At 44.4% G+C, this 69758-nt stretch overlaps 6 protein-coding genes across 10 annotated transcripts; 4 read left to right on the top strand and 2 right to left on the bottom strand.

Annotated features, from left to right (window-relative positions):
- The first annotated feature begins 3729 nt into the window (after nucleotides 1-3729).
- On the top strand, nucleotides 3730-7652 carry kiaa0040 (KIAA0040 ortholog). The gene is made up of 2 exons (XM_084707506.1): nucleotides 3730-3919; nucleotides 5752-7652. Exon 2 carries the CDS (start codon nucleotides 6406-6408, stop codon nucleotides 6724-6726), a length of 321 nt encoding a protein of 106 aa, XP_084563632.1. The 5' UTR covers nucleotides 3730-3919; nucleotides 5752-6405; the 3' UTR covers nucleotides 6727-7652.
- On the bottom strand, nucleotides 5226-29214 carry tnn (tenascin N). Of its 5 annotated transcripts, none has more exons than XR_014767147.1 (17): nucleotides 28844-29214; nucleotides 25022-25429; nucleotides 24524-24898; nucleotides 21947-22210; nucleotides 20964-21146; nucleotides 20768-20857; nucleotides 17080-17343; nucleotides 14640-14903; nucleotides 14118-14248; nucleotides 13517-13655; nucleotides 13051-13202; nucleotides 12612-12708; nucleotides 12194-12358; nucleotides 11769-11932; nucleotides 10961-11090; nucleotides 5729-5844; nucleotides 5226-5481 (listed from the first exon to the last, which is right to left on the bottom strand). XR_014767147.1 is itself a non-coding variant. In XM_084707504.1 (16 exons), exons 2-15 carry the CDS (start codon nucleotides 25425-25427, stop codon nucleotides 11004-11006), a joined length of 2781 nt encoding a protein of 926 aa, XP_084563630.1. In that variant the 5' UTR covers nucleotides 25428-25429; nucleotides 28844-29213; the 3' UTR covers nucleotides 10230-10362; nucleotides 10961-11003. The 5 variants fall into 5 exon arrangements, 3 of the variants coding, with proteins under 3 accessions (XP_084563630.1, XP_084563629.1, XP_084563631.1); XR_014767148.1 differs by having other exon boundaries at nucleotides 5226-5477; XM_084707504.1 differs by lacking the exons at nucleotides 5226-5481; nucleotides 5729-5844 and adding an exon at nucleotides 10230-10362 and having other exon boundaries at nucleotides 28844-29213.
- A 7710-nt stretch (nucleotides 29215-36924) lies between these two features.
- mrps14 (mitochondrial ribosomal protein S14) lies at nucleotides 36925-38337 on the top strand. The gene is made up of 3 exons (XM_084707905.1): nucleotides 36925-37022; nucleotides 37297-37461; nucleotides 37825-38337. The coding sequence occupies exons 1-3, from the start codon at nucleotides 36954-36956 to the stop codon at nucleotides 38005-38007; spliced, it is 417 nt and encodes a 138-aa protein (XP_084564031.1). The 5' UTR covers nucleotides 36925-36953; the 3' UTR covers nucleotides 38008-38337.
- Nucleotides 38338-38644: 307 nt separating this feature from the next.
- On the top strand, nucleotides 38645-41740 carry cacybp (calcyclin binding protein). The gene is made up of 6 exons (XM_084707479.1): nucleotides 38645-38804; nucleotides 39419-39623; nucleotides 39882-39978; nucleotides 40242-40341; nucleotides 40738-40832; nucleotides 41076-41740. The coding sequence occupies exons 1-6, from the start codon at nucleotides 38787-38789 to the stop codon at nucleotides 41236-41238; spliced, it is 678 nt and encodes a 225-aa protein (XP_084563605.1). The 5' UTR covers nucleotides 38645-38786; the 3' UTR covers nucleotides 41239-41740.
- Nucleotides 41741-43090: 1350 nt separating this feature from the next.
- On the top strand, nucleotides 43091-49962 carry plk3 (polo-like kinase 3 (Drosophila)). Its single transcript, XM_084708344.1, has 15 exons — nucleotides 43091-43408; nucleotides 44235-44342; nucleotides 44441-44557; nucleotides 44779-44908; nucleotides 45068-45155; nucleotides 45254-45349; nucleotides 45660-45858; nucleotides 45959-46085; nucleotides 46234-46343; nucleotides 46952-47069; nucleotides 47198-47281; nucleotides 47498-47660; nucleotides 47761-47890; nucleotides 48071-48178; nucleotides 48337-49962. Exons 1-15 carry the CDS (start codon nucleotides 43190-43192, stop codon nucleotides 48535-48537), a joined length of 1998 nt encoding a protein of 665 aa, XP_084564470.1. The 5' UTR covers nucleotides 43091-43189; the 3' UTR covers nucleotides 48538-49962.
- A 26-nt stretch (nucleotides 49963-49988) lies between these two features.
- dynlt4 (dynein light chain Tctex-type 4) lies at nucleotides 49989-50970 on the bottom strand. Its single transcript, XM_084708345.1, has one exon. The coding sequence runs from the start codon at nucleotides 50968-50970 to the stop codon at nucleotides 50248-50250; it is 723 nt and encodes a 240-aa protein (XP_084564471.1). The 3' UTR covers nucleotides 49989-50247.
- Between the last annotated feature and the right edge of the window lie 18788 nt (nucleotides 50971-69758).

Raw genomic sequence — 69758 nt, 5'->3', positions numbered from 1 at the left:
TGAGCAAAATGTCTGTTGAGTGAATATTCTGGTCAGATTTGAGCTATTACTCCCAGGGAGATTGGGAAGGACACAAAGCATATAGAACAGGATAAGAATGCGTCCCGGCCAGAAGGTATAAAAGCACTCTGCACTCTGTCAAATCTTCAGACTTCTCCAGCCATGTTGAAATTAACGCTCTCAGGCATCCGACACCCACGCACACACGCACACACATACATACACACACACATACCCCACACACACTTAAGTGTCCATTCCAAGACTCCCTTCCATCCATTTATTGAGATGCCACAGCATACACAAACACCAAAGTGCTTCTTAAGGCTATGGGGGCTGCGTGAGTCCTTGTTAGTATAATGCTTCCCTTGCCTCCACAAGAAGTCATGTTTTGTCCTGGAGACCTTTAATAGTGATTTGCTATGGTGGGCACTATCTAGCACTCCTGCCCTCTCCCCCCCACCACCAGCTCTCTATATCTGCTTCTCTCTCTCTCTCTCTCTCTCTCTCTCTCTCTCTCTCTCTCTCTCTCTCTCTCTCTCTCTCTCTCTCTCTCTCTCTCCCTCTCTCTGTCTGTCTTTCAGCCCCCTCTGGACAGGGTCCAAGCTGCTGCTGTTTGGTGCGAGATCTCACTTCGTCACTGCCTCAGGGTTCTGTTTTCTCGTCTCTGACCATGCGAGAACTCTAGAAGCCAGACTGAAAAGCAGCACGTTACTTTTAGCCCCTTAGAAAAACAGGTTACTGCAATAATAAAAGCGTTAAAAAACATCCAGCCTAATATGACTAACCAGAAAAGGTAGAAATCACCTATAATGTGTCTTGATTAAGTATTTGATCTACTTTATCATTCACCATAGATACATTACATGTAAGAGCTGAAATTGATGGCACTCCCCTGATCCGAACCAGTTTCAAAATGGGATTACGTAATGTGCCAATGTGAGTCATTTTTGTCTGACGGAGAATGATCTCAGGGTCCAGAATAGAGTATTTGAGGCCAGTAGTGAACATGAGGTCAGCTCTACTGCCCTGTGGGAAACTTTGTAATGTGCCAGTGTTCTTTCAAGAGAAGGGGGTAATGTTAACTTGATCATAAGATCACACAGCTGCCTGTAAATATAAAACAAGCAGCTCTCCAGTGATGGTTAGATCCTTACTAGGTAAGGCGATGAGTGTGAAGGAGGTCCAAATGATTGTGGCGACAGTGTGCATCAACTCTCAGTACATTATCAATTTGTATCTTTATGGGAGCAATACAAACAATCTGCCATAGTAAAATTGTCTTTAGTTTCACAAAATGTTCAACTTTTGTATCTGTCTCAACCCTCCTTTTGTCATAAAAAATATAAATACCTATTACCTTTGGATCTATGTGACCCTTTAGGCTAAGTGAATATAAATTATGATTCATACTAATACTAATGAAGGGCAGAACTGCTTTTTGGAAATGAAAGGATCAAGAAAAAGTTGACCTTCCTCCTTGTCTCAACTATTCAAATTGAAATGTTAGGGTTCTGGATACAAGCAACAAGAAGGTTTTCAAATAACGGCATCTTATTCTAAATTGTCAGTATGAACCCAGAGTGTTGCAAGTCTAGCGATTTCCTTTAAAATGCAACAATGCAGATAGTTAAACAGGAAGCCAACTCCCCCGTGTGTATTATCTCACAACCACAGAAGTTCAACATCCACACTTCTGCTTTTCTCTGAACTGCTAAGGCTTCACTTTGTCAACTCATGTCAGACAATAAAATTAGTAAGTACAGTACAATTTCCCCTCAAATACCTAACCAAAACAACATTTCACATTATTCCCGTTACAAAGAGACAAAGTCAAAGTGAAACGGAATTCATTTGAGTGTGAAAATGACGTCCTATACCTTCTAGAAAGTTCTGAGTTCATTTGAACTTACGTGAACAGAGAAGCATTAAAAACCAATCGATATTGTCATGAGTAAGTATCTCAGAAGTTCATATAAGCTGGAAAGTACTGTCCTTCCACGCCTCCTACCTCTGATATAATTGCCACTTTTCAGTGAAGTCTCTCTGGTGGAAGAAGACAGACGGTCGAGAGAGACATGGATTTCCATATATAGACTAATCTCCACCTAATACCCTGTGTACATGTGCCTCTCCTGGATCCCTTTCCCTCTTTTCATAACAGAGGGCCGAAACATTTCAAAGGGGTGAGTCACAGTCTCCCTCTGGCTTTGGGGACTGGTTAAAGAGCCAATTTTAGCCCCCACATCAGATTCCAATACATCCCCAGTGATTTAAGTTTTCATTAGCACTGCAAGCCCATAAACTGGGTGGTGTTAGCAGTTGCATGTCTGAGGCAGTCAAAGAGATATTGTACAGCAACTTCCCACCACTCTACACTCAACATTTTCAAGGTTTGAAACCCTGTTCCTGTGTCAGAGAACCCTATGAAAAGTTCTGAAGGACACGAAAAATGGTTAAAACCTTTGCTTTCAGGGTTTTCCACATGAGAATGCCCCATTATAGAACCTTTCTGAGTGGCACCTATCCTGAAAGATCTCAGGGTCACATGACCATGAAGCATGAATTGGATGTACAGCTCACATTTCTACCAAAGGGACTATTTCTCCCCCCATGGTTAAGAAGGCAGAGCATGTCGTTTTCAAAGAGGGAATACGTGGGGTGTACAGTTAGATCATCAATCAGCCTTTCCAGGGGTATGGTGTAACTATTCCTGTTAAACATCTGAAACTGTAGAGGTAACTCACCCAAAGACACACCCTTGAACCCACTGTTGTGTGTCGCTCAGAGATTTACTCATCCAGAAAGCAAATTAGGTGTGTCTGAACTCAATTTAAATATGTGAACTAAAGCATGCTGTCATACACTATGAGAACACGGGCACCCCCCATAACCACTGTTCTCCGGTGCTCAGGGGTCTCCACGGAAACATGTTGTAAAGGTACTTTCCCCTGAGGCCATGGTCAGATTACCTCCAGATTTTCACAGGGCAGTCACACACCAGCACATTTCTTTGCTTCAGCTAACTTCCTGCATCTACACACCAAGAACATACACTTAACACACACTAACATGCATAGTACTCAAATACACACAGTCTCATACTGTACACATGCTCACATGGCTAATACACAACTTTCATTTCCTCTTTGCAATTAAAGTCAGTGAGGTGAACCTGAGCTTACCAAGGAGTTATTTTAAGATCTGAACACATCCAAGCTTGACTAACCCTAACCCTAAAAAAAGCCTTTTAGGCCTTTATGAAAAAGAACCTGAGGTGAACTACAAACACCACATTTAGCAAACTCCTCACAGTGTGAAAACACAATTGAAAGGTTAGTGTTAGTGTTACGGTAATGATATGAGAAACGAGACTTGGTCTCCTTGATGTCTCCTTCTTACTCTTTCTCTCTCTCTCTCTCTCTCTCTCTCTCTCTCTCTCTCTCTCTCTCTCTCTCTCTCTCTCTCTCTCTCTCTCTCTCTCTCTCTCTCTCTCTCTTTCGGTGTGTGTCAATCTCTTTCTGACATCACTAGGAACTTGTGTGTATTAAGAAACCACAAGAATGCGGTAGAGAGAGAGCGTCATAGGAGGGAGCGCAGGCTCAGACAGAGGGCCCTTTCTTTCTCAGGGTGGGCAGGAACCAGTGACGCTACCCTGAAAGTGACACAAGGAGGAGGAGGAGGAGGAGGAGAAGGAGGAGGAGGGCAAGCGAGCATGAGGCAGAGAGAGAGAGAGAGAGAGAGAGAGAGAGAGAGAGAGAGAGAGAGAGAGAGAGAGAGAGAGAGAGAGAGAGAAAGAGAGAGAGTTAGTACAACAACATTGTTCTGGTGTGGAGTATCAGATCCCAGCTCACTGTCTTAGTTAACAGAAGAGGATCCTGAGGGCCCACAAAACCTAAATCTTAGAACTTGTGACCTGGTAAGGAACAACTTCATGAAGTCTTTTAAATGAGCATGATTGAATCTGTTTGTTGAATTTGATTTAGCACCTAGTGTATGTAATGCATTGAAGTTATGTCAAATATATTTGCTGTCTTGGAAAGTCCCCGTTTCCTATAATACAGGAAATTGGATGTGGCAGAGTTGAACATTGCACTTGACATTTGTCATCCAGAAATGTATCTAGTGAATGATCATGTACCAACCTTTCTATCGTGGGCCTAGAACGAAGACATGGTTGCATGTGAGTTGCAGTAGCCTGGGAAATCATCCCAATTGAATTTGGGAGCATGTCTGCTGATTCGGCACAGTAGCTGATCCACTGTAGCTGCTCTTCCACTGCTTAGCCCATTTCACTCAACCCGAATCAAAGGTTGCATTCAAGACTGAGCTGTAATCAACTCAGACACTGGTCTTCTTCCACTGGAGACCTAACCAAGTCCTCTGATGGAACTCCTCACTCACAGCCTTAGATGGCAACTGATACAGATAATAATATACAGTATAAACCTCTTAATGTAATGCAATATTATCTTACTCTTGTCGATTGGAGAGAGCTGGGATTTTTATGTGAGTATTCACAGTGAAGACTAATAATTGATAGGCCGCAAGTGTATGAGCCAAGGGCAAATCATTAAAGATTCTCATGTTGCCTTCTGTCACTTTAGGCTTTCAGCTTGTTGGTGTATGGGGCTGACGTTCTTTAAATAGCTGTAGCGGGCTAGCTAACAGGGGCAGTCATAACATTTTTCAGGCCCATCCTGGCTTTGTGTGCTAGTAAGCGCCCCATCCTGTTGACCGATATACCAAAGAAAAATACCCCGAAATGGGCTCTATGAACTAGCCTCGGGGAAAATATTTCATTTCATGTCCCAAGCTAGATGTGATGTGTATTTGTGCACTGTGTTGTCTCTGTAGCACAAATAATGACTCATATTGTCTTCCTGTTTTTCTTCTTACTTGCCTGTTTGACAAATGTTAACTACATAACTTTATCACAGGCTAAATTTGCTTTGAGGATTTGAACAGTGCTTACGGTTGAAATTTGAATAATCACTGTATAATATCAATAAACTCAACCTCAACAAACTGCTAAACTTTCCTTTTGAGGCAGTCAGGAAGGAAGTGTGCAATACTGCTTAAACCTATTTTATATTATCAGCCATGAGATAAACACATTTCAGAAGCTGTCTGCCTCTAATGAGCATATACGTACCTTTGCTCAGACTCATGGACCGGATGTAAGAGAAATTTACCTCAAGCCATATATTTATTTTTTAATCACAATTTCCAAATACATACATGACCATATTCCCAGATCCTGGGGTGAGTACAAACTGTAATATGTGCTTAGCAAAGAGGATGGTATTATAACCAACCATATTTAATATTTGAATCATCTGATACCAAGTCAAGATGAGGTCCTGTCCTTATTCCCATAGGGACCCATTAGTCTGTACATTGGGTTACTTTTCTGCCAGTCAGTCTCCATCACTGGGCATTCTGACAGCAGACACGTCCCCTACCCCTCTCTCCTTCTACCTTAACGAGAGAAAACCTGAATGAGATACTGAGGAGACTGTTTTGGGGTGGTGGAGAGAGAGAGGGTGTGGGGAGGAGAGATGGGGCAGTGGGTGAAAGAGAGAGATAAAGACAGGAAGAGAGTGAAAGATATACGGAGAGAATGAGTTGAAAGAGGGGAAGATCAAGAAAATGAATTAGAGGAGGGTGGGGGGTTGGTTGGGGAGGGGGGGGGGAGTCGGGAGACACCAGAGTTCATTTCACTTACCTTCTCTCTGTGTTACTCCCCAGAAATGTCCTCATTCTATCACTTCTCAATGAGCCAAAGAGGAATGGATTGAAACAAAGAGAAAGATACGAGACTCCAAAGGACGATGGGAAGACCTGGTATCCCAGAAGAGAGAGATAAACAACACTTTAGCGGCAGATTCTCCCTCTGTGCAGCACAGACTGCCCCAGCTGGCATAAGAGATCAAAATCATTAGAGCCTGGCATTTCAAAGAGGGTTATCTCATAAACAATTGATCTTCACTTTTTGGGACTTTTGTAAACAATGCTTTGGCCCCCGGGCCCCCAGACAGAACATTAAAAGAAGAAAAAAGAGAATCCTCCTGCCATCTGCTGTTTCTGATCTCTCTCTCTCTCTTTCTACATTTTCTCCATCCTCTTGTGACGAGTCCATATAACAACATCAGTAAGACTTTCCCAGGAAACAAAGACTGACATTAGGTCTGGGTTGATTCAAATCAGGAAGGGATCTGACCTGAACGTAACCTTGATGCAGCTGATTGAAATGGCATTCGGCAGTGACCCTTGCGGACATCCTTGTGGACCAGCTCAATAGACATTCGGTAACAGCGACTGGCTCAATCTTCCTTCTCCTATTCTGCAATTGGCTTGTTCTACTGATGACTCCAAAGAGAGGCTGAAGACTCTGTTTTAGCCATGGAGAAAAGGGAGGACACCATCTTGGACTTCTTCAACAACGTGTGGCACTTTGCCACAGACAAGCACGACCAGGGGGTCTACAACACCGTGTGCCTGGTGGTCCTCCTGGCGTTGCCTCTGGTCGTCCTTCTCACCTCCCTGGTGGTGTGCTGTCACTGTTGCTGCTGTCGCCATGCCACCTGCCGCTGCTGCAGAGAGGGTTGCGGCGGCAGAGCCAAATCGGACAAGAAGAAGAAGAACTCGACCAATGAGGACCTGTGGATCTCTGTGAAAACGGGACCTATGACTCCAGACAGAGTGGCCCTGACTATGGTGTAGGAGAGACTGCTGTACAGGGAGCACAGGGCTGTTTTTCTGTTTGAGGCGGGTGTGTTTTTTACTGTTCGGTACATGCTGGGTACTGCTGTTTAATATGCTCAAGTGAAAGACTGAAGTTCCTGACATGAGGTTCTGAGAGAGATCTGAGAGTCAAAGAGTGTCTGTGTGTGTGTGTCCATGAGGAGGTATACCCACATATGTGTCCTGGCCAGAACTTTGTCTATACAGGCCCTGCTCTCCTTATCTGGACTTTAATAACCTTCACACAGATCTCAGAGAGTAAAACGATGGGAAAGATTGACTCTCATCATAAGCCAGGTACAGTTCAGTTTGGGGTTCTCAGAACTAAACCACTTAACTCGACCGTGAGTTGTTTCAAAGTGACTCCTGCCTTGATTTGGTTACAAACTTTATTTCATGTGTCAGAATCTAGCCTGTCCAAGTTGTTGTCTTCTAAGAATTTAGAACTTCCAACTGTTGGAGAGGCAGGGTAGAGTCAAGGCATAGTGAAACGCATCAGCTTACGTAAACAGCAGCTATTTATTTCCACAAATCATGTTCCCAGCTTTCAGGCATCATATTTTTCACCATTCTCGTAGTTTCCGTGACATTTGGCTAAAGTGTGGGAAAATTGCTTTTCCCTCTCCAAAAGTTTTCCTTTTTAGATCCTAAAAGTGAAGAGGAAGGGATTTGCTGCTGGTTTGAACAGACAAGCTGTCATAGCAGATACTTTCACATTCTGTCTCGGCCCAGCTTTGATCAAACCCAATTATGCATGAGAATGTATGTTTTAGCTCCCTTTGTTGCCACCCCACGAAATGCTGAGGTGATCATTTTTTCCAGTCAATAGGACTGCATGCATTATTTATCTTGTCACATTCAATGGAGAACATAGGGACAAATAATAAAGTATTTTTCTAGCTTTGTTGAGTTTTGGTTTTGTACAATGAAAGACATGATTTGTTGCACAAAGAATGGACAACGATGTTTCAGAAATGGATTAATTTGCCTGCAGGGAGGTCAGTGTCACAAGGGTGTAGACTATTTAGCATTTATGTCAAGGCTCATTATCAAGCCCTTGTGTATGTGACCCAGTAAGGTATGACAGAACTATGCTAGTACAAGGCAATAGGCATTTCTCGTTATTATGTAGTTGCATTAGGAAATCACGCACACGCACTCACAAACACACACTTGTGTTCAATATTGTGCTTGTTAATGAGGCTGTAACTGCAATGTAATCCCTAGGATCCAGTTACGATACCAATCCACTTTATTCCACTATGTTCTGCTCCACTCTACAGCAGTTCTACTCTGCTCCCTCGATTCCCACTCCCACTCAACCCTACTCCGACTCTGCTTTATTTACATCCAGACACACACACATACTCACACACACACACACAGGGGTAAAGTACAGCGTAGACAGACGTGCAGTGGAAATACTCCACCTTCAACAAACGTCCCTTGTTACAACGCAACCAGCGTTGCTTGCTCATGGAAAGAAAAAAAACGTCATACATCATCAACTTCTTTTTTTGTTTTTGCCAATATTCAAATCCAACGACTTGCCATCTGTCTTCCAGGCTTTTTAATACACAATGCTGCTGTTGCCAAGTTTGTCTCATAAAAGGAGCCACAGTGTAGGAAGTAAAGAGGGGCCATACCTTGGTGTGTTAGGCTGTGTTTGTTTTATATGCACCCAAGGTAAGTCAGGTAATTCAGGAAGTCAGGTGGCTGAGTGGTTAGGATATTGGGCTAGTAATCTGAAGGTTGCCAGTTTGATTCCCGGCCATGCCAAATGACGTTTGTGTCCTTGGGCAAGACACTTCACCCTAAGTGCTTCGGGGGAATGTCCCTGTACTTACTATAAGTCGCTCTGGATAAGAGCATCTGCTAAATGACTAAATATAAATGTAAGTCAATTTATTAAGCCTAAGCAGCAAATACTATGTCAAATACTCTTTATTGCCTGCAGACATAAACGACCTACACGTCTCCGTGTCTCAAAAGCGTGTTGCTCTCTGGGCCCAGTATGTTGTAGTGAAAAGGTCAAGCAGGGTACATTTTCCTACGTTACAACCAGAAAGTGTTTGGTGGATGCTTCCTTTTTACGTACGCAGAAAAGGCATTTTCACAACCCTAATATTCTGTTTGACATGTGATCTTGTCAGTGAACATTTCACCACACAGTGTACACAGTGCAAGTTGCATGACACATGTTTATTCCAAGTGTAAGATGGCACATAATGGGATGGGATTGGGTTGAGAGGAATGTTACAATCCACTTACCAGTTGAAATCCAACCAACCCCATTCCTGTTTCACTTGTGTATTAAGTTGTACTGCTAAATAGTGACAAAGTGAGGATGAAGCAGAATAGCAATTCCTTACAATGTTGTTTCTATAGGCCTTGCTTTTTAGTGATCAGAGATAGGAAGTAACAAAGTACAAATACTTTGCTACTGTACTTAGGAAGATGTTTCTACATTATTTATCTTTGTAGTCAGTACTTCAACTTTTACAAGAGTCTTTATAAATGTGAGTATCTCTACTTGGGTGAAGGATTAGTGTACTTCTCCATTTCTGTTGGTTATATGGTAGTTCATGAAACTTTAAGTTAAAGTGCTGTATTGTGGAAAACGAGAGATATAATCATGCGTTTAAAACATAACTCAGGCATTATCGGCAGTCAGCTGAAAAGGTGAACAATGAGAAAATAACTTCTCCTTCATGTCTTCCTTTATATACCGTTATTCAATAATAATACAAATCTTGTTCAGTACAGCAGTTTTTTTTAACTAGGACTTGGTTTACAATTATAACCATTCCATTTTTGCTCAACTTGCTATTGAGAAGTCCCTTGTCCTTTGAAACTCTTACAGGAACCAATTTTGGTTCTGTAATTTGCAATCAGTGTGGTTGAAATTGCCTGGTGTATCAATTGCTTCTGCGAGATATATTTTTTTTTTTACTCAACTAGAGTATTCTACTCAAGGGGTGCAATCCTGTCATACTCCATGCTGCTTCTCTTTTGCAGAGCTATGAATATATTGTTTTCTTATTCACACCATCTCAGGCATGCAAATAACTTATCTGTGGATATCTGTTGGACTGGTGGGATTCAGGGTGTTGCATTGCAAAACAGAAAAATGCATTCAGGAACAAAACATACCCTCATATGAATCATTTCACCCCCCCCCCCCTTCATCATATCCTCTCTAACTGTTGCAACAAGCCCTCAGAGGGTGTGGCTTCACATGGGGTAGAGAGGTCCTTGCCGTACGATCGTTTCAGCATAGGAAGAAGGAACTCTGCTCTCATTTGTCAGCATGTAGTCAACAATGTGCTGATAGGGCAAAATCTGAGTGTCCCGTGAGAAAGGGATTAGTTGGTAAACTAACCCCAAAGGTAACTGTGTCACATGGTCACACTGTTCGTTAACCACAGTGTTCCACGACTGCACATCTTGAAACAGCGAGAACCAAAACCAACAAACCAAAGTCATGTCCATCGACTTTATTTTGATCTGAAACTGTGGCATGTGGCAAGCTGTGGAAGGAGTTTCTATCTGCCTAGCCAACCAGCACCTGGTGCTGTTTTGAGTGTGGAGATAGTCATGCGCTGTGGAACCAGCCTGCAAACATAATTATATAGGACAGAAGTGATTTACAAACTAATCATACACACCTGTAAGGCAAACTTACAGACAACTCCCAAATAACACACATTCAACCCCTTTAGGTGTGGACATTCCTTTGCCTGTGATATAGACTATACAGTGAAAGTTGCCTTTCACTTGTTCCTTATATGTAATAAACAATTATAATACAACAAATCCTATTCAAAGTGTTTTGGGCTTTATGTAATAGGGTATGTTCTACTGTGTATAAAGTTTCAAACAGGATTCCACTTCATCCAGGTTTGAAAAAATGAGGTTTACACAAGGATCTGGATTCAATTATGAATATAATAGAAATAAAAATCAATCTATTTGAATGCTTGAATGTTAATTAAAATTCAGGAAATGAAATGACTCACAGTACTCAATGAGGTTTGTCATTTCATTCACTAACTTCAATCCTCACACACTTCAATCCTCACACACATTAGGTAAAACAAATGTCTAATATATACTAGAATTATCATGAATTTTGACTTCCATTGACCAGTAAGGGTCTATCCATCAGTGGGTCTAGTGGTGGTACTAGGTCGACGTCGTTTGGTTTCTTTACCCTGGGTCACCCTGCTTTTCTCTCTGGGTGGGAGCGACCCCCTCTACCTGGAGGCTCCAGCAGGTCTAATCTTCATCTCAGTGAAGTCCAGAGACTGGAGGTGACCCTTCCACGGCTCCCAGTTGACCCCCTGAAAGACAGAGTTTGGGGAGATGGAGAGAAACAAAAAGATTTAGTAGGGGAATCTCATAGGAATACAGTGGTATTGGACTTTCCATCTACAGAATGTCTGCCATTTTTACTTGGATATGGCTTAGTACACTGGCGTGCAATGATTCTGTATAGACGTTGATAGAATAAAACCAACAAAACAATATAAATCATTTCAGGAATGTCATAAATAGAGGCAGATTATAATTTAATATATGACAGTATTTCCTCTCAAAATATATATTTCCTTGCAGAAACAAGTTCAAGTGAGTCAAGTCTGTATAAGTGTGCTGGAGGTTTATTACAACTGTTGAAAACGTTTTTATCTTAATGGGAAGTGATGGATCTGGGGCATGCTGGTTCATTCCTCCTGAAATGAATGTAAGTCTCTAAAAGTTGACATGCTACTGCTGAGATCATCTCATCACAGCACTACTGCCATCTACTGGACAGCCCTCACACCACATCCCAGACTACTGCTGCAGTTACGGCACATGGAACATGTAGAAATGCAGCCTAGAAAATGTTCTGGAACCAGTCAATGTTAAAAGAAATCACAGTCCAGTCAAAATCCGTCCTACAGAACATTTCCATAACTTGTTTCTAAAAGGAGACTTGTCAGACTTGTCATATTCGAGGTGCAATGGGGTTTTCTCACATTGCTGTGGGTGTTGTCGCCCATTCTGCCATTGAGGTTGGCAAGGTGGCAGTTCTTGTACCACCAGGCTCCGTGGTGGGCAAGTGCACAGTTGCTAAGGGCGATGTCATTGTCCGAGTCCACTGTGGAGAAAGGCCGACCCTGGTGGTAGTTCATAGCATCGCCTGGGAGACAAAGTCAATAATGACCACACTTAATAATGAAGAGGGGAGGGAAGGCGGAGAGAACAAGGAGGATGGATTATTAGTAAGATAGAGAGAGACATGGAGAAAGAGAGACAATGAAAGAAATAGAGACAGACAGAGAAAGAGAGTGACAAAGAGAGAGAGAGAGAGAGACGAGGAGAGACACAAAGAGAGAGAGAGAGACAAGGCCAGAAAAACGAAGGCTGATGTAAAGGCTCTAGTGCTCAGTTTCATTCCCACCTGCTGTTCCACTATATTTGCCGATGGTCAGTTTGAACTTCTGCCTGGCCGTAGCAATCTTGAAGTTGTCGTAGACGGCATAGGCCCTCTCTGAGCCCAGCCCCAAGTCCACTCTCAGCTCATACTGTGTGGGCGTATTGGTCAACTGATAGATCTTTTCCAGACCTGCAGGAAAGGTTTGCGTTTCCATAATCCAGACAGGGAGAGAGAGAGAGAGATAGAGAGAGAGAGAGAGAGAGAGAGAGAGAGAGAGAGAGAGAGAGAGAGAGAGAGAGAGAGAGAGAGAGAGAGAGAGAGAGAGAGAGAAAGAGAGAGAGAGAGAGAGGATAATACAATGAAACAATCATCCAGTCATTACATATATATAGACCCTACGTTATCCCCCAGTGCAATCCAAATATGGATCCCCAGCACTGACCCAGCCAGAACTCATCCGTCATGTTTCCGAAGCCCGGCACGTACTGTCTCCAGCCCCTCTTAAAGTCCAACTTCCCAGAATGGCGTCTCTGCAACACCTGGACAGGGTCCACACATCACAGCCTGTGAGTTTGCATGTCTCATACCTCTGATCCAGTCAGTTGTGAATGCAGAGAGGCGATGGTCAGTCATCAACACCTGATGGAAGTCTTCTAGTTAGCATTCTGCCAAACGAAGAAGATTTATTCAAATGCATAGAGAGAAGGTTTCTTTATCTGAGACATTTCTCACAGTCTCTGCCTGTACTTTTAATGACTTCTTCAATCCATAAAGTAGATCATTATGAACCATTATCCTATCACCATTATCGTGTTCTCATCAGTTCGGCAAAGTACCTCCACTCCAATCAAGTCGTTTCACAGTAAGTGGTGTCGCCTTACCACCCAGCCTCCTCCGTCAGTATCCATGTCACAGAAGACCTCCATGGCTTTGGACTGGTCGCTGTTGACGTAGATGGTGTAGATGCCACTCTTCATGTTCCCGTTCTTCATGAGCTGGGTACAGTCCATGGGGAAGGGGTACATCAGGCCCACTGGTACCAAGGAACAAACAACACAGGAGTCAGACATCAAGGGGCCATCAGGTCAAAGAACAACCCGTGACGTGACACCTTGTTTTAACCAGATATATCCTGACTCAAGTACAGCAGTGAGATGATGAGTCCAGTCAAGTTTCCATAAAATGTAAAAAAAAAAAAAACATAAAAACATGTTACGTGTGGAGAATTCAAACACATTCAGGTAAAGTAAAAGAAAGAAGGCTAATCAAAGTGAATTGACAAATAGCAAATCAGGACAGACAGAACGTTGACGGGGTGGGAGGTTGATGATGGATGGCGCAGTGCACCTGTTTTGAAGACGGTCTCCACCACTCGGCTGCGCTTGGCTCCTCTGTATGCAATCAGGGTGACGATGTAGCTCTTGCTCATCTCCAGGTCTGCGAGGGAGAAGCTGCTCTCGCTGGCCTTCAAACGCCTCTCCACAGTCTGACGGCAGGACACAGATCGAACACAAATCACTGTCTGTACCCAGGAATCAGGAGACACACAACTGTTTACACTGACACTCAATCCTACTCCACGTACTGGCATACACACACAGAAACAGGGAATCAGACGGCTGAGCGGTGAGGGAGTAAGGCTAGTAATCAGAAGGTTGCTGGATCGATTCCCTGCCATGCCAAATGACGTTGTGTCCTTGGGCAAGGCACTTCACCCTACTTGCCTCGGGGGGAATGTCCCTGTACTTACTCAAAGTCGCTCTGGATAAGAGCGTCTGCTAAATGTAAATGTGACACAAACACACACACCCACAATCATTTTGAACTTAGAGACTCATACATTTTACATTACTGTAGATGGATGAAGCATATTGTTACCACTAGGGGTCAGAGTGTTTTTTTCAGTTGCCTTCTAATGTCCTCTTCTAAATGGCACACAGCACAGTACCTCCAGGGTGCCGTCCTCAGACCGGTAGGTGAGGATGTAGCCCTCTATGTCCGCCAGGGGGGCCAGCCAGGTCAGGGTGGCAGCATTCAGCTGGACCCCCTCAGCCTTCAGATTCTTGGGAGCATCAATCTCTACGGACGGAGAGAGAGAACGAAAAGATCCAATACAGGCAGCCATGTCAGCCAGAGGTTTTGCGGTTGCCTTTCATACACAGCATGTTCCAACCAAAGAAGAAGAAGTTTGATGTCATTGTTTACAGATCAATAACACACATGTGGATGTCAATCTGTAAAATCAAAACTCCTTTTTTTCCATTCTTCCCAGATGAATCACCTCACACACACAGCTTCCTGTTCTAACTCAGCCACTTTGTTTATGGTTTTCCGACTCCTGTTAGAGAGCTGACCAGACCGGGTCCCTTAAAGGTGGATCGATGACTGTTCACCTTCTAATACGGAATCCAAAAGATTTCGATTTGAAGAAGTTTTTTGTTGTTGTTTTATTGTGTTACGGTGTAGAGACCTGTCTCTGCCTGTGTGGAGCTCTTCCTGCTGGAGCGGGAGCCCTTGACGGCCCACAGAAAGACCGTGTAGAGGGCTCCAGGCCTGAGGCCGGTCAGCCTATAGGAGGTGCTGTCTGCCCCCACTGGGATCTCGCCACTGGAGCCCTCAGCAGAGCTGTAGCTCAGCATGTAGCTGTCGATGTCGGCCTGGACTCTGTCCCACGACACGCTGGCTGTGTCCTCTGTCACCTCCCTGGTCAAGAGGTTAGTAGGAGTGTCCAGGTCTTAGGGTTGGACAAGGACAGGGGAAGGGATGTATAGGAAACGTAAAGAGACATAGATCGATACATAGGCAGAAAGAGAGAGAGACAGAGAGACAGAAAGAGAGAAAGAGAGAGAGAGAGAGAGACATATAGACCCAGATAGAGCAAGATGGAGAGAGAATGAGTGAGAGAATGAGAGAAAGAGAAGGAGGGATAAAGAACGAGAGAGTGAGGGGGAGAGAGAGATATATCATGCAATACTACAGAGTGAAACATGTAAGATTCAACTGTAGTCAATGTAAGTGTTCCATATTGTGTAAAGGCAATGTACACCCCAAGATTTCACTCTCATTGTCTTTGAAACCCACTCCTACAGAGGAGGAGTCCTTGACTTAGAAATCCACCTGCCCAGCAGTGCTCACAGACCACCCCTCCATCTCCTCCTCTCCTCCATGTTTCTTTCCATCTCTCTCCCTCTCTCCCTTTCTCCTTTCCTCCTCTTTCTCTCTCTCTCCCCCTCTCTCCCCTCCCTCACTCTCTCTCTCCCTCCTCTCTCTCTCTCTCTCTCTCTCTCTCTCTCTCTCTCTCTCTCTCTCTCTCTCTACTCTCCCTCCCTCTACCTCAGAGGCTTCCTGTCCATGGGGAATCCCACTGTTTGACTTATGAGACAGTTTAGTGTAACTAACGTCTGTTTCACTCGTTTCCCCACTCAACCACGCCGCTGCAGACTCTCGGCGACAGGCTGCCAATAAACACACGGGCTATCGCTGTCCCGCATCAGCAACCCCTCGAACTCAGGCCTCACACGCGCGCACATCTCCCCCACCTTTAACCACACCCACACACCTCATCCATCAATTTCCACAGCCTGAGTGGAGCAGACTATCCTCATCGGGAGCCTCAGGGGGGACAGGCTGGCGAGGAGTTTGCTGTTGTGCAGGCAGCCGCTCCAGTGGTGATATCTATTGCACCAGGATAGCCAGCAGCAGATAGCCAGGATAGCCGGCAGCAGATAGCCAGGATAGCCAGCAGCAGATTTACTATACGCTGCTTTGGGTTACCTGGCCATGTCTCACAACTGGTATTGCACTTGAGCCATCTGTTTAAATGAATCCAACCACAACCTTAGGATGTTCCTCTGCTCTCATCTCTCATCCACACAGGCCCGTGTGTATACTGTTGCGTGGAGTCAAATGGCTGAGCGGTGAGGGAGTCGGGCTAGTAATCAGAGGGTTGCCGGATCGATTCCCCACCGTGCTAAATGACGTTGTGTCCTTGAGCAAGGCATTTCACCCTACTTGCCTTGGGGGGAATATCCCTGTACTTACTGTAAATCGTTCTGGATAAGAGCGTCTGCTAAATGTAAATGTTACACATCAGCTTTGTTTTTGCGGCCTGGTTCGCTGTAGAGTCCAAGTGTCACGTAGGAGGTCCTCTCGGTCTGTGGGTGGATATTGGGGTTTCTACTGGACAACTGGGTTGGAAACCGTGACAGCGTCCAGGTTCGTGATCTCTCTGCCCACACAGGAAACCCAAATTGTTTACCTTTTGTTCCTAGTTTGATGAAAAGCCCCAAACTGTCCTGGGGGCCCACTCACCGTGCTGGATGTGATTCAAGGCTCAGCGTGTTGTTGAATAGAGTGACTGGAAACACACCACAGGGCTATTAACTAAATAGAATTAAAGAAGTCAGCATGGGCTTGAATACAAGATTAGTCTTTTGTTGTCACAACAACACCTGCACCTGTGGGCAATGTTTAACCATGCTTAACTCCTTTCAAAGAGGTGTCCACACATATTAAGTTAAAATACCTCTCAGGCTTAACGACAGCTTTACTCTTGTCATTGATGCTAAGTGAACAATGGAGGAGATCTAAAAGCTCAGGGCTCTTTACCGGCTTTATATTGGCTTTAAATCACAGATTCTTTCACCGTCAAGAATGTTTTCCTGTTTTCCTGGTAGGAATAATCTCACCCATCCACCCTTCTAAGAAGTGATTGCCCTCTTGCGGACAAAACCAGAGAGATGGGAAGCTCGAGACTCAAATTCCCCTCCTGCTTCCTGCTTGCTCATCTCAAGCCTCACAGATCAAAGGAGGCTAAGATATTCCTCTGGGGAACTCTTTGAGGGGGCCGTGAAACCAAAACAGCGCGAGCAGCGAGTCGGTTGGCCTCAGCCACAAGGGGAACAGTTTACCTGTCTCTGCCTGTGTGGAGCTCTTCCTGCTGGAGCGGGAGCCCTTGACGGCCCACAGGAAGACCGTGTAGAGGGCTCCAGGCCTGAGGCCGGTCAGCCTATAGGAGGTGCTGTCTGCTCCCACTGGGATCTCGCCACTGGAGCCCTCAGCAGAGCTGTAGCTCAGCATGTAGCTGTCGATGTCGGCCTGGACTCTGTCCCACGACACGCTGGCTGTGTCCTCTGTCACCTCCCTGGTGACCAGGTTGGGGGGGGCATCCATATCTGTTTGGTAGGAGAGGAACAAGAGGATGGGGTAGAGGAGGAAGTACTTAGTAAGTTTCAAATAGACTCTAAAAGCCTTAATGGGAAGTGAGGAAAGAATAGATAATATATATAAGTCTACAATGACTGCTCCAGTAAAACTTTATCGACTGTTCTCTGAAACCTCAGGTAACAACTCAGGAAGTGATTTCTTTGGCGGCACTAAAATCCTTTTGTGAACATAAATATACAGTAAGTTACAGAAGCCCCATTGGAGCCCTTGTTCCCCACTTGATCTTTAACTAGTTCAACCGGCACACCACAAAGCAAGTCAATCAAACAGTGAGTGTCTGGACTCGATGGTCCAAGCTTTCGTCCTCTGAGGAAAATAATTCAGAAGGGGCCAGCACGGGCTAGCAGGGCAAAGGTGAAAACAGCCCAGGCTCAATGCATACATGGGGAAGTCAGGGGGCTTTAAATATCGGAGAAAGACATGTGGGGTTTACGCAAAGCCTGGGTGTCAGTGTTACAGAGTTGGGATGCATGGGTGTAGGTGGTCTATGGGGTCATGGTAAAGGGAAATATCTGGAGAAAGCGAGTGAGAGTGGGAGAAAGTAAGAGGGATCTACAGAGAGAGGGAGGGAGGAAGAAGGGATGCAGGAAGGCACAGTGAGAGAGGGGGATGGATGGAGAGAAATCGAGAGGAAGTGAGAAGACATGCAAAAGCAATCATCATTTAGGGCTATTCCTTCGTGACTCTGCCAAGGTCAGAGCTGTGTCGGTGAGCTCCCCGCATCATGAAAACTGATTCATGACTCGTACAGCGAAGGGTGGTGGGACCCACATATCCTTTAACTGCTCTTGCTGTCTGGCTCTTTCAGCCCCTCATTTTGTCTCTTTCCTCTCCCTCTTTCTCCCTCTCCTCTCCCTCTGTCTGTCTCTCTCTCTCTCTACATCCTCCCTACTGCTACTGTGGATGCATTATTTGTTAAGATAAATCACTTGCAAGTCACATGAAGGGACTGCTGTGGAAACATTTGCTTTTTTATGTTTTGGACATATCCAGACATGCCTTAGATTGATTGACTGACTTTCTGGCAGTTGTCCTAGCACCTTTTATCAGTTGTCTGTTGTGTCCGTCAGAACCCAACGGCTGTCTGTTTGCACCAACAGGAATGAAGGCAGCCACTATGGCCCAGATGTTTTGCTTACCTCGTGCTTGAACATATTAACACCGGGTGAAGAGGTTGTGTTTCTGTGGAGGAAACTGTAAAGACAAGCAGTCTGGCGCAGAGGCATGGTGTAGTAGCCTGTGACAGATGGATTTAGCTCAAGGTTCAGCCCTGCTAGCAGAGTGTGGAGACTACACAACACCAGTTGTGGCTTTTCCATGTGGAAAACAACTTATCCATCAGAGCTTTACTTGCAAAGTGCTGAGAAGGCAGCTATACCAACAGACAGGCCGACCCACTCGCATGTTAGCCTTGTGTTAAATGTCTAATGACAGTAGACAGTTGGTTAAAGGAGCCTGAGGGGACGAGAAATGTCAAAGGAAAGGGCCTTGCGTGCGTGGTGTGTTGTGATAGCGTCTGCGTGTGTGTACGTACGTGCTTGCATATATGTGCATGTGTGAGAGCACCTCACGTGTGTGTGTGGGTCTGCATACATGGACGCCACACACAGTGTATGCACACGCCTGCCTGTCTGTCTGTGTATCTGCCTACTGTATGTGTGGGAGTCAGGTGGCTAAGTTGGTAGAGTTAGTCGGGCTAGTAATCTGAAGGTTGCCAGTTCGCTTCCTGGCTGGTGCACATGACGTTGTGTCCTTGGGCAAGGCACTTCACCCTACTTGCCTCGGGGAGAATGACCCTGGACTTACTGTAAGTCGCTCTGGATAAGAGCGTCTGCTAAATGACTAAATGTAAATGTAGAGTAGACGATGAGTACATGAGTTTACCCCACTAGCATTAGCAGCTCGTAACTCTTTATGTGAAGGGCCAGAGGACAGATCAGTAATTTCAGCACCTGGAATCCTCTACAAGACAGATGAGGGCACAGGACTGGTTCAAACTCCTCCTTCGCACGCTGCCAACAGGGCGACCAGCCTGAGCTCCCCAACGCCTATGAGTCCAGGGATTGTATCACATAAAGGCTCAAGCAGTTTTTCCTTTGGTCCAGCCAGCTGCTGTTCGTTACTGGCCCGTCTGCAAGCTTTATTGAATTAGAATTGGAGGCAGCAGTATCAGTAGGACCTCTGGGGTGTTTATGAGCCTTGCAATCCCTTGGCAGGTTGCTGTGAAACGAGCGATCCCATCGATTCCATCTCAAAGCAATCATTCATCATTCATCAGTCGTTGTGTCCTGCTGTCCTTGGCGAAGTTGAAGCCTGACATGTGTCAGACCCTCACAAACACAGACTCACTGTCCAACACACATCAGAGAGAGAGAGAGAGAGAGAGAGAGAGAGAGAGAGAGAGAGAGAGAGAGAGAGAGAGAGAGAGAGAGAGAGAGAGAGAGAGAGAGAGAGAGAGAGAGAGAGAGAGAGAGAGAGAAGCCTTTTATAAAAAAAACCCTAACACAGTCAAAAGGGAATGAACTCTTTCTTAAGTAAAATCCTTAGCTGTACGTGAGACTGAGAAGGTATTTTTCAGTCTTGCCTGGAGCCGACTGGATGGCAAGGTGAGATGGGGAAGAAGAGGGGAGGAGAAGCGTGTCATTTAGAAGTTGCTGAAAGAAGAGTGAAAGCAGGGCTGTCTAAATGAAGCCTCATTCGCAATCTGTCAGAGGAGAAATCTCACGGGCGCAGCTCAGTTTTATACCCACACCATACCCACATTTCACACGTCCTCACACACACTGACACACACAATGGCTGGTCCCTTTATATCTGCTCACATGGTTTTCCGTCTTATTCTTCTCTATTAGTGTGACCATTTCATCCAGAACACACCATACAGAAATAAGATGTGCCCTGAGAAGCTGTTATTTTGAACCAGCACCATGGCTAGCTCGACAGCAAGGGATTTCTCCCCCAAATCCCCTGTAAGCCTTTCGTGCAGCACCTTTCACGTAACCATGGCTTCAGGCCTCAGGATAACCAGAACAAACCTCAAAGATATAAAGAGTGACAAGAGTTCAACAAAGGAAGTGAGCGAGTAACTGGCAGAAGGATAACCACTTCATCGCAGACAGACATATCCAGGGTGTGTGGCACAGAATAGAATCGAGTGGGCGGGAAAGATGAATTCATCCTCACGTTAAAGAAATCCAAAGTGGTATGGTTATGTCAGTGTGTGTCAATCATACACGATGGCCGGCGAGAATTATAAAGAAAAATTGCCACCGAAAAACTTAATCAAGAGTAAGGGCTTCTTACAGTGTGTTATGTCCAGTGGCTCAAATCCCAGCATCAGGGGTCAAACAGGAAGGGTTTGTCTTTACTCACCAGTTATTCCAGTCTCGCTGGAGGCTGGGCCCTCGTAGGGGCCTTTGACAGCCCTGACTGTGATCAGGTATTCGGTGCCAGGCTGCAGACCTGGAACACACAGTTACACACTATCATAGACAGTTAGGCTGCTGCACTGGAGTGACCCGTGATAGCCAGGGTGAACTGTGGGTAAAGTGGGTTTTAGGTGACCGGCCTATGATGGTGTGTTTGGTCCGAGCCTCCTGGCTCTTCATGACGTTCTGCTCCTTCTCCTGTCCGTCTTGGTTGGAGTGGGTCAGCCTGAAGTGGTCCAGATCGGCCGCAGGGTTCTTCCAATCCACCTCGATAGAGTCTTCTGTCTGGCCCAGCACCCGGATACCATCCACTCCAGACACCTCTGGAAGGAGGTTGGGAGGAAGGCAGGGGTGGGTGGGTGGGTGGATGGATGGATGGTTAGGTGGAAGGGTGATGTATGAATGAAATGTTCTTGAGATAACTTAAGAATTGAATAAAGGATTGAAACAACAAATGATCACAGATCTGTAAAATAAAATACATCCATTAAAATTTTTGCCTCGTTATTGCCTTCAAAACACAGTCAGCTACTCATGTTTGGCATGCCTCGCCATGAGGTTCGTTTCAGAGCCTTTTATTACAGACATTACAGGACAGATGAAACCCATTTCCGAGGAAAACAAAAGGGCGTTACAGTATGAACTGTGTTCTTTCTCAGGGTAAAACTGTTCAGACTTTCAGGGGTTTTGCGTTTGAAGTTAAAGGATCTGATGTGACCAGAGAATGTCCCGCTGTGAGCACGTCATGCCCAGATGATGGGATGGTTTCTGGTTCCATGAGAGGAATGCCAGACTCAGAGGAGGCTTTCCATGGCTAACCACACTCACAGGCCCACTTCTCTGCCTTCCTGCCATGCCTGTTCTGTCTGTCTGGCAGCCTTTCTTTCTCTCTTTCTCACTCCCTCTTTGCCCACATCCATTCTCATTTACATGCCTGTGAACTCATTTGCTTCAAATTAGACACACTGATGTCATTATCTTAGCTCGACCAGCATTTTATTAAAAACACTCAAAGCCCAGGCATCGTACCTCAGGTTGCTCATTGGTCGGTTGCGCTGACACATATGTGATGACGAATAATGAAAAGGGCTTGGCAAACCATGATCAGGTGACGTGGCCTCACCTGTGGTGGCCTGTATCCTGTCCGCTTCACTCTGGATCTCCTTGATGACGGCGTGCACGTCTACAATGTAGGTAACCCCTGGCGACAAGCCGGTGATCAGGTAGGAGGTCTCTGTGTTTGCCACCTGAACCGTCACCATGGCACCTTGATGGCCCTCTGGGTGATGGGTCAACACATAGTGCTCCGCCCCCCTCACGGCCTCCCATTCCACCAGCAGGGACACGTCTGTCACCCGCACCAGGCGCAGGCCCTTAGGACCCAGAACTGGAAGCAACACAGAGGACGAAACAAGGTTTTGTAACAGATGTTGAAAAAGTATTTTTCTGAGGATATATTCACTGTATTTTTTTTACAAAAACTTTAGCTGGATCGAGAAAATATATTACTTTTCTGTGGTTACAGTATGATATCTGGCCAGAAAGCTTCAGTCATGACTTTGGGAAAATATAGGAATGAGATACAATAGTGGTGGTGGTTTGGGGGGGTTTTCAATAACACAACGTGAGTCTGGAAGACAGCAAGTCAGCAGTGTTGGATCCGAGAGTTTCCACTTGTGAGCTTTACCTGCGGGTACACAGAATTACATCGACTAGAGTCGATGGTCGTTTAATTTGAGGAATTAAATCTTTCGAGAAAACGTTAACTGAACATTGGGTAAACGTAAAATGGGCGCTAAAGAGCACATTTCAGCAGGAAGGAATGCACAGCAGGTTTGGACATTGTTCCACTGTGGTGAAGGCAGGAAGCTCAATGTTTTTCTTCAATTCAGCGGGAGCTTTTCCATCCAGTAGCAGTTAATATGGCTGCTCCTTTCTCTCTAGCGCTCTCTCTCTCTCTCTCTCTCTCTCTCAGTCACTGACACATTAACATCCCTTCCCTTTAATAACATCTCAGAAAGACTGAGGGGACGAATAAATTAACATCTAAAAGCTGGAAAATGCTGAAAACTGTGGAAACTTGTGTCCACACTGATTGATAACAATGGAAGCATATTTTGAAGACGAAAAATTACTACCATAATATAATTTTGTTTGGACACTATAAAGAGAGTGGGACAAGCATGTTGGAGCCAAAGATATTTACATTTAGCTGACACTCTTAACCAGAGCAACTTACAGTGAGTACAGGGACATTCCCCCCAAGGCAAGTAGGGTGAAGCCTTTACCAAGGACACGTCATTTGCATGGCCAAGGAATCGAACCAGCAACCTTCTGAGTAACAGTCCCATTCCCTAACCACTCAGCCATCTGACTCCATATGATATAGCAGAACAGTGTTGGAAACATTGTCAGAGTACACAAAAACAAGTTATTAATCAGTGGGCCGAGATTTGCTCTGAGTTGAAAAAGGAGAAGGGTAAGCCAGAGCACATGCATGGTTCACTTGTCATAAAAAGGGTGACTCAGAAGATTAAACGTTTATGATTTTTACTGTACTTGTGAGCATTTCTCTGACTCAACAACCATTTCATGAGTTGGGGTTTCCTGAACAAAACAGGGTACCCTCTCTTCAGTGACTCTCACGCCATCTTGTTTTCTCTGTATCATCTGCCATGGTAGGGAAACTCCCAATCTCCAAACCAGAGGCCTTAAATGGAAACAAGACCAAATCCACTGCATCTGCAGAGCATTCGACGGGTGTCTTTGAAGATTTCACTTTAATCCCATGACTCCTTTGGTGAAGAAGACTACAATAACACCTCCAAAAATATTCCTTAATAACATTAAACTAATGTTCACAAGTTCCTTGCATTTATCCTTGTCCCAACAACTGTTTTAAATTTTTTTGCGTTTTAAACCTCACAAAATTTAAAACAGGCCTTCACCCAACTGCCACCACTTGCGCAATGTCGATATCCATCCCCTACCTCTTTGATAAACTGCCAGGACACATACGCATAAGAACGTTGCATCTGATAATATTTTCAGCTTTTCATCTAGCTGGTTCCTACGCAGAAACTGATCCTTCCTCCCCTCTGTCTTCCTGAGAGGCTTGTGTTATTGTTGGACTCCCGCGTTCCTACTGTAGATATGTATCTCGCCTTCATTCTACAGCAGTTGAACAGCTAGATCCCCCAAGGCAGGTAGCATTGATGGCTGACGTGCCACTGTCCCCGACCACGAGCTCAAAGCAGACTGAGTCAGCCTTGTACACAGTCAAAACCATTAAGTGGAATGATTGACAGCTGAAGAGAATAGCTCTGAGGCTGCTGCAATTATTGTCACTGTTGGACGTGTGGGAGGCGTCGGTGAAGTGAGTTTAGCTGTCAAGCGGCTTGTTTTTCTGCTTCTGTGCGTATCAGACAAACGTCTCTGGTGCTTAAAGTCAAGAGCAAAACCGTTTGTGTGGACAACGCTTTTGAACCCTGTGGGCAACGGGAGCTGAAATAACGCTCTGGAGATTCTCCGAATTCCACTTTTGCGGATCACTATGTCCTAGCTCTGAGACAAGACTCGAAGCAACTTGTCATTCCATATGATGTTGTTTTGTATGCCTTACGTATGCACACCAAAAAAAGGACCAAGCAGAAGAACATTCATATGAAAAACATTTTACAATAACTTCCCCAATAGTCACCTTGAGAGCAGTCGTCCCCAAAGAAACCCTCGTCGCAGACGCACTGTCCATCCACACACCGTCCGTTTCCGACACAGTCGTTGGGGCAGCGCTGGACGCTGCAGTCGTCGCCGGTGAAGTGGCTGAAACACACGCACTTCCCGTCCACGCAGTGACCCTTGTCGTTGCAGTTGTCCGGGCACAGCAGTTGGCTGCAGTCGTGGCCCGTGTAGCCGGCGTGGCACACGCACTTTCCGTCCACGCAGCGGCCGTTGTCGTTGCACTCGTCCGGGCAGGAGGAGACGGAGCAGTCGGGCCCCTCCCAGCCGGGGTCACACTGACAGCTGCACGTGTCGTGCTGGTACGTCCCGTGACCGCTGCAGCTTGTGTCCACACCTGGGGAAGGTCAGGGGAAGGGTGGTGGATGGTGAGAGGGATGTCCTGAGTGAGTGAGTAAGCGAAAAAGTGAGTGACTGTCCCTGGCTTTCACTCGCTCACAGCATCACCGACAGGCCCTACCTGTAGCTCCGGCCTTGCCACAACAGCCCTGGGAGCACTGGGTCTTCAGGAAGCCCACTTCCTCCTCCAGCCCATTAACCCTGTACAGCAAGGACTTGAAGCTCTCCGACTCCTCGCAGTCACATTTGGGCGTCTGCAGGCGTATGTTGTGCCTGAACACGATGTCGTTCTCCCCCTCGCTGGTGGAGCCCTCCAGGGCCCCGGCTGCCTGGTCGTGGGAAGGGAGGGCCTCTACAGCAGGCCTGCAGTCAGAGCGCTGTGGAAGGTCAATCTTGTAGATGTGGCTGAAGGTCACTCCCTTCTCCACTGCTGGGGCAGGGGCGTCCTCTGCTGAGGTGTGGGGCAGGGTGCACATGAGGCCCAACAGGAACAGGGCCCTGAGCAGCCAATGGGGTCTAATTGGCATGGCTGGATGGCAGGGGAAAGTTAGGAATATTCGTTCAAAGGCTGTGCGGTAACACTTTCGATAAACAGATCATTCTTAAAATTGTACCTTTGGTCTACACAGTTACTTTCAAGACAGAAAAAGGCTTAGCTGGGTAGACCATGAATTGCAACACTGGATGTGGTGTGACACAGATTGATATTTAACTTATTTTAACTTAATTTTCAATGACATCATTAACTATATTAACATTACATATCCACAACTGAGAGATTCCCACACGACACTTACATTGTTTCCATGATAGGGATCATAAATATTAATTAGGGTCGTCTGTGTTTTTAACAGCAGAATGGTTTAAGCATGTCTCCTCTTCCACAGCAGAAACCCAGGAGTCATCACTTTCACTGAGACCAACTCATTCCAAACCATTAATTGTCTTCAGCCACGCGGCCTTCCAGAAGCTATTTTCAAAAGATGATGTCATCATGTGTAATAACAGTGATGCCCAATAACCTTCCTACATCCCTCGAAAGAGAAATTATATGCTATCAAAATAATAAACCATATATATAACTCTGAGAAGCCTGCCTCAGACACGGTTTGGTTCAAACCTCAGTGGTTAATAGAAGCTGACCTGTTTGCCAGAGTGTGTCAGACTGAAACGTTGGCTTTTGCCATACAGCTGTTTAGACATTGGTTGTGTGGCAACCTTATGGTTGAAGTTTGAACTTGTGTGGTCTGTGGAAAATCTAATTTAAGGGCCGGCATGCCCTGTTGTAAAATGAAAGTCTGTGATGCCTGAAAACAGGGAATAGCTCTCTGCCTCCATACATGCTTTACAGTAATGTATCGCTTGGGTTACTTTTAAAGGAATTGAGATTGTTCCGTGGAATATGCCGCACAACGCAAAATCGCTAATGGGTTTTTTACAATCTAGAGTTTTTTTTTTAAATGGCCACGGTTGCACAAGATTTTAACTGTTGGTTTAGGAGGCTGTTTGGTCAAGCATGCTTATTTAACACAGCTTTGAACTTTAAAGGACAAATTTGTCAGTAGAACAAACACAAAATGAAAACATTGCCCGATGAGCATCAAAGAGGAGGAAAGCAGATGGAGAATCTAAAATATTCTGAGGGAAACATCAGCATCCCACTGGACAAAGACACGGAACTTGCCAGAACATTAAAATGTCAACAAGTGCATTGAAAATGTGCAAATCCCCAACACAACATTTTGTCTCTAATTGACCTGAAAGAACCACCAAAGACCCTCAGTGCACCTCGAGTTGGAACATCAGATCCAGAGCAACAACCAGAGAGAGTCAATGACAGCCTTCCAATAACCCACATTACAGTGCTGCAGCATGCAGGTCCAGTGGAAGGGAACCAAGCAGTAGTAGTGCATGGATCCCTAACGAGCCTGTTTATAGCTCACTGTCAGGATTTTATTTGACGTCTGCCGTGCTTAGCTTCTTTTCTGTGTCTCTTGGAAGAGATTTCAAAGTAGCCTTCCAGCTGGAAAGAACAGGCTCCAGTGTTCTGATACAGGTAGCCCTGGCTTAGAGGCCAAAGATGACAAATCATCATTGGATATCCTCTTGGTCTAATGAGAAACATTTGGGACTAAAGCAGCAGGTTGGCTATGAATGTGGAGATAAAAACGGTTTGAATGAGTCCACTGGAGTCAATGGTGGATTTGGTTCACTGAAGCCCAGAGTGAGTAACAGATGATCGATCTTATGATCATCTGTTATCATCTTCAGATCTTCATGATCTGAAGTTTTGATGCCAATGTGCCAATGGGAGCGGGGAGTTCCCAGAATATGGTTCACTGGTGCTTTTCAATAGGCTATAGTTCCATCCCCTGTTTGTATTGGTTCACCCAGTAATGTGATATAAACAGGGAAGGATGACAGATGTCATAATCTAATCTGGAGCACATATTGGAATGGGCTTGGTCACACAGTACAGAGCTTCCCTCTTTTACAGTGACACTTTCAAGACTGTGAATGCAATCAACCTGGTCTCTGGGCTCATTTTCCCTCCAAAATTATTTACCGGTGGAAGGAAGAGAAAAGATGGAGGGAATCAAGTAGAGAGGCAAGGCAAGGAAAGCAAGGTCAGACTGTGTGCAAATGCCCCCATCCTCTCCAGAGACCCATTAAACAACAGACAAAAGGCAGTCTGTTCTTTCAGGTTTGAAGACCAATTGCACTAGACCCAACCAACAAACCTGGGATATGAAGTGCTGTGTCGCTCTGGAAACCTGACAAGAGGGGAGGTGGGGGGGGGGGGGGGGGGGTTGTACCACGGGCTGAGAGCTCACTCTCATGGCTTTAAATGTGGTCGCAAACTTGCAACGTTGGTTGAATATCCCTCTCCCTCTTGTGCAATATGAGAAGAAGCTGAAAGCAATTATGCACGTCTGAGCACAAACGCTCACGGCTTCCTCATAGGATGGGTAACCCTACCATCCTAACATCAGGATCCTTGATAAGAATCACTTATAGACACTTCATTCCCTTCCCCTGTGTTACACACACATTCTCATAACACATTCATGTATATAGCTTCAGGCAAGGCCTCTACATCTGGTGTGGATTTTGTTGAGCTTCATTGACTTTTGTGTCAGAACAGTAGCTGTACAGTTTGAGAAACAATAACAGGTACTGTGCATGACTAATAAGAGAAAGGATTTCAGCACCAACTTGTATGAATCCAAAATGTATAACTGTAGGGGTGATTGCACTCTTTTTAAGAGAGCACATGCTCAGCAGGAGTTGAAACCACCACTTCTAAACACCTTGCACAACCTACTGGACGGCAAGGCATTATCTGTCTCATCAGTCAATTGTGACACCTCAGAACAGAATGCCTTTAGTCCACTAATAGTTTTCAATACCCTTGATTGACAGTGATGACTTGGCCTCATACATACTTGGCTGTGCATCAGGTCACTTTGGCACCTAACACTGCCCTGTGGCCGGACCTGAGTTTGTTATAAATGTGTGTGAAGTGACAGAATACCGGTGCAGGGCACTGGCAACAGGAGAAATACAGTCTTAGGGTTTAAGTAAATAAACGAGGAGACAAGACTGGTGGTATAAATGTCTAACTATATCAACAACCCATGTAGTTTTCCTTAATCTCAGATGTCTACTTTAGTAGTCTGTCTATTTAAGGTGTCCTTGCGTTGATATTTCCATCTTGTATATATCATGCACTGTTACATATGTTGACATTAATATAGTGTCTGAATATTTAACATCAGTAAAATAACTGGTACACATAGATGTTCAAGATAATATAATATGCTCTGAAAGACAATAAAATAAATTATGAAGATTGTATATTCACGTATAATTAACCTCTCCTTAAGTGATTGTTTTAACAATAAGACAAAAATAACGATACAAACATCTCAGCAAGTCTTACCGGTTGCAGCTCGCTGTGGTGCTCTCTCATGTGAAGATCTGGAAATATGCCCCTCTCTTCTTTTCTGACACCTGATGACAAGCTGAAGGCAGGGGTCTCTTCTGGTCCAGGGGCCCCGAGAGAACCAACCAATTCCTTTTACCGCACCTATAGCTTTCTGTCTACCTCTCTCTCTCTCCCTTTCTCCCTCTCTCTTTCTCTCCCCCTCTCTCTCTCTCTCTCTCTCTCTCTCTTTCTCTCTCTCTCTCTCTCTCTTTCTCTCTCTCTCTCTTTCTCTTTCCAGAAGCAAATCCCTTAGTCAAAAGGCCTACGGACAGTGGGCAGGTTGGGAGTTTCTCCTTTCCTTCTCCAAAATGGAATATCAGCGGAGAGAGATAATGAGAGACATTCTCTCTTCATGGACTGGAGTTAATCCCATTATTCAGCATCAACATGTCCCTCTCCACCACTCCTTTCTCTCAGGTCTGTCCCACCCCTTCTTCCCAGTTCCCAGTCCAAACACTGGTCCAGCTCTATGAACGTTTTTGGGGGGATATGTTTCCTCTTACAGTAGCAGAGTTAGGAGGGTATTAATCACTTTACCAGGAGGAGTAGTGCTTACAGCAACCGGAGAAAACTTTAGATTTAGTGGTGAGAGCCAGCCAAGAAAAATCTGAACATTGGAATGAATGAACATTGGTAGGGTTGGGTAAACGGCTGAGATTCTGTTCTCAAACTACTATTCCTTTTTGCTTTTTTTAAGATTTCAATTACAGTAATAATGAATAACATCAAACACTACCCTAAATTCTCCTGGGTGGGAACAAACACAACCTTTTTTTGTCTGACTTGCGCATTCTTAACATTGTGGTGTGTCAACACTGATCTGTGGTAAATAAGCAAACACAGAGACAATGTTGTGAAAAAACAGCTGGCACACGCTCCTCAGGGTGAACCCAGAATTCTCACCAACATCAGAAATAACCCTCAGACCACATTGTGCAACTCTTCATCAGCACAATAGCAACCAATAGTCCTTTTAAGACCAAAATGATCAGCAGATCTAAGTTGACATGTAAAGGTATTTGCAATTGAAGTGAAAACAGAAAACATCTGAATTAATTGAAACATTGGCAAACTCTGGATGAACAGGAACATTTGAAAACTGCCAGGCAGCATCATATCATAGTGTGAATGTCAAGGTTGGGCATATCTTCACTGGTATGTTTGTCTCGAAATAAACAGCGAACGTCTCACATTACTACAATATATAGAGGCATATGTAGAGGCTGCTGAAAAATGTTCAAGTGAAACTGGAGCTGAGTATAGTGCTAGGTGTGCTGGCGGTGGAGGTGGTGGTGGTGGTGGTGGTGGTGGAGGTGTTGGTGGTGGTGGTGGAGGTGGTGGTGGTGGAGGTGGTGGAGGTGGTGGTAGTGGTGGAGGTGGTGGTGGTGGAGGTGGTGGAGGTAGTGGAGGTGGTGGTAGTGGTGGAGGTGGTGGTGGTGGTGGAGGTGGTGGTGGTGGTGGTGGTGGTGGTGGAGGTGGTGGAGGCGGTGGTGGTGGTGGAGGTGGTGATAGTGGTGGAGGTGGTGATAGTGGTGGAGGTGGTGGTAGTGGTGGAGGTGGTGGTGGTGGAGGTGGTGGAGGTAGTGGAGGTGGTGGTAGTGGTGGAGGTGGTGGTGGTGGTGGAGGTGGTGGTGGTGGTGGTGGTGGTGGTGGAGGTGGTGGAGGCGGTGGTGGTGGTGGAGGTGGTGATAGTGGTGGAGGTGGTGATAGTGGTGGAGGTGGTGGTAGTGGTGGAGGTGGTGGTGGTGGTGGTGGTGGTGGTGGTGGTGGTGGTGGTGGTGGAGGTGGTGATAGTGGTGATCTGCAAAGTAGAACCAGTTATTACCCCTGAAGTCGCTCCTTAAGTCTGGACTGAATGCAGTTGGCAGAGATGACGTTAAATCAGACCGTCATTAGAACAAGCTGCCCAGTGGAGCAGATGAGACCACAGAACAACCGGATGACTCTTAATGGCAGAGTCATTAGAGGCAGTTAACACTTCCTCCCTGAATTCATGCAAGAACTTGGAACAGTCAGTTCAATGTTGAAACCTTTGCTAGATGACAAATCATTATCTGGCACTGGTCTGGAAAAACACATCACTGATGGCCCAATCAATACCTCACATTTTCATTTGAAAGGTTTCCATTAAAACAAAGTAGGGTATAACAAAACATTCAGCTGACAGTGAAAGGGTATTTAAAAGGTTATATTGTACTGGAACAACTACGCTTATAGAGCTATTACAGAGTGGTAGGTGAAGGCTTCATGGCCGACCACCAGTACGGTTACAGTCACTCATAAACTCAGTTGTGGGAGGTAGAGCTCATTTCTTTTGTGGACAAGAATGTGGGTAATACACCGGTCATGTGCAAACATTGTGTTTTCTTAACTAATGGTTGAGTTGAGGGTTTGGGGGTCTCTGGCTAATCCCACATCTATGCCCCGAGGATACTTCTACCCATGGTTCACAGGAAAGCACTAAAACTGGTATCTCTGCATGACGCAAGGTGGAATGAAGACTTTTTTGGGGGTGTAAATTAGAAGGTATCTCTGCAAGGGTCTAGGCACGGTAGCAGTAAAAATGTTTTGATGAAGCCTGTATGGGTGGTCTCAGGCTGTCAGGTGAAGACAGCCATACCACGTGTAGAAGATACCATTCTGTCGCAACGGCACATTTGACACTTTCAAAATATGAGAAATGTATCGTTGCGATGCGTCAGCATGACACGATCTGGGGTAAAGTGAAATGATTAAGCTTAAAGTTTGTTGAAGGTTATGTTGTGTGTGCATATCTGTAAACATTTCCATTTGCATGCAGTCTTATGCTAAGATATGGAGACACATAGAGGCAACAGACCTTTAAAGCTAGTTGGTGGTGGGGAGTTACACAATAACTATAACAGACCTGAAAGATGTCCTGGTGGTTTTATCTTATCGATATAACCACCAGGTGGAGGTTTCAGGAGTGTGAATCAATAACAGATGGCATCGTCCTCCCTCTATTCTCATATTCAGTTGTGCTATGGCAGACATTATTAAACTTTGTTCAGTGGGTGGTGAGGGTCATTCACAGGCCAGCATGGTCTCCTCCAATTTGGTTGAGTAACACAGTACAGAGCACAGTAGGAATCATACTTTTGTTTGTCTTGCAAAAACCGAGCTTTTACTATCAGATCAAGAGGGTATCCTTGTGGTCCAAAAGGAACATTTGGACAGAGCATTGTGGAGAATGGGATATGATCCCTCCTATACACATGTACACTTCAACTGTGAAGACTCACACGGAGTGACCAAAAAAGGGAAGAAATATTCCAAAGAGACAGAGTGACTTTCACTTACTGACAGTATCGGTATGTAAATATGGTTTTAATATACCCATGGGAGCACACTACAAAAGGCTGCAGTGTTTTTATTTGATTGCTCAGACAAGGGTTAGAATGTTGACAAGTCCCAGTTGGCTGCTTTGGGTTTCATTGTGATCTGACATTTCCCAAGATTCCTGTATTATACGTTGCTGGTCACAACCCTTTTGTTAACAATTTAACCATAGGTCTAAAATCAAATTTCCTGTTCCCAGTGCAGTGCAATTTCAAATCAATTAATACCTTATCCTCTTACAAGCTGTTGGTCATTAATCTTATGTTGTATCAATTATAATTTTTTTAATCATGTCTAACACTAGTCTCAATCTTTCCAAACTTGCTGTTTTCATAGCTCCAGTAGATGTCTGTGTAAACACTGAATGTAATTTATGTAACACTTTTGTATCCTTACTCCAGCATGTGTATATTTTACTGGGCAAGATAAATAGCAAGCCTCTTGGTGACCATATATTTTGGTCAAGACAACTCTGTGTGATTGCTGTGTTCAAACTATGTAGTCTTGACGTTAGCCCTTGCGGTTTTGTTAGAAAATTATCCATCAACACAAATCGTACTCCCTGACAAACCTCATAAATTCAGTGAATTATTGTTTTTATTATTTCCTTGCCAAACAAGTAAACTAGCACAGAACTCGTCATTTTGAAACTGATAATAAATAATTGGCAGGTTATGAAGCATGTTTTGGGAAACTTTACAGTAAGTTGCTAGATTGATGGATTTTCCATCTTAGTGTTTTGGGCAACATACCTACTCTGTTCAATTTAGAGACACTGGTTAGTTTTATCTCAACATCCAGACACGTGCAAGCAATTGCATGAAATCACAGAAATGCACATGAAAACACATTAACTCTTGTATCTATACAGATGACAGATGTGCTTTGAAATGTGTACAATACATACGGAGCCAAGGGCCAACTGCGGTCAGGAAGAATGAACTAACACCGAGTGCATGTTTCCTTGTGGATGCAAGATTGTTGATTGAAAACACTGATTAAAGAAGACCGATCTTTGGTCTGAAGACGTGTATGTGAAATATGTGGTGACAGATTGATCCAAACAGACAAGGCATGAAGCACGAAGTCAGGGTTTGTAGATTTCTAGTCTCAATATGGAAGAACGGTGAGTTTATTTTATCATAAACCTTTAGCTCCTTTTATATGATCCTTATGCCTCCTGCCTATTTTTCAAAATAAACCAATATTCTCCTTATCAGCACCTTGTCATAGAGAAACATAATTTATTTGACAGACAAGGTATGAACCAAAATATTCAATTATAATATTACTCATTTGTTGCACAGTTGAGCCAAATCTATGTAAAATAACACAACACATGAGAAAACAACTGCTGTGGCAATCTTTTGACTCAAAATGTCATCCCGGAAGGAGAAATTCATGATGATGTATGGTACTAACAATGTATTTCTATACATTGAACCAAACAGCAGCACTGATGGCCTAACAAAGACGCACTGACAGACATGGATCCGTGTTTGAGCATGCTTGTCTGGTAGGATCTGATCCAGTCCTGTAGATTCTTCCCTTTTATCTGTCTGTGGTCTGAGTGAAGGCTTGGATTATGACTCTGGGTCAAATCCCAAACCTGCACTTTCACTGCTAGAGTGACAAGACAATTTGATATTGTCATACAATGTTGTCATATTGTGAATGCCAGGTAGAAACCATTGAATGAATTTGATGAATGTGTTTTAATACACAGGGAATGGTTTCTGTTTATACACATGGAATTGGATGAAAAGACAAAGAAAGTGATTTATGGACACACATTGAAGAAGAAAAAATTACACCTTCAAAAAGTTAACCTTAATGAAACAGGACACCTTTTGGGGGGCAGACTATGTTTTTCTTTTCTCTGGGACCCCAGCACTTCCCCTAACAGTGGTGGTCCCTTTTTAAGTTAATTCACAGATGTTGCAGCAAAACAATCTAGAAACCTAATGTGTCCCTTATCATTTTGTTTGGCAATTTTGATCCAATCTTCTGAAAGTGGTTTTGTCCTGGCTTGAGTTAATGAGATTAACAGTCAGTTCAGAGGTCTGTATTGTGATGTTTGGCTAGAGGTTTTCAGCTCCCAAGTATGTCTCTATATTCCCTTTATGGAAAAAACAGGTGTTGTACAAGCACACAAACTTCTACGGCAGTTGTGCTTAAGAAAGCAAAAAACTATCACTAGGAGTAGAAACATCACAAAGCAGAATGGAGAATCGTTTGTGAAAGTAAGGAAAATCAACAATTGTAAAACTGGTATGACCTGTCTTAAAATCCCAAGTTGAATTGGACCAAAAAAAGGTCAGCTCATATTAACACATGCAGGCTTTTCCAAGAACCTGCTTGCATCCTTCATCAAAGCAGGATCACTGGTATGTGGTGTGTTACAGATGATGGTTACTGTAGCCCCAGAACAATATGACCAAGCCAGGGGGAGTTAAACCTAATATGCTGTTTATTCTCCTAAAATATTTTGGATCTGTCGAGCTAAAGGAGCGGAGAGAAGGTGGACAAAAGGGATCCTATTTGGACGACCAGCCTAGTGACAGAGGATGAGGGCTGAGGTTTGACTCTTCTCCAGGGCAGTAGGACACATGTCAGAGGCTTGGGGGCCACGTGGCTCTGCTTCCCACCAGCTGCATGACCCTGTGTTGACTGAGCTGGGTCATCAGTATATGTGTGACTGTTGATCACGGTCAGTTGAACTGTCCGAATGAGGATATTGGCTGTTTGGCAAAATCAATAGAAGAAAAATACAAGTATGTTTATGTCTGGCACTGTCCAACTAAATCTTTCCAAATGAACAAATTGTTGTATATGTATGTTACTCATGTCCATACTAGTGGACGTTAGTAAATAAGTAAAGAATACAAATAGGTTGGAAGCTGAACCAAGTGCAAGTTGAAACTCAGGTCTAAGGGGGGAAGCCATGTGGTTAACAATTGACTTGAAGTCTCTCTATTCTTGTGCCCTTAAAATAAACCTTCACGTGGTAGTAATAATAATAGGGTAATTTTTGTTTGTTTAAAGACATTGTATACACTGTAAGCATATTCTTGCCATGAGGTGTGTTAAATTAAAGGGGTGTAATTTTTTTTATTTTTTTTACTAGCATATATGAATGGTTACATTGTCAATCCAATTTGTTCTAATCTAAAAATAGGTTATGTGCTGTTACTTGTCTATGGCAGTTTGTCAGACATTTGGAATGAAGTAATGGTGGCCTGTTGAATGCTTGGGCAGTGCAGAAGGTCTAAAGCCTGACTCTATAGGTGGTTTACGACATCCTGCAGAGAGTAAGTCATTTAATTTAACTGCAGGGACAGAAATAGAGAAATGTAACAATGATACACCTTTCCTGTAGTTACTCTGGGGAGCCATGTGTATTTTTTAAAGGTTCTCAAATATGAAATGTTTCTACCATCTTCCATCTTTTGTTACAGTTCAATTTATGACACAAGATTATTTTAAGAAAACATGTCCATTATTAACGCACATTTAAAAAAATCTCGGACCTATTTATCCATCCAAAATCCCTTAAAATTCCATAGCTAGAACACTGAAAGTAGGCCTACAAAGACACGTTTGGGGTTCAAAACTTTCAGAAGGTCGGTGTATATTGTTTACGAAATAAGACTGATTTGTTTAGTATAATTTTCAGAAAGAATGCCTAAACTCCTCCGGCTGAAAGCGTGTTTGTTGATCTGCTAGACACATGCTCTCACAATGATGAAGAACCATACGGTTTTGCGGACGTGTCTGTGATGTGCTTTACAGTACTAAATGAAAACACGTTTAAACACAGTTACGCTAAGCGATCTTTTAGGCTTTATACAACCTATTCCTGTCTATCAGGACGAGGTTGTGCGATGTAAATCATGAACAGACCAGTCCTCTTTGAGAGTTGTAGGCCTACAGTTGTTTAACTTTATAATGTGGCTTTCTATTTTGAATGCATGCAATTTGGCATGTGTTTGTATTTATCTACCGGACATCTATTCTTCAAAAGACTCCTAACAATGATAATTACTTGGGAATAAGAAATCCACTTGTATTGTTTCATGAAAGCTTACGGTCAGTATTCTTAACATGTGAGACAAATAGAAAAGGACAACTTAATGTTGTGGTTTTCACTGTCATTGTTTTTTTTCTGATGTTTGGGGAAAACAATGCCTTTGATTGTAAGGCACAAATCTTCTTAAAGGCTGACTTAATGTAACACCGCCGTTCAGACACTTGTTCGGTGGATCTGTACCTACTCGAAAGCGGTAGATCTGTTTGAGCATGGGTACGGTTTGTATGTGATTGCGTGTTTGGCAGCACAATTATAAAGGACCAACCCTATACTGCCATCCTCAGTTTATAAATGGTTCCTGCAAAGGTTTCTCTCTCAAACGTCAACCTCTCGATGGCATAAGTAGACTAAATGTAATGTCGTTGCCAGGTTCGATATTATGCCTCCCGTTTATGTGTTTAACGAGTCCATAAGGGATGTAATGTATGTAAGAATCAGAATCAGTCACTAATTCCACATTATATGTATATAACATACTTTCATACAGTAAATATATATGATAATATATTAGAATGCTAAAGTTTTCAAACTAAAATGATGTAGGCTATGGTAGTTCACTCTGTTTGAGGGTATTTTTCAAACCTGGCATCCATGTAAGGCAACCTTGGTTCAAACATGGCTGCCTGCAGGATCATGTTTTCGGGGTTACATTTTATTCAATCCAAGCTGTATGTACCCAAACAGGTAAAGTGTATGATTGTGAACATGATTGTGACCATGATTGTTAACATGGTCAAAATAAGTAGAATATTAGAGACCTTGTTGTTACGTGAAGGCTATATGTATACACTGACATGCTAACTTCAAATGAGACTCGTACTAGCCAGCTGTCAACGTCATAGAATTGTGTTTGTCATTATGGCACGCCACCTAAACAACAATCTGCAATCTGAAGACACTAGCTAAAAATATGTATTTCTAATAGTTGATTTTACTCATGTGTTTCCACCTTTACCAGGCTGCGTGCAGCGGCTGGGGTTGTCTGGAGCAAGTCAGAGGGTACTATGTAAACTGGAAGATGCTCCGAGACGTCAAGAGGAGACAGATGGCTTTCGACTTTGCAGACGAGAGGCTTCGTATTAACGCACTAAGAAAGAACACAATCCTGCCCAAAGAACTTCAGGTACTAACTGTTTATGTAACCATCTATAATATTATAGCTCCATCTGAAAGATACGTAGTAAAATAACTGATGTGGAATGTGTCCTAAACCAATTTATTGGTCAAACCTGTGTGCTTGGGAAATGTGTCTAAAGTCCTGAAATATGCACGGTTGTTCAGCATGACAAAAGCAAACTTAGCATAGTGTCATTGTTAATAGTCTGAAGCATCAATCACCAAAGTGTATCATATGTCACAGCTTTCTCACAACTGTTCTGCAGTCACAGACAGAAAGCACCGTGTGGACACCTAACATCTAAAAAGGACCCTGCTTGGGCTTCATTTCAACCTCAGTGTAGATACCTTAACTGACATGTCTTTTCAGGAAGTTGCAGATAAGGACATTGCAGCATTGCCTCGTGACAGCTGCCCAGTAAGGATCCGTAATAGGTGTGTGATGACGTCACGGCCACGAGGAGTAAAGCGCAGGTGGCGTCTCAGTCGCATCGTCTTCCGTCACCTGGCTGATCACAATCAGATGTCAGGGATCCAGCGCTCCATGTGGTGATGAGATGGACCTACCTACACACTTTTGTATGTGCTACGCTGACCAATATTATTTGCTGTATGGACTGCGTGGTTACAGTTTCAAGTTCCATCTGCCTGTCATTTTGTGCGGATCTATCGCCAGATTATCACACCTCATATTGGTACAATGATGTGCTTTTGTTGAGCCAACATCGATATTTTTCAAGATGGGCTGGAATGGCTGGAACATCTTCCTCCAGCTCTTTCCCTCTTTAAATGATGTTAAGTATATTAATGACTGCAACTGACTGCTTTATAAGAAAGTGTAAATTATGCAAGGATTGACTGTATAATAAATTGTTCAATATTGGTTTCTTCTTGGGTGTTGTTTCATTGTGTCTGATAATGTCTAAAACGAATGTAGGTAATTTTATGTAGTCTAAATTAGATGTTTGATTACAAAATTAATATTATAGTACGTATATTCTTTATTTTCCATGAATGTTTTTATAATGCATATAATCTTGTACATTGGACTGACATGACTGTTAACGTGAAATGTGCTGTTGGAATATAGTAATGTATACGAAAACGGGGAATGTGTCCAGTAAAAGGTTGATCAACTCAATTGTAAGTGCAATGACATTTACGTATGGCGTGCGGAACCAAAGGAAAAAAATCCTTAACGAAAATCGGCGGCCTTTGGCAGTAACTCCCTCTGCGGGTTGTTGAAATTTGCTATTTCGTTTCTGTTTCGGTCAGTATGCTCTCAACGAGATAGGTTACTGATTACAAATAGATAACAAGACAAGTGCTTCAATGGACCTCAATGAACAGGTAGTTATTTGGTCAACTTGATTAATATTAAATACGGGTCATGTATAAATGCCATGTAGTGTAACATAATGCGGTAACATGTCTTGATAACTGCTAGTTGTGCTAGTTTGCTTGATAGCTAACCTACAGTAAACCAAGCCAAACGCAGGCTAGCTAGCATGTATTGGCGGTGACACTCACTGTCAACGAAAAGTTGGAAATATTGCGTGTTGTGAGAAAATATTAGTAAGACTATAGAGCTGGTACTTCAACAATCATGTTCACCGCTACACATCGCGATCCTACTAATAATACTAGGAATATGTCTGATCTTTGGACGATAGCTTACACTAGCTTGCTAGCAACCGGCGTGTACTCATTGCATTACTACTACCGGTGGAAGGTTCCAGACAGTTACAGTAGCTAGCTACCCGTCCCTACTTTCGAGCCCGAGCCATACTTTTCAGCAACAATAGAAATCATAGTTTTGATATATACTGTAATAAAATGTGCAGAATAATGCTATTTGCTATCAGACAATGTATCTTGCTAGCTTGCAACCAGTTTTTAGGAAACACCAAAATGATCACGGTGAAGACAAATATATATATGTGCCAAATCTTATTCCCTTGCAGATTAACCAGCTGGAGGCCGACCTGCTGGAGATCTCAAATCTGCTAGAAAAGGCAGAGAGAGAACGTGTTCAGGATGTGTTAAAACAAGAACAGAAAAAAGTGGAAAGGGAGATTTTAGCGAAGAGATTGCAGAAGGAGCAGCAAGCCAAGCGAGAGGACCCAACGTCTTCCTCAAAAACTTACACTGTCAAGATCAATAACTATGGTAACTGCTTCTTAGTTGTTGCTTCCTTCCACAGCGTTAATTTTACAATTTGGGGAAGATTAGTTTAAGATGTTGGGGATTTGAGTATACCAGTAAATGTGGTTCCACCATGTCTTTGGCTGGTGGTACATTGGAAACTCCACAGTTTCTTCCATCTAACCAATCCAATTGGGTCTTCATAAGTGCTCAGGCTTGGGTATATTAGGTGCATGAAACGGATAGTTAACTATTTAAAAATGTTCTCCCTTTTTAATGCAGGATGGGACCAGTCAGATAAGTTTGTCAAGATCTACATCACACTCAAAGGAGTTCACACTGTAGCACCTGAGAACGTGAGCGTCAGCTTCACTGACAGGTAATGTGAGTTTTCTCCTCAGCTGAAATCACCATATTTTCCACTGAAGTATTGCAATCTACATGGACTAAACAGTAAAAGTTCCATAAAAAATGTTTCCATTGAAATTAGGTTTCAGTTACAAATGTACTGGAAGTCGATTGATTGTAAGGTGTGAAACTGTGTGTTCACGCTGTACACACAATGTTCACCTTTACAATGTACAGTTTTGACTGTAGCTTAATCTGAAATTCCTGTTCTATGTTTTGCCTTCCTTTTCACAGGTCTTTTGTTGCATTGGTAAAAGACCTTGATGGAAAGAATCACCAGATGACTATGAATAATCTGCTGTGCCCCATAGATGTTCAAGAGAGCTCTAAAAAGGTGAATGGAGTCTTGCATCTTTGACAAGAGATGTTACATTGATTAACTCCGTGTGTGCTTATTTTCCTGGTTCTTTCCTGTTAATTTGTTTAACCTGTTAACGAGTGAGTTCTAAATATTTCTGACGCTTTCACCAGAGTGAGTTATTTTTTGAAAAAAAAAAGTTAGATTCCGTTACCTAGCAACCTAGCATAATACTCGTAGCTATGCCTCTACCTGTTAGTGCTACTTGTTAGCCTCCTAATTGTACATTTTAAAGCCATATTATAGCGTTTGTCATATAGTTTTTGTCTATCGGAAAATAGGCGGATGGAATGTTCAGAATCACACGTGTGACGGTACTCTGTGGGGCCCGCTTTCGAACGATCACGTATGTGTGACGCTACTAATTAACAGGTAAAAACAGACATGGTCCTGGTCATGTGTAAGAAGAAGACGGCCAAGCAATGGGAGTGCCTGACTCAGGTGGAGAAGAAAACAAAAGAAAAAGAGTGAGTACAAGAACTTTAATATTTTGCAATGGGAGACCTGGGACTGAGGTTGAGGGGGTCAAGTGAATGATCCTTGTGTAGGCGAGGAGCCCTGATCACTGCCACACCCTGCCTACAACATAAGGTTTTCAAAAGGTTCCAGTGGATTCTTTTGGGACCAAAAGGTTTGTCACTTGGCCTGCTTCAAAGATAGGTCTCGTCTGGTGAAAAGGGTGTATTACATTTGTTTTCTTGCATTCACAGGAAGCCAAATACCGAAGAGAATGCAGATCCAAGTGATGGGTTGATGTCCATGTTAAAGAAGATCTACTCTGATGGTGATGATGAGATGAAGCGCACCATCAACAAAGCCTGGTCGGAGTCCCAGGAGAAGAAGGCTAAAGGAGAGCAAGTGCCAGACTTCTAACAGGGATTCCTGATGTGCCCAGTCTTTAAGTGGCCATGCTTAAATACCCCCTCTGTGCATCGTTTTCTCATTCCTGATCCAAAATGGTGGGCCCTCTTAAACTTTGTACTCGAAATTATAACCTATCCTTCCATGTTAAATAGCGGCTTTTTAAAAGAGATGCGACTTCAGACAGGGTACGTAGGTTGCTACTTAGCAGTAGCAGTCTGTTTAAGAATGTTTTCATTGTGTTGTTCATGCATTCCAGTTACTATTCTAAAGTCCAGGAATTATGATTTTAACTTTGGACTGATTGGAATATATTTAGCCATTCCCAAACTACCGTTGAAAATAGGCCTATGGAAGTCCAATTTCTTTGTTTGTGGAAAATGAGTTTTTCGCACTCCTGTACATATTCACATTTGTTCAAATATGAGAGTTGCCAGTGTCTGTCCCTCTAACATTGTGTCTCGCTTCCACTCAGGTTTATGTGGTGTAATAAACATATCTTTCCTGAAGCAAATATACTGTTTTTGTTATAATGTAATGTCACATCTACTCATGACCAGAGATGGGAAGTAACAAAGTACAAATACTTTTATGTACTTCAGTAGATTTCAGATATCAGTACTTCACTTTTACCTTTTACTTTTACACATTTCAGTTTTAAGCCTCAGTTTTTACACTAATGACATTTTCAAGCCAGGCTTGATATTTAAGTTTAAATCTATATTTGGTGACATGATCAATACTATTTCTTGTAATTGCATGCCTTTTTTCATTTCATAGCTCAAACATAAGCTATGGAGCAAGGCAGAAGGCACATACTTCAACCCAAAAAAATCCAACTTTTCAAAACTTTCCCCCCACACAGTGAAAGGAGGAGGGAGAACAGAAGCCTAAAACAGAGTAGAGCAAAGCAGAGTGCAGAGTTTAGTGAGTCCTCATCATATACTCATCAATGATGCAAACTTTTTGACAACTAATTCATTTTTTAGTAAAAAAGGAACTTTAGTAGTAAATAACTTTTTTAAAGAAAAAAACTTTACCGACAGATCCAAAAAAGTTAGAAAATACATACATTTTCTAGCTTTTGAAAGGTTGACAAATATTTTTGAAAAATGCTTTAGAAAGATTGGAAAAATTATTTTGAAAAAATTGTTTGTCAGAGCCCATATTTCTTTAGTTCAACTTGAGTAAAAAAGTGTAGTCAGCACTTCACCAGCACTTTTACCAGTCTTTTTAAACTTTAGTATCTACTAGAGTGAAGGATATGTGTACTTTTGCCTTGTCTGCTTATGACTAGTCCACTGGGATGGATAATCCATTGAACATCAACTAAAATGATTACCGCCCAATTACAAATTGGAGCCCCTCACTTGTCCACTAGGTGGCGAAATACTCAGCTTTTTCACTTGGAGTGAAAAGATGTGTCCGGGCATGTCAAGTAGGTCCCCTATGTCTTTTCAGAAAGGATGTTTCACTGGTCTTAATTCGTTTGATGTCAAAAATATGAGAATAAATAAAAGATACATTGATCACAGTCATCATATGAGCGTATCACCTGAATGCAAACATATGCGATGTGCACGTAATGGGCGTTTTGTCTGCAAAATAATAATATAATTTCAATCAACATGATTTGTAAAAAAGACCACTCATCCCTACCAGTCATGTTGTTCTCATGGTAGGCCTACAGCAGCAGGACGCACGACTGGTTGAAATGTTCATGGTTTCATTCATAATTTTACATACAAAGAGAAATAAATAAACAATCTGTCAGCAGGGTACTGCGAGCAATGGGGATGACTCGTCAGTCTCAGTAATTCACCCACCCTCCTCCATGACGTCAGAGACAATTTATATAGCCGGCGATGGTGAAGTATATCCATACCAGATGGATACAATTGAGGTTGAATGAACAGCACCGGTTGAACAAGAGCGCTACTGTGAAACGTTTTACAACGAATGAATGGATACCGCTTGTTTCACAGCCTCTCATCGCATTTCATGTCAAACCATGAATCCGGATTTATTTAAACAGTGTCCAGAGCGTGGGCAAATTCTTCCCAATTCCGCCAAAACGACCAACAATAGGACTAAATCGGAACAAATTAAACCAGAACTCGCCCAGGTGATCACAGATTCGAAGACTGGGAAATCCTACAGCAAAGGAAAGCTTTTGGGAAAGGTACTACCTTTATTTTAATTCGTCAACGAAATGGCTAGGGGGATAAGGCTGATCATTTAGTCGCATTTTATTTGCAATAACTGTTCGTCAGCGGCGGTAAGTCAAGTCAGAACTAATGTGGTAACGATATCCCTTACGTTTCTAAAGTATATATTTAGAGTAGTTTTAGCACCTTGCCTTCATCCTCAAAGTTCCACCTCAAATGTGTTAGATTTCGGGTTTATGACCTCGTGGAGGATATGACAAACTTGCCTCTCCCTTCAAGCGTCATTCTTTCCCCGCACGGGAAATCCAACGAGGTGTGTCTCGTGTGCTAGCTAAACGTTTCAATAGGTAACCTAGAAGCTGTGATATACATTTCCATACTATAAGTACATGTTGTGCATCGGCAGATTGTCTGTCATAACGTCAGTCGTCATTGATATGAAAATATTGAGGCATTTTATTGGGCTGCAATACGAAGAGTTAATTTTCACAATAGGCAATGTAGCCTATATCGCAACACGTTGGACATTGTATGATCCGCAGGTTGTTGTCTGCCGCTGCCGCATAGCGAGATTTTCTGGTCAATTAGTGTCAATGCAGTAGTAATGCATTTAAATGACGGTCAGACGGTGCTGACTAAACCGAGTACATACAGGCCGAGTCTTATCTCTTTTTAGGGGTTCAAGTTATTTTTTTATATCTGATTACAACACGTCATTGTTAAACAGACAAATTATTGTGGTTGGTACAAACGTGAAAGCCTTACTAGTGATATTGAATGAAAATATAGATAGGAAACATGCAAATTAGTGACATGTTATTTACGTTTTCTCTTGCCAAGGGTGGATTTGCACGATGCTACGAAATGACAGACCTTGCCAACAACAAAATGTATGCTGTGAAGGTGATTCCACAGAGCAGAGTGTCCAAGCCTCACCAGAGAGACAAGGTAGATACTAATGAATAAGATTCCCTTTGTAGTGACACATGCTGCACAAATCTTTACCAGCCTCAATGACAGCTGATGTTTCTTGTCCCTGTCGACAGATTACCAATGAAATTGAGCTCCACAAAACTCTCTCACATAAGCATGTGGTGAAGTTCTCCCATCATTTTGAGGATCAAGACAACATCTACATCTTTTTAGAGCTCTGTAGTAGAAAGGTGAGCAACGCAGCACTGTCGTGGTTTTGTGCAGTCACAGTATGTCCTTGTGTGGGTTTTGGGATTTTATTTTTTTTAAACGCCGATAGCAAACTGTACATCGGCAAGGACAATGTGTACCTTCACCCACTCATTCACATTCCCCCAAGATGCGCTCCCCGTCTGGAACAGGATAGTTAAAGTAAAAGGTATATTAAATCTACATCCTAATGTCCTTGCAGTCTCTGGCACACATTTGGAAGGCAAGACACACGCTGACCGACCCAGAAGTGCGGTACTATTTACGACAGATCATATCTGGCCTGAAATACCTTCACAACAGAGGCATCCTCCACAGGGACCTCAAACTAGGTATGTGGTCCTAGCTAAATGTATATCAGGCTGTCATCTTCAGTTGTAGTTGAATGGTATGCACAATGTAATGTATTTCACATAGTTAATTTAGAACATGCATGGCCTTATCCAAAAAACAAAGTGGTCCTAAGCTGAACTTGAATGATTCTTCCTCAGGCAATTTCTTTGTGAACGAGAACATGGATTTACGTTTGGGAGACTTTGGCCTTGCAGCAAAGCTGGAGACTGTCGAGCAGAGGAAAAAGTAAGAAAAAGTCTCTCTGGCTTTAAACTCAGTTTCACCGAAAACTAGGACAAAACCTAGCATTAGAGCAGACCCTAACAAACCTGTTTCCCCCTCAGGACGATCTGTGGAACTCCTAACTACCTTGCCCCTGAGGTCTTGAACCGACAGGGCCACGGAACAGAGTCTGACGTCTGGTCTCTAGGCTGCGTCATGTAAGTGTCTAGTCCAGGGATGTGTTTCAAACGCCCTGTTGGGAGCATTCTGTTTGACTATGATCATGGCACCAGGCCAAAGTCAACCCACCCGTTGCAGAGTTGTCAGGCTAAACAGTCGAAGAGAACGCTTTGCAAGCGAAGGCTAGTGGGTTTGACGAGATATGACTGACACATTCATGACACACCTCTGGTAGGTGTGTATGTAGTTGAGGACCAGTGAGAAGGCTCAGTTAATCAGTGACGTTTGGTAGCTTTTGCTGCGCTTCAAAGCCAGTACTCAACCTGTATCGCTTTTTTTTCCAATCAGGTACACTTTGATGTGTGGCAACCCTCCATTTGAAACTTTGGATCTGAAGGAAACGTACAAGTGCATCAAGGAAGTGAGGTACAACATCCCCTCCACCCTCTCTCCTGCCGCCCAAAAGCTCATATCAAGCGTCCTGCAGAAGAATCCAAGTGACCGTCTCACACTTGACCAGATTCTAAATCACGAGTTCTTCAGCAAGGTACGTGATCTACACCCTCAATTGACATGGACTATAGTGTTCTAATACGTCATCTATGGATGTCTGAATACAAAAATAAAATGCATGTTCCTCCACCCAGGGCTTCACACCAGATAAACTACCTGCCAGCAGTTGTGTGATGGTGCCAGAGCTCCATCCTCCCAGCCCTGCCAAGAAGTTCTTCACCAAGATGGCCAAGAGCTTCTTTGGCAAAAAGAAGGCCAAAGGTAAGCAGGACTACTATAAACTTGTCTCAAGATTGAAGTTACTCCTCCTGAATGAATTTCTACTGGGCGAGTTTCACCTGGACCTTTCATCAGCGCTAAGCTACAGCAACGGTCTCTGACGCTCCTCTTTTATTTGGCGTTTGTGCAGTGGAGAAGATTCCATGCGAGGAGAAGGATGACATCTCCAAGCTGGTGTCTGGCATTGTGAAGTGTTCCATCAGTCGTCAGATGAGCTATAAAACCGTTGGTGCTAACGAGGTAGGCAACCTCATCCAGGCACATCTGGTCATCTGGGCACCAAAAACAGCTTTCAAAATGTCCTTTTATAAATGGAAGTGTCCTTCGATAATCTAATCTTGGACATAAATGCCTTTTAAAAACAGTCTGATTATATTTAAATAGGAGTTTGCTATGACTAGGTTTAACATTTTTAGCTAACTGCCTTAAAAGTACCCTCAGTAAAGAATGTATTTGAGGCTGTTTCTGTTGTGAGTTGATGGTTAGCTGTCGACACTCGAATTGTAACACTGTTATAGGACTGGTTTGGGAGTTTGTCTCAGAATAGTGTTTGTGCAGCACTCTGCAGAGTCCATTTTTAGCCAGACATGCTATGAGAGCGAGCAGGTATTCTACTTGACCCAGCTTTTAACAAGGCTCTTTAAATTCAAGACTGTGGAAACAAATGGCAAAAGCAGCAGGAAAAGCAGACTACCAGCCCATAATCCTCCAGTCTTAGCTTTATTATTCCTGCACCATTTTTAAGTCGATGTAGAAATGATGTACTAGGGTACATCGTAATACCTGTGTACACTTTGCCTGAAGGTCCAATCAATGTTCACGTTCTGTTGTCGTTGCTTCCTATCCAGGTGACATCCCCAACAGGACAGCTGGTCAGCTCTGGACCAATGGACACTCCGGCTGAGGAAGAATCGAGGAAGTCAATATCTCGCTCCTTCAAAGGCACTGTGGCCAGTAGCACTGAACGTGAGTTACCGTCTTCAGCTGGACTCGCAGACTTGACAAGTGGCTGAATCGGTGTGCTTGGCTGTCACTACGTGTAACTGTCAATATGGTCTTGTACTCAGCTGTGCCTGTTCTGCTCTCTCTCTCAGCGTGTGAAGACGTTCTGACTCCTGCAGCGGTTGCTGACTCAGCCATGAAGGTCCTGAACAGCTGTCTGTCCTCCATGCCTGCAGGTGAGTTGTGCAGACAGCTAGCGTCTCTCTAGGCTCCTCTGAACAGTCTTGCTAGACACTCCACTCCAGAGCCTCCAGCTCTTTGGTTTGTATTTATTGCAATATTGACTCAATGGGTTGTTTTTAACTACAATGTTGACTCCCAAGTCTTTTTTGTATTTGTTCCTTTTCTTGGTGCTTTTGTGTCTTAACCCTCTCCAACTTTTTTTTCCCCAGGATCCAGAAATCCTCCTTGTCTCTCCAGATCCAAGCCCTTCGTCTGGGTCACAAAATGGGTTGACTATTCCAACAAATACGGCTTTGGCTACCAGCTGTCTAATCGCAACATTGGCGTGCTTTTCAACGACGGCACCCACCTTAGTCTGTGTGATGACCGCAAGTAAGAACCCTTTTTACATTTACAACAACTGTTTATAATGCGAGAAAATGAAACGTTCAACGTGTTGACTAATGAGGTTACTTTGTTTCCAACCCTTTAGGACGGTGCACTACTGCCTGACCAACAACAAACACTTCACCTTCCAAGCCAGCGCCCTCCCTGAGCAGCTGCGCTGTCAAAAGCAGATTGTGGAGCTTATGGCTAACTACATGGAACAGAACCTCATGGAGGTATGACAAACCGAGGGTGTTGTGGGTAATGTAGTTTAATGTACTTATGTCTTGAAAGTGAACAATGAGCCAACCGGCCATACTCTTGGGACATTGTTGGATTAAGCAGTCTTCACTATGGAAACCTTAATGAATACATCCATACATGTTATAATACGGATGTTCTTGTTGTTCCTTCAGGGTGGAGACATCCTCTGTGAGGACCAGCCTCCAGCCACCCCTCTGCTTCTGCAGTGGGTGAAGACCGACCACGCTTTGGTGATGCTCTTCAACAACGGGACCCTGCAGGTAACGCCTCACTGCTGCCTTCTCCTTTCCCCTTTCCATGCTCAAAATCAACTGACCAGCCCCCTCCTAAAGCGTAGGTAATGGGTACAGCCTTCAGTTGACTGCATAATGTCATTTGGCTAACTGTGTCTCCATCCCCCCCCCCCTCCTTTCTTCAGGTGAACTTCTACACAGACCACACCAAGATTATCCTGTGCAAGTCTCCATCTGACTCAGCCTGGCTGCTCACCTACATTAGCCGAGAGCGTGTCTCTTCCACCTACCTTCTGAGCATGCTCACAGAGCTGGGCTGCTCGGCTGAACTGAGACACCGCATGCGCTACGTCGTGCAGCTTCTCCAGCACCACGCTGACGCCTGATTGGGCTGCATGCCTAAGGAGCACCCGTTTTTGGAACCCAGGACGCCCCAACCGGGTGGGAAGTTTCACCTGTTGGCCAATAGCATGGTTCTGAATAGGAAAATGACTGACCCTGGGGGGGGGCTGTCCAGTGATTCACCTCACTTTTGACTGACTGACCTCTACCTTCCTTACTCTTACACACCTTCCTGGTTTGGTCCCCAAGCCGTCCTGCCCCTCCCTCCACTCAAAGACCCTCTGCTGCTGTTTTTACCCCCACGGGGAGACCTTCAAACTGAGGAGGGGTTCAGGGGAGAGGCGCAGAGGAACCCCCTCACTCTCTACAACTCGATTCTGGTCTCTGTGGACTGTGGTGCACATTTTTATTATCGAACCAATTACCAGATTATACTCTCACACTATTGGCTAGACCACACAAATGCACACCTGAGCAACCTGGACTGTTGCTGAGACACAGACTGGATATGGGACACGGCAGGGCTGGTATCTGCAGTCTAAACTGGACCAGAGATGGTCTATGGTTCTTTTAAGCTTCAGTGTCACTTTGCCTTCTGTTCTTGTTTTTGTTAGTTTTTCTGAAGAGAACGAGCATTACAGGTCTGTGCACATCTTCATACCAACAGGCATGGGTATGTGACACTGCACTGTTGGTTATTTGAATAGAAATATCCTTTTTTTTTTTTTTTACAACAAAGTAAATAATGGTTTTATTGACATTTTAGCTATAGATACCAAAATGTGGAATAGGTTTTTTTTTTTTACCTGGAAATAAGTGACTTTCCTTTTTTCTTGTTTTAGATTCACAGAGGTGATGAGTGAATTACACCATGCAAAAACAGGTGGTTAGTAGGGGATAAAGTGCCTTTTTGAGGGATGTCTGTATTGTGCAATAACAGCTCTGTGGAATGTCTAGCAGATACAAATGGAAAGACATACTGTAGGAGTTTGGCTATAGAGGAAAATACTTTTTTTCTTTTTTTTTTTTTGGGGGGGGGGGTGATTTAAAATGTGTTCAAGAACACTACAGTCTCACTACCTTGTTAAGCTTTTGGTGAAATGGTATTATAGCCTGTTCTGTCAATGGTAACAAACATATGCTTCACTGTACTGTAATCCCTCATTGGTTTACATTACTTTTTCTGCCCAGACTTGTGTCCTTAAAACTGTGAGGCTGAATGCAAGTATTATAGAACAGACATACAGGTATTGTTGTTGTGTTTTTGAGAAATCCAACATTGTGAAAGCCATCTGTTATTTGAGAAGAACCTTTATTTTTGGTCATGTATTGTCTATTTATATTTTATTTATACTTTTTATTTATTGTAAGTGTTTAATATTATGGTCTTGACACGGGAGATGTTCAGTATGATCACTTTATGTACTGTATTTGGGAGAACGGGAGTAGAATAAAGTTTATGGAAATTACTCTAGTCTGACACTAAATTCCTGTCAATCATAATTGTCAAATACTTCACACCTAAAGACATTGCCAAGCATGTACAACAAAACCTTCTGAGCAATACATAAACTGACAAATGAATGTACGAGTCATTTATACAGAGTTTACCACCAGTCACCGAACCTATGACACAAAATGCCACACAGGATTTCCCCTATGATCTATCAGGCATGTAGAGATAATGTTACATGCCACTAACTGTTACCATTACTAAATCATTTGTACCCATCTCCACTCCATCCAAACCTTGTTCACTCACGATAAACCCCATGAACTATTGCCAGAACAAACAGGGAGGCGTTCTGGAACGTGGCAACTGCAAAGTCGTCCAGTAAGGGGTCCCACATGCAGCGACTGACCACTCGGACGCCATGGTTCCCATTCTGACCAATCACCACTTGACAAACGATCTTGTAGCGCGGCGGGCACACCTCCTTTACCTTATCCCTCAACATGTCTGTCAACACTTGCCCAAGATGGCTGCCACCGGCAGGGCTGTAGCAGACCCCTTCCATGTAGCTATCCAGTGTAGCCTGGAGGAGGTTCTGTATAGGAGCTGCCTTGAAACGGCTGTTCTGGTCAGGCCCGGTCCGGTAGGTGCTCTCCAGCTTCACTTCCTCCTGTACAGCTGGGTACTGATGAAGAGTCAACCCAGAGAAACTGGACCGTCCTCCCTGCAGCCAGCCAAAGGAGAACCTCTTGCTCAGGGCCCCAGACTCCCGCCGCAAGAAGGGGGAATTGGGGTTGCTCACGTTGGAGCCCCTGGGGGTTCCACTACCACCAACCCCGCCAGGGTGAGCTCTGAGGGGCATTGGAAGGTGGCAAGGAGGCCCCTTCCTGTCCCTGGGCTGGGACTGGGTGCTGCGGAGGGTGGAAATAGACCCTTGGCGTCTCCGCGGTGAGCCCCAGGGTTCTGTGGTCTTGTTGAACTGGGCCAGGACCTCCTGAGAGAGAGTTGGCTGCTGGTTGGACATGGCAGAACCAACCTGGAACACACATTTTGTATCAGGTCGAGTTCCAACTGATAGTCGTCTACTTCTACAGCTAAGTCTCGAATAGAAACTGAAGACCAAGATTTATATATTTATATGTCTCTATGTTTCAAATTCTCTTCAAACTCTTTTTCTTTACTGCCAGTATATTTACATAAAGAACCCCTAAGGAAAATATCTCTGCTAATATATCTTCATGTTCAGTGACGACTGTCCAAATAGTTTATGGTCAAAGCATTTTCTGTCCGGTCATAGGCAAATGTGAGATTTGAATCAACGCAAAAACCAAAAAGATATATGACAGGAATGCATTTTAAATGATAGGAAAGAACGACATGTATAAGTGATAACAAATATTTAACAAGTTATTCAGTTCACTCTGCACCATCACCGTCCTGATGCTCTTTGACTTCAACTGAGTATTTGGCATACCATGAACACTCTGTAAAAGCAGCAATATTTACATAGCATACAAATGCTTAGCACGCCCAACAAATGATCAAAGGCTAGCACCCTCCTCTTAAAACATACCTTTTAAAATCACCTGTGAGTGCTGTTGGGTATTATAAAGCCTTCGAGTGAACGTATGAACCTGCAGAGCAAGACTCCAAACTTTGTTCTCCACATGAGAAGGTGAAGTCTCACAATCAGGGTTGTTTTAGACAGGGTGTGTTGCTCAGTGAGTAGCCAGGCAGCCAGGCAGCCAGGCAGGCATCTACGGTAAATTATTGTCCACAAGAATCAGTGATGTGGGTCAGCAAATACAATGGGCTGAAACACAGCAATCTCTCTCTTTCTCTCTCAAGATGGCCCCTCTCTTTCTCTCTCTCTCTCTCTCTCTCTCTCTCTCTCTCTCTCTCTCTTTCTCTCTCTCTCTCTCTCTCTCTCTCTCTCTCTCTCTCTCTCTCTCTCTCTCTTTTTCTCTCTTCCAGGTTGAGAAGTATCTGGCACAGGGCCACGTCCTCAGCTGTTGTCATGGTGAAGATGCATTTCTCTCCGCCAAGCTGAGCAGTCTTGCTTTCTGCACCAGTGAACTTGGCTTCTGCTATAAGGCCTCTGTCTTGATCCAAGGGGGCTTGGTCGTAATGTGGGAATTTACTGTAGGCCCATCACTACCAAAGATCTCGACCAATAGGCTTGGCTAAAGAAAGAATGAAGGGCAGAGGATCTGGAGTGCACACACAGCCTCTCTCGCTCCTCTACTTTAATTAGAGATGCTATCTACCAAGTACCACTCTAGTTTAGCGATTGCTGCCTCTCAATACACAGGGGGTCTTCTGAGTGCTGTCAAACGCTTAACTAAGGAATCTGCAGAGTTACTGTTCCTTGTCTATTAACCATCTGACCAGAGTTTTCTGTCACTACGGTGTGATGGTCAGAGTGCCATAACCTTGACATGCCTGGGCATGTGTGTGTGTGCTTGTGAGCATAGGGGCTGATTAGGGTCAGCTGTTTGAATGGGTTGTTTACCAAACTTTGAAGGATAAGATCATGTTTACTCAGCTGCTGAAGCCTCTGAAAAACCTGTATCATGTTAGTTGTTTGGTGATATCTGTCAAAAGAGTAAATGAAGACCGTTGGACAAGATGTTTGCTAATGAACACAGCTGGCTGGTGAAACTTGCACACGATTCTAACACGTAAAACCTGCCGATTTCACGAGCAGACGATCATTCTAGGACTGAAGATCTGATACTAAAAGCCTTGGCATTCAGCTGTGAGTCACACAAGTCACAGACTGACTGACGGTACAGAGGCAGAGACAAATTTTGTATCAGTGGTTTTAAATCCCCTCTCTTGCTTCTGACCTTTCTGCAGTAAGCTGAAGGATCTTTAGGGCTCTGCTCATCTCGGTTGTTCTATTTTTGTCACGGGTGCAGTCGACTCACGTTTTTACATCTGGGACGCTTGTCATTAGGATCTGCTTTTCAAAGCCATCCTGTCTCTTTCCCTTTCATCCCTCCCCCCTCCCCTCCCCCACACACTCACACACCGCACCACCATGTTGTTTTCATCTCTGGAAGAAAGGAAGAAAGGAATGGCTTTGTTTTAAAAACAGACATCATTTCCCAGGAGCCCTGTGGAGGAAGCAGCATTGGTATTATACAGACCTTCATGTCATCTCTTTTGATCTCATATACACGTTGCTTTTGTTTCATCATGCCTCACTTTGGGGGGACAATGTGAATTATACATGCAAAGTTAATTGAAGACTTGCGCAATACAGCCACATATGTGGTCTTAGTTCCGGACATAATAGATTAATTTATAATCAAATCTCTGTTAACTATTGACTATTGTGTAACTATACACTATTGGTTAAGAGTTTCATTGTGAGCTGTTTGATTCGATGACTTGTCTATGAACTCAGCTGTGTATCCTCCAGGAACAGTGTCATTTCCCACCGTCTGTGTCACATCCTTAAGGAGGTCACTGACGAAATCCAACTCTCCTCTCCTCTGCTCTCTTCAAACAGCCTGCCAGGCCACTCCAGCTCGTGATTTAGGCTGAGGTTTCTCCTCCATCTGGGATTCGGTGTGTGATGTCACTCATGTGCCAGGAACTTAAAGATAACCGGTGGCTTGTGAGCAATGAATCACCCGGGAGAAAGTCAAACAGGAAGTCTGTAGTGCAGGAAGTGTGTTTTCTTTTATAAGTTCCCTCTGTTTCTCATTATGTAGCACAAAGGAAAACATCGCCCCCGCCTCTCTGACATAGTGTTACATTTTAGTCACTTGGCAAAGACTAATGTAAAGAGAGTCTTCGGAGTGAAGATGCATAAACATCCAGGTTGTGTTCATGTACGTCAAGAAAACTAGAACGGTTTGGTGTCGTCTGATATTGATCTGTTTAGTTCTGTTTGGGTTGTATTGTGTTTCATGTCTTTTCATTCCCAGATAACGATAAGTGTCACTTCCTTCCTGGTGGTTCTACTAAGTGAAGCGTCTGAGACCCACCACAGCAGGAAGTGGAACATCTGGAAGCTGGCACCAATCCAGACTATTTGGGATGTGGGAGAGTTGACCCTAATTATTAACTGATGTGCTTCTCAGTGGCCTTGCAATGGAGGCTCTGTGAGCCCAGTCTGATAGTGTGGGCCATTGTGATTCTCTGGCTAAAGCTTTACAAAGACAAGCACTGTGTGGGATGTGGATGGATGGATGGATGGATGGATGGCTGGCTGGCTAGCTGGCTGGCTGGCTGGCTGGCTGGATGACTGGCTGGCTGGCTGGCTGGCTAGCTGGCTGGCTGGCTGGCTGGCTGGCTGGTTGGCTGGATGGCTGGCTGGCTGGCTGGCTGGCTGGCTGGCTGGTTGGCTGACTGGCTGGCTGGCTGGCTGGCTGGCTGGCTGGCTGGATGGCTGGCTGGCTGGTTGGCTGGCTGGCTGGATGGCTGGCTGGCTGAATGGCTGGATGGCTGGATGGCTGGATGGCTGGCTGGATGGCTGGCTTGCTGGCAGCTTGGCTGGCTGGATGGCTGGCTGGCTGAATGGCTGGATGGCTGGCTGGCTGGTTGGCTGGCTGGATGGCTGGCTGGCTGAATGGCTGGATGGCTGGATGGCTGGATGGCTGGCTGGATGGCTGGCTTGCTGGCAGCTTGGCTGGCTGGTCCGGTCGCTACAAGCCCACCAGCGTATGTGTTGGATCATAACACTGCATTCTGGATGTGTGGGTTTTCAAGCTTTTAAGAGGTTGAGTCAGATCTCTACTTTGAGACATATATGGACTGGATCTACAAGAACTGAGCAGGGGAAATGTTTATTCTGAGCAAGGATTGATGATTGATGTCATTGTTACGTTCGACTAAGTGTGTGGAATGCTGCTTTACTTGTTCCAGTGTACTGTCACATAGAAGACCTGGACGTGCACAGCTGTGTCTAATGGATAGGAACCCTGTTTATTTAGACATGGGTGTCTTGAGTCATGGACTCGATCATGTGAGAGTGGAACTGAATGACCTTATTCATACGTCACAACAAGAAAACGAGTCTTGTAAGTTGACCATTCTCAAAGAAAGACTCCATTCAAGACACAGTCAAATGGTCTGTGTATTCATCACATTGTTGATTATTCACATGATCACTCTTACTGACTGACTTTACTACGTTGCATCATTAGTGTTTTCAGCTGCTTGCCGAACAATAGACATTTTCTATCAAAACTCTTATGATTGCTGAAAAAGTGCATTATAATAAATAATCTTAGATAACCAATGGCACTTTGTCTGGAAACATGTCAACGGTTCCTCGTCTTACAGTAAAATTATGACATTTTGAAGTGATATTGGGAACCAGCTGGGGCTTATTTCAAGACCTGGCTGGGATTTTGTGTAAAGTGTTTCTTCGCCACATCCCCCCCTCCCCAGATTGCATGGCTCTGTTTTCCAGCCTGTTCTGATGTGTCAGCAGGACTGTTATCTGCCAAACACATTAGGGGGATTAGATCCCTGTCTCACCCAAGGTGTCTCCCCAGGATCCAAGGGTGTGGACTTTCTTTGTCAAAACGTAGATAGATGGCTGACTGGATGGCTGGCTGGCTGGATAGATGGATAGATTACAACTTTATACATTCTCAGGTAGTAAAATTTGTTTAAATATTCAATTTCCTTTGTTGGTTCATTACGAAAAAAATGCAGAACATTACCAGAGAACGATTGGACTGTCTGGACTTACTATTGTATAAAAAAAATTCAGAGACATTTTAACTCTTCATTACACTTTAAGAGTCAACAGAGGATAAACAGTTTTGTAGCGCTTGTCAGATATGTTTATATCTCCACATCTTTCCTCATCTAACCGTGACATGATCCAACTGCCAGTAGAATAAAGCAGTTGAAGAGGAAGATGGAAAGTTCCTCACCAGATGTGCACACATGTCTCTTTTGTGCAATTTTATTTGGCATCAGCCATGCACTTCCTGTGCACCTGCGGTAAACAGGATGTAAGATGAGCGCCATCGATCTCCATGCGAGGCTGCGTCATTACCACAATGGTTCAGGTAACTTATTCAATACTATAAATAGTTATTGTGCATACTTTACAGCAACATGAGCTGAGCCTTTGTTTGGTTTTTCTCATCTCTGCATTATTAATTACATTCTTAACTTTTTTCTCACAGTGTTGGTGTCATTTACCATCTGGACAGCCTGCATCACAGTGACGCAGGCAGAGACATGACCACAATCCTCAGGGTGATATTAGGACACCAGACAGCAGCAACAGCTCTGCTGTTGGTAGAAGCCGTGAGACTTCAAATCGGAGCAGGTTAGGGTTTGTCTTTGAGGCATGTCTTCAACATCGGAATGACATGATTTGTGTTTTCAGTGGAGCTGATTGGAAATCCCCATGATGCTGTTTCAATTGTAGATGTGTAGGCCCTGTAGTGATTTCAGTGAGATCTCTAACCAAGTGGGGACAGGTTCCAAATCCAGATTAAGAAGCAGTGCAGTGTGGGTAACGGAGTGTGAAGGATCTACGGCCACACAGCAGTAATAAAAATAAGATTTTTATTTTTGTCATTATTATACATATTTTTATCCTCCTTTCACTTCATCCCCACAGAAACAGAGAAAGAAAAAGAAAAAGAGAGGAGAGAGAGATTCCAGACAGACAGATAAGGGGGAATTCCCACACTTGAGGGACTTTAATCATTCGGACAGACTCCAAACTCCACAGATGTGCAAGGTTCAGGCTAGATGAAGAGTTCATGTTACAACTATGTGTCTGGCCCTGGATTCTAGTTTTGGCTGATAAAACAGGCAGATTTATTTGTGTTTAAAGTTTATTTTTGGAACGATAAAAGGAAAGTTGTTTGATTTATTGTTAGGGGACTTCCTCCCTGGTATTTCCCCTTACAATTGGTACTTAAAGAAAATGGAGACTGCAGGTTCTACCTTGTGATTTTTTTCCCTTTTTTATGGAACAAAGGAACATCTGTATGAATGGGGAATGTGAGGGTTAACTGCTGTAAGCTTTGCGCAGAGCAGGAGGTATACTAATACCTCATGTAGAAAGCTTGATAGGGTCGAACCGTCCAATAATCACCATCCGATTTAGTCAACAACACTCCACCGCTCAACAAATGTGTGCCTGTGCACCACTGTACCACTGTAGACGTCAAAGCTGAAGTCGATTTTATTGTTGGGTAGAAGGCACAAATTCCATGTAACTGTTAAACGCTTCCGTTTTACAACGTGGTGCGTGTGTTTCGCGGGTATTTCTCAAGTACAGAACAGTTTGGTTTTCGAAAAAGATGCTTTGGTTTCAGTTTCACAAGATCATACTTTCAGTAACTTTATTGATATAGGGAAAATTGAAAAATAGGTGACAGAAAAACCACACTCTAGTTTAGGCATAACAGACCTTTGTCAATGAGAACAATAGAATGTGGGAGCAGGACAACAATGCAGCACTGAATCAGCAGAAATACCCAGTCAGTTACCCACCCATCCCCCATGTGGGTATCTCCGTGATGTCTTACAGCCATTTCAATTGTCTCCACATTTCAGCCTGGGGCTGTCCCCGGCCTGCCTTCTACCACACTGGGACTTTGTGTGGTCCCCCTTTGAGAATTGTACCTGCCATTACAGTAACCAGGCTTCCCACCAAAGCCACAGGTCAGCAGTGATCTTAAGACAGGCACATGTCATTAGCATAGCCAAAGGATTTTCGTGGGGGAAATCAAAACAATTTTCACAATCAAAACTCTTCTTATCTTCTGACGCCGTCGTGACAGAAACTGTTTACTGACAAAACAAAGCTTGTTTGTAGGAGTATTTTATGTGAGGGCGGATACATTTGGTATTTACTGCCTTTATTGTCTGGAAACTTTGCACCTTGGGGATTTTATTGGTGTATTTGTTGTGTTTACTTCTAAAACAATAAGGTGCTATGTATGTGTACAGTTGAAACAAGTAAGTAATAGAGTGTTTACAGTTTTTATATTAGGGATATGTGAACTCATAGGTCTAAAAGTAAAGTTGTCACATCCTTTAGTCTTGAGCGGATATTACATTTACATAGACACCCCCAAACCCAAGCTCTTTGGTCAGCTGAACTGCCAAAATGAACACACCTTCAATGCTCTGAACTCTGTTTTTATTGGATTGCTATTCAGCCTTAGGCATGAGAACATTTGATATGAGTTCATCACAACCCTTTCTTATCTAGTTATTTATCAGTCCAGGGAACCAATCAGATACGCCTTTGATATGTTTATGTGGTCATCACACTGTAATTTATCATCAAAGGCCTCTGCCCTTACTGATCTCTTCCACTCTGCATATGGGACACTTGTTATGGTAGGATCTGAGTGCCTTGTTGAATCACAGCGTAGTGAGAGCAGTGTTAGCTGATGACTGGACAGGCAGATCACACCCAAGGTCGTTAGAAGTCGCTCCTGCAGAGAAGGATTCTCGTTGGCTTTCTGGTCACACACTCACCAAGCTTTATCCAGTATACATACGCTCACAGCAACACCTTCTCCCTCACACACCTACGCACGCAGACACACAAACACACACTGATGAATGCGGGAAAGTGTTTGTCATCGGTCAGTTTTAAGGAGTGTCTTGTTTGCCGTGCTGTTCCAGAAGCCACTGCAGACACAGTGGTGTATTGTCCACCGCTGTGTAATGTCTCTAACTGCAAATAGCTCACCGCTTGACAAACCTCTCACACGTTGGTAAGATTAAAGAATCCCCAATAGGAAGAAGACACAGAGTCGTTTCCATTGTCAGAATGTGTGATTGATGTGAGAAAACTCGCTCCTCGTCACCGTTTTCCGCAGTGACAAACTTTCCTCTTCTTCTACACATATTACATTTAAGAGACCACGCGTTACAGTACGCAACTGCTCGGGGAATAAATCGGAAGTGTCTGTGACTCACTTTGGGAGCAATGTTCTCTAAGGCGTCAATGGTGGCTATGCAATTAAGATCCAGCTGGGTCGTGCCATCCCCCTCCTCAAAACACACACACACATTCACCCTAAACACACTGGTGATGCTGTCCTAGACCCAGACCAGGATGCGTTGCCATGGGAAACATCTCAACCTATAATCAGGCCGCTGCATGGCAGTGTGTGAGTCACCACAAGGCGTCAACTCATATTTTTATCCATCTGGGTGAGCTGTCGTAACCTTCCCTGGCTCCTGCTTTGTGTGTGTGTGTGTGTGTGCGTGTGCATGAGTGTGGGTGTGAACACTGAGAGCTTGATTCCTTTCACAGACCCTGGACCACAGGACTGAAGGTACAAATCTTGTGGAGTAGGATGAGACAGAGTGATGTCGAATTTAAAAAAAAGTCCCAGTAATATGCTGGCCCTCGATGCAAACAAACGCCTCTTCTACCCCCTACCCCCTGCCCCTACCCCTGTCCCTGCCCCTGTCCCTGGCCCTATCCCACCCCCCCCCCCGTGGATGCACCCTGCTGGCTTTACAGGCCCAGGTGTGAGGACCCTCAGATGTGGGCTGCATTCTCAGGCAGTAACAACACGTCGTGTGCTTGTCTTCTGGCTGAATGCCCTCCACATGCTGGTGTAAACGGCTCCCAGCTGACGTGACTCGAGCTGGGGCCTCGTGCAAACCACATTTTCCTTTGTCATTTGGATCTGGTGTGTTTTGCACATTTGTGTATTGCATTCAGACTGGCAATTGATTGATTTTGCATTTGGAATGACACAGGTAGCTCCTGCTGTGTTTCTCGACAATGAAGCGTCCTAATTAGGTCTTGATGTCTTGTTAGGATGTTATGTAAGATGGGATGGTTGATGGGTGACTCACCACTTTGTCTTCGGGAGAAGCAAGGAGGTGGCATAACGGAGCATACATAAAACAAGCTGCCAATGACTACCAGGGAGTCAGATGGCTGAGCGGTTAGGGAATCGGGATATTAATCAGAAGTTTGCCGGTTTGATTTTCGGCTGTGCAAAATGACGTTGTGTCCTTGGGCAAGGCACTTCACCCTACTTGCCTCGGGGGAATGTCCCGGTACAGTCGCTCTGGATAAGAGCTTCTGCTAGATGACTAAATGTAAATGTGCGGCTGCGATTCCACCTTTGGTGTTTAAGAAATGAACAGGCACGACACAAGGGGTGTTTTAGAAGGTCAGAAAGAGATGGAGGAAGGGAATGTGAGGGAGAAGACGAAGGTGAGAGACAACGTATGTTTGAGAATCTCCTGCGAATATTCCACTGTGTTCTACCGTGTTTCAGCGTAAAAAAAAAAAACTTCAGAGATTATCATCTGGTTGCCTTGACAACTTCTGCTTGGTTACCCGCTGTGTGTGTGTGTGTGGCCTTCTTGCCGGGCGGAAACTAAGCTTCTCTGAATGTGACGCGCGCACAGTGCGTAAGCACGGCAACTAATACCTGCCATCGACAGTGCCCCGTTGCAGATGGAGAATCCTCCAGTGACGTCAATATCACTTCAGACATGCTGTAACCCTACTGTAAAAGTATTCTAAAATATGTTATTTAACTTCAGGGTTCACCTTCACCTAAACAACACAATGAGTTTGTTAGGTCTTGGCTCGCTGGTCTACATGTGTGAACTCACATGACTGACCTTCCGTTCCTGGTATAACTCTGATGTCTCAGAGTGTCGGAATTATTTGTTTTTACTCGTTTGAGGAATTCTAGAATGTACTGATAGGGGCTTCATCTCTCCCTGAGAGTCCAGGAGGATTGGGTTATGTAAACACAGCTGACTGGTTGAAATATTTCTTGAAGGTTTGCAGGGATAGATGAATGTTCACCTTGAAAATTGTTAAGAAGGTTTTGGTACCCAGTACCAAATGCCATCAGAGTCTTGGATAGGCCTGTGACAGAAGTATCGTAAGAATCCAAACCCTGGCAGTTTTCTTCTGCTCCCATTGTTCCATTTTCACATAACTGCCATCACAAAGAGCATCACTGTAACTAAATAAAAAACTCTCCAGAACATTCTGTCAGTGGACTATCAGTTCACATGAAGCCAGACTGTATAATACACATATACATAGACACACTGCCTTGCAATTACTTCCAAAAATGAGTCGGAGCCTCCAAAACTAAATCCCCGAACGACTCGAGGCTTCCAACACTCATTCATGAACGACAATGTTTAGCACAGGAGGGACATACAATCCAGGACCGGAAAATCCACAAACCCAGAAAGACAGCTAAAAACACAAAATAATCAATGAATGTCTTCAGAGAGACATCTATCCCAACATTGAACAGCTGCATTTCAGGAATGTAGTTGCCTCCAACCACATTTATCAAAGATCAGTTTATCCTTCTGAAATCTGATCATAAAACCTAAAAGTCGAAAATGTATCATTTGGTTGAAGATACGACCTACATCTCTCTCTCTCTCTCTCTCTCTCTCTCTCTCTCTCTCTCTCTCTCTCTCTCTCTCTCTCTCTCTCTCTCTCTCTCTCTCTCTCTCTCTCTCTCTCTCCCTCCCCTTCTATTTGACTTGCAGGAGCCATACAGTAGCTTGGATCAATAGGAGTCAGACAGCAGAGATCGATACATGCCCTGGAGCAGCACATCATCTCTCTGTGTACACTGGGAATCGACCAGTAAGAGAATTAGGCCTCACTTCACGTCATTCCCATTCCAGAACCTCACCATTGTGATCAGGAAGGTTGGCTCACTCTGTCAGACTGAGCTCAACCACTGTGGAATAAATTAGATTCAGGCGTACACAAAGATTCTACACACAAATCTTATAATTGCTTCCTCTCGCTCTGTTTCCATCCCCTCTCTCTCCTTGTCCCAGTGCTCCCAGACAGACGGACGGACAGAGACAAGGAGGGGGGAGGGAGGTGGCGAGGGAGGAAAGGAGGAAAGGAGGGAGTGAGGGGCCGTGGAGGCGGTGCATCAAGAGAGACAGAGATGGATAGAGACCAAAAGGGCAGACTCGCATGAATGGAGAGTAGATTCAGTCTACATCAGGATGGGACAGAGCATAGATGGAGGAAGAGAAAAAGAGGGAGAACGTTTGTGCGCTCGCATTCACGTGTCTGCACGCACGTCTGAGACTGTGTCTGTGTGAGAGACAGAGAGAGAGAGAGAGAGAGAGAGAGAGAGAGAGAGCAAAGCAGGTTCCACAGGGACTGTGGTCCTGTGGAGAATATAGATCCCCCAGGTTGTGCAAAACAGAACACACTCGCATGCATGCACACAGGCACATTCACACACACGCACGCAAGTGCACGCGCACACACGTACACACACACGCGGTGAGAAGAGAGGGGTCCCTCTGCAGCAGGAGCAGCATACAAAACAGTGATGTGACACGGCGCTGTGATGTCATCATCCAGCTCTCTGTTTCAACAACATCACCACCAGAGACATCAGCCCCAGCGGCCCCTCTCATGTTTAACTACATGTTTTATTAACGATATTAAGGATCGCAATCTTTAAAAGATGTTAATATAAAACCTTATACAGCAGAGAAACTGGATAATAGAGATACAACTGATTGGGCCAGCATGATGCGGGCTGAATGTTTATCAGCTAGTGCACAATTCACAAGGTGTAGATAAGGTTCAACTCTGGTTTTCTCTTTCTCCCGAACATTCTCTGCATTTCACTTTGGTTTCTCTGAGCTCACAGCAAACTGGAGTTCGAGTACTTTCCTGTGTTCCCCCCATCAACCTGGGTCCATTACTCCTCCAGTGAACCTCTGCAAGCGGGCGGCAACACACAGACACAATCAGCCTCCACATCCACATGCCCTGTATATTTAATGAAGCCGAATACTCGCTGGTTTACTGCGCTGGTGGAAAGAGACCGTTGGAGAGGAGGAGATTGCCTTGAAGCTGCATAAGCAGCAGCTGTGAATACTTCATATTCATATGACCTCTTGGTATGTGTTTTAGAAAGGCAGTTTTTCTGCCCTGGTCGATAGAGAGGTTGAAGAAAGAGAAAAGAGGCCGGGGCCTCCAGGAGGGCAGCAGGCTGCAGCTCTGGGCTTTGTGACCAAACAGCGCTGCTTTGTTTGGCCCTTGGCAGGTGGGGCCCCACCCCCCTCCCACTACACACACACAGACATACACACACTCTGGAACTTAAGCAGGAAGAGAGGGCTCCAATCCCCATCTGCTGCCTCCGACAGCGGGACACACGACCTTGCAGTCGTCGCTGCCAAACCCTGAACCTCAGAGATGAGTGAGTTAGGGCCACTGGGCTCCCCTGGGCTCCCCAGGCCCCCGCTACACAAAGACGGTCTGCGCGTCTGTCACCCAGGCTATTGAATACCAGGACGGGCCTCACTGACTTCCATTCACTAGACTGAATGCAATTATTCAAATCGTCATCCAGGCTATGTGACATATGTGTGGCCAACGTCCACACCTGTCCCCAGGGCTGGCTGGCCGGCTGGCTGGCAGACTCACTGGCTGGTTGCTGGCTGACTGGATGGCGGGCTAGCTTGCTTGCTGACTGGTAGATTGTCTAACTGGCTAGCTGGCTGGCAGACTGTCTGACTGGCTCAAAGACTAGCTGGCTGGCTGGCCAATTATCTGACTGTCTTTCTGTCTGACCGGCCTACTTGCTTGCTGACTTGCTGGCTGGCTGGTGGACTGGCTGGTTGACTTGCTGATTGTCTGTCAGACTGGCTGGCTAGCTGGCTTACTGGCTGGCTGCATGGCAAGCTTATCGGCTGGCTGGGCAGGGAGAGTCAGGGGAGGAATGCCTAACAGGCTGTTCTATGGGCACATTTGTCTGTGTTAGACGAGCCAGTGGAACAAGGAGCTCAGAGTCAGCAGGGTCTGGAGACCACAGGTGTTCTCAACACCTGATGTCCCAACAGGACCTGTGTGTGTCTGCATTCCACAGACTAGACATCTGGGTACATGTGCACGCGCACGCACGCGCAGGGAAGCACGTGCATGTACCAACACACTGCTCATGTTATGTGACCGGCATTGATTGCTCTGGTCTGAAGGGCTCTCGGTGTGCACTAGACTAATCAATCGTCATCCATTAGATGGTCTGTGTCTCTAGCTAGAGTAATGTATTCACGTTTAAGAGTCTATTGATTTTGTGTCAATTAAAGGATACACATAATAGAATATTCCCCATAGAATGCTTAATTGTCAGCTTTACTTACTCCATTGTGGTTAGTATGAACCTTAGGATTGGGTGGGGGTTGATTTTGTTTTCTTTATCCATCAGATGAGTGTTTCTCCAAAAGATCTTTCTGGGCCTCTAAGCCTTGGTGTCTTCTATTATTCACTGTTGGCAGCTCTGCTGACACAGGGGGAACACGGTTGAACACACACACACACACGCACACACACACATGGATTACAGCTCAACCCAGCTAAGGAGTAAACTTTGACTAAGGTTCAAGTTTCTTTCTTATCATCACCACAGCAAAGTAACTTCATAACGATGGGACAGAAAGTGTACACATGACTAATACTCACTGACACACTCACTTGCTTCTATACTATATATCGATATTCACATGATCCAGTACATCTCAATTACAGGGACACAGGGGACGTGTCAATTGGACTGTTCAATAAAAGATGAAAGACATGTCTTGATGGCTCAGAATAACTTGACCTCACTCCAGTGGAAGTCAGTTAGGGCTCTCTGTCTTCAGGATAAAAAACTACAGAAGATCCTGATCAGGGTTGATACCAGTGTAGCCAACAGGCCGGCAGCCAGGCAGGCGAGTCCTGACTAGAGGAGAGGACGAGGATCTGCCTGGATCCTGGATTACAGGACGGATCTGTCAACTCGACACACACTCCTTGGAGACGATGATTTACGACTCACAGACAGCCAAGGAATCGTGGGTTGTTAATCCCACTCCCTCCCTATGTCCATCCCTCCATCCTTCCCTCGGCTGTTTCCTGTTTCCTCTTGCTGTGGAACATGCCTGGACTTGTTGCATTTTAGGACAGGGGTTTGGAGATCCACTCAGTGTGTGTGTGTGTCAGTTTCTGTGTCGTGGGTATGTTGGTGTCTCACTGAGCGTGACGGTGTAAGCGTGTGCGTGCATGTGTGTGTGTTTGTTCTTCCGTGTGACTGTTTCTGACGTGGAATGACGTGGATTGACCTGTGACCTCCTCCCTGCCCCCAAGGACAGCTGTCCCCAGGGCTCTGTCCAGAGATAGCCCCATCTGTCGCCTACCACCAAGGGTCAGACCTGGGGTGTGGGCGGGAAAGACAAGGGGAGGAAACTTCTTTTCACTTCATTAATCCCTGACTCAGGCACACTTCTTCAGACAAAGGACTGTTAGACCACAGACTTCAACCTCACCGCAAACCCCACTCTGCCTCCACCCTGCCCCCCTCCCAACGCACACCAGCCCCCTGCCCTTGTCCAGTAACAAAAACACTTTCCATATCTGCATATTCATCCCCACGAAGTCTCACAAGATTACAATGCACACACCCAGCCTCATCTGTGTAAATCTGTTCAGACTGACGACATCAGAGAAACCTGTCCGTGAATCCCGGTGGCAGCCGTCCATAAAGTCCCCCAGCCTGAGCAAGTTTTCTCAGCTCGTAAATCCAAACCCATCCCCATCCTTAACTCGTCTCCAACGTCCTGGCTGCCTCCCCCCCCCGTGCTCCCACCAAGCTACGTCTAAAACACTCTGACATTCCTGGTGTCAGTGGGAATTTATGACGTGAATTATTAGACTTCTCAGATCTTATCAAGCAAATCAAAAATACTTTGATAGCGACTTCTAAGATTTGGCGGGGTTGAGAGCAGTGAAAGCTGCAGAAATGAGTTTAAAACACAATCCAGGTCAGCCAATAAACATTATGTAAACAGATTCGTAGAACCACACAGCGCAGGCTCTCAAATACAGATTAGTGAGAGCCAGTTGCCCGCTTCTAATGAAGTTTTTTAATCTTGTTGGTACATTGGTCATGGAAGCTTTTAACAGTGCATTCGACCATCTCTGTCGTGTATGTGTGTATGTATATACATATAGATCCATGTTCAGGCAATAAGCCTACAGTAGTTCATCAAAAATGTGTCACATTCTGCATGTCTACTGGACTGGCATCTCTCAACATCATCGTCACTTTAGCGTGTCCACCCACCCACCCTTTGGATGCCCCCCCCCCCACTGACACCTCGCCCTAACAGGGATGTGTCTGGTCTAGATAGCTGGGTTTCATGTGCGTCAGCAAGTTGTGGTGCAAGACAATGTTGGTGTTCATGCATGTTGTCTAAGACTCATAAACTTACCAAACAATGACTTTCGGTCTAGATAAAGGCCAGGTTATGGTAGCTGTCTGTGAATGTTTATTAAGTGGTTTATGGTGGTTTTTCAGAGAAAGGGGCAAGGTGTGTTTTTCTGTGAACTGAGAGCCCTTGCCCTGGGGAGGAGAGAGATTCTGCAGGTGGGCGTTGTGGTGACACAGTGTTCTCCACTGCGGTCATGTGATTGAAGTGAAGAGGGAGGGGGAAAGATCGAACCCCAGATCTTCCTTCCTCTCCTTCCTCCCCCGCTCTCCTCCCTGACCCTGCCTTCCTCCCCCCAACTCCCTCCCTCCCCCTTCCTCTCCCGTCCTCCTTTCGTGCCATGACGGAGGTATGTGGGTGGCAGAGAGGTAGCTGTCGCCATGGAAACAAGGTGAGATCAGTGGCCAAAACGTACTCTCTCTCTCTCTCTCTCTCTCTCTCTCTCTCTCTCTCTCTCTCTCTCTCTCTCTCTCTCTCTCTCTCTGTCTCCCTTTCTTTCTTCTGCCAGTTTTTTGACACACACACACTCTAATCCAAATTGAATATGCACCTCTATCTTGGGCATCTACATTTCTGTTTCTTTTGTCAACAAAGGGGAGGACGTGTCCAGGAATAGGCTTGGAAGTTGTGCCACATTTTGACTTGTTTTTTGATGAACCTTCATTGAATGTTGCTTCTCTATCTAATCTGTCATATCATGACTTCACATTTATTCAGTAATTTTGCCCAGGCCAGAATGATGGATAGCGGACAAGCCCTTGATCTAACTCTGCACTCTCCTTTAGGATTGCTGGCTTGTTCCAACCAAATTACTGACACACAGATGGTCGGAATGCTGAAAAAACAGGGCACAGACAGGCCTCCAGTGTAACCCAGCAGAAAGGCTCACACAAACCAACCACCGTCTAAGCTGATGTGTAAACATCTTTACCGCAGGACAACAGATGTCAGGCGGTCTGTCAGAGGCGTGAACCATGGTGAACCCTGTCCAGCCTCACACCCACACGTCAGACTACACCTCTCTTCTCCTTTCAGGCTGCATCACAGAGTCCTAACTGTTCACACCCTGGCCTCTCCTGGGCAGTGGATGGCTCTGCTCGTCAGATGGAAGACGTGAGACAAATACCGACCTGGTAAAAGTTCAGAATAAATCAGTGATGTCAAGACGAGCTTGTGTGTGCTGTGCTCAGGTGAGGGCCGTGACAGTTAAGAGGCGCTGAGCTCCCCGCAGCTGTGGAACATTGTCGACTAAACTGGAGGCAACCGCGTGCAACCATGCAAATACAACCACTCAGTCTAGTGTGTAATTCATGAGGCTTTTTAAAAAACTAGATCATTTTAGTTTTCACCCCAGATGGCTAGCAGGCAATGCAACTGCGAATGTGGTTTATTGCCACACTGAACTCGTCAACACCAACAAGTTCGACATGCTCTGTGCTCTGTGTTTTTGTTCCATCACTTCAACTGCTAACTTTCAGCATTGTGTTAAATAACTGAAAGGTTTTGTCAGCCTCCTGGAGTCATCGTGAGTCACTCCTTTGGTCTGCTGTTCTCTACTGCTCTGGAACAGTGCAGGACACTTGACCTGTGCTTCACCTCGCGTTCATGTGACCACACAGACGTATTACGTATAATCTCAGTCGGTCGGCTTTGTTGAGCATGTGTGAGGCACTGTAGTAACAGTTACCCAGGCATGTCAGTAGCACTCAGTCAGTCAGTCAGGCTGGGTAGGAAAAGTCATTCAGTCAGGTTAGTAACAGTCAGTAAGTCAGTCTTTCAGGCAGGTTGGTAACAGTCAGTAAGTCAGTCTTTCAGGCAGGTTGGTAACAGTCAGTAGGTAAGTCTTTCAGGCAGGTTGGTAACAGTCAGTGAGTCAGTCTTTCAGGCAGGTTAGTAGCAGTCAGTAAATCAGTCTTTCAGGCAGGTTAGTAGCAGTCAGTAAATCAGTCTTTCAGGCAGGTTAGTAGCAGTCAGTAAATCAGTCTTTCAGGCAGGTTAGTAGCAGTCAGGGTCATGACAGTCAGGCAGGCAGAGTAGTCACACAAAAGGTTGTTGCAGTCAGGGCTGGCAGCCAGGCCTGGCCAGGGCAGGCCTGTGACAGTGTCAGAACCACCAGTCAGATGCCAGTCTGACAGTCACTCACTGCCACATGAGAGGCTAATTCAAATCAGTTTGTACTTACTTGGAGGCTTTGAGTTTAATGACCACATGTCTGAGGTTCACATTCCTTTGCAGGAACCAGCCAGTGTACACATTGCAAATGCATTGGAGCTATTCGTTTGCAGATAAAGGCTCATGGATTTTGGTCCAGGTTATGACAAAACAGCTCTAATCCTGATTAGATGCTGATTTGACCAATCCATGGGGTTGAACTGTCGTAACCAATCCTTACATGAAGCAAAGTGTAGACATTGAGCAGGAAATATTTTAAGCAGGAAATAACCCCTTAAAAAGGGCAGCATTGTTATTCTGCTTCAGTAACTGCCTCAGTCGCCTATTGGCCTGAATACTGTTATAGGATTGTGCTGAAGCTCAGAGGAAATGAAGTCATCAATACTGTTAATTACTTTACAAAACAGGTAGATTTTTGTGGTTCAGGTTTTGCAACAATGTAATGGGGCTCCTACTGCAAATGTTTCTTAACTGCTCTTTATGCTTTGTTTGCAATGATACATCTGTGAAGACAGGATGTTCTTTGATACAAATAAAGACTATAAATCGAGTTGACTTGTTGAGTCAATCTCAAAAATAATTAGCTGGGTCTGTCATACCTGAGTTTCCCAACATTGACTTTCAGCAAGGACAACACAAACACACACACACACACACACACAGACATAAACATCAACACACAAGCACACGTGCGCACACCTAGATACACAGCAGGCACCTCTCACACCGCATGCAGACACACACACACCTAGACCCCTCCCTAGCCTTGGCCTTCTGCATTCAGCTAATAGGAGAGACACGATATTGGAGCCCGCCCAGCTAACAGAGTGATCAATCTGGCCAGACTGCAGCTGGATTGCGGCACCGCCGACTGTTCAAAGAGAACCATGGTGCAGCCTTCTGCAAGCACACCGAGCCACAGACCCACTCCATAGAAGCACCTGTACTCTACAAGATTTTCAGAAAGTTATTGGTGATCATGGTCATGATGTTATTGTCTTGTCCTGGCACGTAGCTATTATGACTATTGTTGCTCCCTGCGAATAAAGGTTCGAATTTCAAGGAAATATACTGTATATTTATTTCGACAACATGAGCATGACACTCTGTCAAAGGTGTTTAGTAATAATGATAGACAGAGCAGACTGAATAGGTGCTGTACCTGTTTATTTTGAGTCTGTTTTAAAGGTCACAATTGTGTGTGTGTGTGTGTTTGCATGTGTGTGTGATCTTTCCTCTACTTATATTTGGTTCTTCTTCTGTGGAACTCCAGTTCAGGTTTCAACTTCCTTCTTCCTGTTGACATTTGTTGTTACAATACAAATCAGACACTGTAATGACCCATGTGCTCTGTAGAACATACAAACACTTACACAGACACAAACAGTCATA

The sequence above is a fragment of the Hypomesus nipponensis genome, chromosome 10 (genome assembly GCF_054491055.1).
Source record: "Hypomesus nipponensis isolate SF chromosome 10, ASM5449105v1, whole genome shotgun sequence".
Classification (NCBI taxonomy): domain Eukaryota; kingdom Metazoa; phylum Chordata; class Actinopteri; order Osmeriformes; family Osmeridae; genus Hypomesus; species Hypomesus nipponensis.
Note: the sequence above shows the minus strand (reverse complement) of the source record. Positions and strands in the feature narration are given on the sequence as shown.

Bases quoted from the DNA above. Each gene is read 5' to 3' on its own strand.
- cacybp (XM_084707479.1), top strand. The intron at 39,979-40,241 runs GTAATGTGAGTT...TCCTTTTCACAG, and splicing joins AGCGTCAGCTTCACTGACAG to GTCTTTTGTTGCATTGGTAA. The intron at 40,833-41,075 runs GTGAGTACAAGA...TTGCATTCACAG, and splicing joins AAGAAAACAAAAGAAAAAGA to GAAGCCAAATACCGAAGAGA.
- kiaa0040 (XM_084707506.1), top strand. From the start codon at position 6,406: ATGGAGAAAAGGGAGGACACCATCTTGGACTTCTTCAACAACGTGTGG.
- tnn (XM_084707503.1), bottom strand. From the start codon at position 25,427: ATGCCAATTAGACCCCATTGGCTGCTCAGGGCCCTGTTCCTGTTGGGC. The intron at 21,147-21,946 runs GTGAGGCCACGT...ACCTCCTTCCAG, and splicing joins CAGGATACAGGCCACCACAG to AGGTGTCTGGAGTGGATGGT. The intron at 14,249-14,639 runs GTCTCTACACCG...CTCCGTCCGTAG, and splicing joins CTCCACACAGGCAGAGACAG to AGATTGATGCTCCCAAGAAT.
- mrps14 (XM_084707905.1), top strand. From the start codon at position 36,954: ATGGCTGCCTGCAGGATCATGTTTTCGGGGTTACATTTTATTCAATCC. The intron at 37,023-37,296 runs GTAAAGTGTATG...CACCTTTACCAG, and splicing joins AGCTGTATGTACCCAAACAG to GCTGCGTGCAGCGGCTGGGG. The intron at 37,462-37,824 runs GTACTAACTGTT...ATGTCTTTTCAG, and splicing joins TCCTGCCCAAAGAACTTCAG to GAAGTTGCAGATAAGGACAT.
- dynlt4 (XM_084708345.1), bottom strand. From the start codon at position 50,970: ATGTCCAACCAGCAGCCAACTCTCTCTCAGGAGGTCCTGGCCCAGTTC.
- plk3 (XM_084708344.1), top strand. From the start codon at position 43,190: ATGGATACCGCTTGTTTCACAGCCTCTCATCGCATTTCATGTCAAACC. The intron at 47,282-47,497 runs GTGAGTTGTGCA...TTTTTTCCCCAG, and splicing joins TCTGTCCTCCATGCCTGCAG to GATCCAGAAATCCTCCTTGT. The intron at 47,661-47,760 runs GTAAGAACCCTT...CCAACCCTTTAG, and splicing joins AGTCTGTGTGATGACCGCAA to GACGGTGCACTACTGCCTGA.